We start from the raw sequence: 72,089 nt of genomic DNA on the forward strand, positions 1-72,089 counted from the left end.
TTGATGCCATTCCCCACTCAGGAATCATAGTAAAACTTACTAAGCTAGGCATCAACCCCTATAACACTAGGTGGGTTGCAAATTGGCTCACAGATAGAACCCACAGTGTGAAAGTTGCTGACTCTAAGTCAGTCTGCTAACCAGTCACGAGAGGAGTCCCACAGGGTTCCGTCCTGGGTCCTCTCCTGTTCGGTATCTACTTATCTGAAGTCCAGGCCAACATGAAGAGACTCTGGCTGACAAAGTTTGCAGACTATTGCAAGTTGGGAGCTATTATTAACTCCCCAAGTGATGATGATATCCTACAGAAAGGCCTCAATGAGACCAACGACTGGTGTCAGAACCATGGCCTTAAGCTCAATGCCAAAAAATGTGTCTTCATCCCCTTTGGGAAAAACCCAGTTCCCTTGATTTACCACATTGATGGTAGTCCACTGAACACAGAAGGCGTTATAAGAGATCTGGGAACACAGGTTGACAGCAACCTCTCTTTTGGCCACCACATTGCCACTGTGGTCAGAAAGTCCTTCTATGAGGCACATCTCATTACTAAGGGTTTTGCATCCAGAAAGAAAGAGGTTATTGTCTCCCTCTACTCTTCCCTCATTAGGCCAATCATCGAGTACAATGCCCCATTTGGCATGTACCTCACTAGACACCTGCAATAACTGGAGAGGCTGCAAAAGTACCTTACAAAGAGGATCCTAGGCTTTAAACACTTATTTTATATGGACAGACTCAAAAAACTCCAGCTATTCTCTGTCTCATATTGCCTACTTAGAGGTGATCTCTGCTTGACTTACAAAACCATGCCTGACCCAGCTCTGTTAGAAATGCTACATGCAAAGAAATCCCAATCCCTCTGCACCACATGCTCCAGAGACCTCAACCTCATTACCACAATCAACAGAACATGCTGGAGGGACAGGTTCATAACCTAGAGACTGCCCATGGTCTGGAATAGACTTCCCATATATGTCAAGCAGAGCACTTCATTGGCCCTATTCAAGAGAAATCTTGATGAGTGGATGGGAAATAGAAAATTCACCCCGGGATCACTCCAGTAGCTCTACTCGACAGAGGCACTAGGAACTAAGGTTGGGTGGCACAATGCCAGGGTAATCCTAAGGGTTAGGCTTGTAAAGGCTCCAGGGACATTAGCCTAGTACACACCTATGAACCTATGAATAAATGAGGAAAAACTTTTCTATTCATGATGAAAAGAAAGTGGGCAGGTGCTACAGTATGGACAAAGGTCCAAGGGGGACAAAATGTTTCCTATATGAATAACACTGGCCGGTGTATTTTTATATATATATATATATATATATATATATATATATATATATATATATATATATATTCCCAACAAAGGTGAGGAATCCAAGGTATAAACAGCCAACTCAATCAGCAACAAAAATAAATCCAAATAGGCATTGTAAAATCCAAGATTCTTTAATAATAAGAATGTCATTGAAGAAGCTTGGATTTTACAACGCCTATTTGGATTTATTTCTGTTGCTGATTGAGTTGGCTGTTTCTACCTTGGATTCCTCACCTCTGTTGGGATTATTTTATTTTATCAAACTATGCTCTGGGTTTTTGGCTCACTTTGGACTGGTATTTTTCTGATATATATATATATATATATATATATATATATATATATATATATATATATATATATAAAATAAGCATAATAGGATGGAGGAGATTAAGGCCCAGTGAGGGTGAATAATGGACAACTGGTGGACCACTCCATCCTATTATCCCATTTACTAGATATAGGTGTAAGCTCTAAATCTCTCTAATAGTTCAAAGATTTCCTGACCAGCTAAACTTTCCAAGTTAAGATTAGGCACGCTTTATCAGATACAGTCTTTGCTCTTTCCAAGGTTCCTCAGGGATCACTTCTTGCACCAATACTATTCTCCATTTTTTGAAAATAACTGCCTCTTGAACTACTTCATTTACAAATCCTTCTTTATGCCAATGACATGGTTATTCATAGTTAAAATCCTTCTCACAACATCATCCAAAATCAAATGCTGAGCAAAACGATTGGCTTTGTTCTGAAACAACTGCTCTTCAACCATAAAAAAATAAAGTCAATGCAGTTTGGCACAAATAAAAGACTAACTAATATGCTAGCCCCCTCCATATCAAATATCTAGACAACAACCATCATTTAGGTACCTTGGCATGTGGTTTAATTAATCCCTCAGCTTACAAGACCACATTCAGAAAGTCAGGTCTAAAGACAGCTACCTCCTGTTTTGGGCCCGAAAGATATCTCATTTCCTCTCACATCCTGCTGGTGTAGCCTTAGTAAAAGATAATGTGCTCTCACAACCTCTAGTCACCATTGCCTTACAAAAACAGCACAACTCACAATCTCTTTCTTATAAAATCTGTAGTTTCATCACCAGCTCCTGTGAAGATCACAGCAACACCTTGGAAAAGGCAAATTGAAGACCCATTCATGTCAAAGACTACCTTCTTTTTGGCTCCCTTTTCTTTAAACTCCTGTGCCAAGACACACCATCCTAACAAACTTTGAGACTATGTCCAAACTACACTACAACCTAAGAAGCCAATTCACTAATGGCCATACTGTCATAACTCCATTCTCTAAATTTCATTGCATAGACCACAGCTTCCCTATTTTTGCCTTTAAACTGTGGCAGTCATTGTCACCCGATCATACTGAAATCAGAAACTACAAACAGTTTGGACCTGAGCTCAAATAGTGCACATATCAGAACACAGGCCATATTGCCTGTCACTCATGGTGCACCAGTGGCGGCTGGTGACTTCAAATCAAAGGGAGGCTGCAGGAGACAGCTGAATGGGTGGGGCCAATGGGAAGAAGTGTGGCCAACTAGAAAGGGGCAGAGGTATGTTGCCAGTCAAAATCAAGTATAAAAAAAACAAGCAGCGCTCAACTCAAACCACTTCTCCTTGCAGTTCTAATTATAATTTATATTCAGCTTTGTAAAATTACCAAGTAACATGCTGAAAGTAGCAATCTCTGGGATACCCCCCACTTGTAAAAATGTTTTTTATTCAAAAAGGAAAGAAAAAGAAATTATGGCCATATAGTTATTCTTAAATGCATTGCAACTCCCCCACATACACAATATAAGCCATAGCAATATTAGGTTTACACGGATTTCAACAAATAAAATACAATGTGTAATAATATTGCAGCCACACCAGATTCAATTTATGTGGAGTCACTGAAATTACTTTCAGTGTTAGGAAACAAATCTATAACCATTCGCCGAAGCTACATTCAGAAAATATTACAACAAAACAATTTTGCAGGGGGCAAGCCCCCCCTGTCACTTCCATGCAGCGGGACACCACACCACCCACAACCCAGATTTATGTAAACCAATTCCAAGGTCACAAAAAACAGTGGAGAAAAAGGCAAACTCTACTGTGAGTAAAAGTAGTTTCAGTGACCAGCAGCCATTCTTTTACATTTGCCAAAACTCATTTTTCAAAGTGACATGTTCCCACCAGATAAAAAGACTGTTATTTAGCAGTAATCAAACAACAGCAGAGGAAAGAAACTTAGTCTACAGATCACCTCCATATCCATCAATTATGGCCACTTTACTGACTCCGTACACCTCAGATGTGTGTTTGTGGAAAAAACAATAAAGAAAAATAAACAAACAATAATTTTCAAAGTAAAGCAATCTCAGTAATGTAATCCATCTTACTTTACGCAAACGCACACTAGTACTTATACTGACTGTTTAAACTGAGCAAACAACAAGAAAGTCAGTTACTTTCAGTTAACAGCTCCCAATCCCTACCCATTAGTTATAGCTAATTCTAGATGTCTGTCAGGCAACTATGATAAAACAATGACACCCATCTATTGTATTTCGGTGTTGTTCCATGGAAACAGTAGTCACATAATATGCATTATAAAATTATGTCTCAAGAAATCATTAAAAGCATATTCTAGTATACTTAGTCCATTTATGAAATTACAATAGCAAATTAAAATTACAGTTATAAAAAGGATTTAAAAACAGTATCTGTAACAATTAGATTCACAGATTCCTAATCCCAAATTCATAAAATCACTAACTCACATAATTTTGATCTCTGAGATGACACGAGATGCAGTGCTTGACTGGAATCTGCTCATGAGGCAGTTGTACTTAAATCTCCTTCTCTGCATGTGAGTGGATGAGCCCCCTTCCTTTGAATAGAATAAACAAAAATAAAAACTGTGTGTACCCCGTGTCTTTAGAAAGATAGGAGAGAGCGCACAAAAGAATTAATAACAGCAGGTGTCACCTTATTGCCCTTATAAGGGCATAGGGTCAGACACAAAATACACAAAAAAGAAATTATCAGCACAAGAGTATGCAGAATCCTTCACAGTTTACCCACACTGCCTCTCTAGTAGAACATTATGTTACATTCTGGATGATCGTATGTGACACAAGTAATGGTAGTGTTATTATTTGTCTTCATTCTCTTCCTTTTTGTCACTGTCCTTCATTTAATTTGTGTATTCGTTATATTTCTGTGTTTATGTTAACACTTTCTGCATCATCTGCCACAGTTGTCCTAGGTGGTTTACATGCCTCTCAACTGGTTAGCTCAAGAAATCTGGACATAACCAAAAGTAATGGGGGAGATAAAGATGCAAAATAGGGACAATTTTTAATTATTGCTCTTAGACGCTTAAAAACTGCTGGAATAAAATGTTTTTGTATCAGTCTGGATTTTCTTAAGATATGAAGTTTGAAACTCCAGTGTCTGTCATTATTTTGTGACTAGTTCTCAGTGATTTGCCAGAAAAACATAGATTTTATGAGGACCAGATCAAAAATATTCTGCAAAAACCTAGACAGTTAAGAGTTTTGGTGACTGGTTTACCAGAAAAATTAAAAACTGTATCATATCTCTTAACATCTTAGAGCAAGAAATCTGGAGAAAGCCATATATAAAAGTGGGGCAAAAGCCCCAAAATAGGGTCAATTTTTAAATATTGCTCTTACAAACTTAGAAAGTTAATAGAATAACAGGTTTTGCATTAGCATGAATTTTCTGAAGGGTATGAAGTCGGAAACTCAAATGTCTGTCATTATTTTCTAACTTTAATCTTTAGTAATTTTCCACTAATTTGCCAGAAAATCACAATTTTATGAAAAACACACCAAAACTGTGATTATGAGGCAAAAATCTGGACATTCTGTAAAAATCTGTACAGTTGAGAAGTATGACTGTATGAAGGTCAGGCCACTACAACCGCCTATAACAATGGTCAATGAGATAACTGTTAGGGAGTTACCAGTCCAGAAATCAAAATTCTACCATCTATAACAGTTGCTCTAACCTAAACTACTGCAAAGAATGATCTGTTGTTCCCCCCACTGGGGGAAAAAAAAACAGTCAAAACACTTAAAATGAATTTGCAGAAATTCCCTCAGTAAAACGGAGAAACCTGGTGCAAAAATGAACGAGAAGTGAAAAGTAACACTGCAGTACAAATGGGTTACACTCATGTTTGCAGTTCCTCTCTACAACAGTGGTGGAGGTCCTGCATTGTAAAAGTAATAGCAACATTCGCATGATTGAGGCTGTTACACACTGTAAGCATACCAATGAAAGTAATAAACATGCTTGTATCACCAAGGCAGTTTTCAGATCTCATACACTGTGTTTTGCATACATAAATACAAATGTTGTCACAATAAAAAGTGCTTGCAAAACAGTCTGCATAACTACAACTGCCACAGAGCTGGACCACGACCCAGACTGCAAATAGCAAAGTTAACTGTTCAACAGAAAGTAACAGGAAACTGTGTCCATTATAGCTATTCAAGCACAGCTGACGGAGCTGAAGCAATATTGTGAGACAAACAATATTAAATTACAAAAAATATGCAGATCTCAAGTTTTCAATTAAAAAACTGCCCGCACTCGAATGTTAAGTATCTAATGGTAAATCTATGAACATGTGCAGTTTAAACCCATTGTTTCAGCCTGATCACGAAGACCAGAGATAAACTACTGAAACTGCTAAGTAATCAGTTTGAAGTTTTGCACAAGACAAGTGGTGGCAGCAGGAACTTACCACTGAGAACTCTGAGAGCAGTGCTGACATCCTGTTGGCAGCTTTGAGCTTGGCCCTACTCAAGTACAGCCTTCTCTAGGACAGAGCCTGCATCGAGTGCTCATTCAGAATCATCAGCTCCCTGTAACTGTGACTAATCCACCCCGTGTATGACAGGCGCTCCTCCCCTTCAAAGGTTGCTCAGTGATCGACTAGTCTTGACACGGAAGAGTCAGCTAACATGAGATGGACAAATACTCCCTAACTGTATCTCGCTCTCTTATTCCCAGCACCAGTGCAGGAAGGGAGTGAGAAGAGAACCAACCAATCAGGACCCATCAGGCCATCCACGTCATGTACATGACTGTGGATGTGGTAGTCTGATCCCCTTCCACTTTACTGAGGTTACAAACCGTATAGACTTATGGTTTTACAGCAGTCAAGATTTACAGAAACTATTTTTTTTTTAAACACGGGACTTTAACAGCGAGTAAGTTGGACTTGCAGGAGCTATGCTAAAAGTAAAATATTTTATTTTTAAATTTAAAATGTTACACTTTTAATCTTCTTTATTTTTTCACAGCTGGGGGGGCTGCAGTCCTGCAGTCCGATGGCATAAGCTGCCCCTGTGGTGCACTAATATATTAATTCTAGAAAACTCTTGTTGTTTAATCTCCTAACCTCTTCAACATATATAAATTTATACCTATTGCTTCTACCTGCCATATTCGTTTCTACTATACATCTAATATCCACTTCTCCTGTTATTAGCTCTTCTAGTGTAACTCTTAATATTCTACAATTTCTGTTCTCTTTGCTTCCAAAATTCCCTCCTCACTTGCATGGAGTATGTCTGCTCTTTTGGCTGGACTACATTTTCCCTCACCTATAACATCTGTATTATGCACTATATTCTCCTGATCCTACTTCTTTTTAAACCTTTTTGTAAATACCTGTACATTTTTACATCTATGTTATGTTATGCCACTATACTGTATAATTTAGTTATACCTTTAATTTTGTTTTACTGTTGTTACTATGGATATACCCCAGCCTGAGTCTGCAAATAGACTACTTTGATCAGTGCTCTATCCTGGTAGACAAAAATAAATAAATTATTAAATAAATAATGATCAAACAAATAACCCCCCCCCCCCCCACACACACACACATATATATATATATATATATATATATATATATATATACATGTATCTCTCTCTCTCTCTGTATATATATATATATATATATATATATATATATATATATATATATATATATCTATATCTATATATATATATACGGGAGCCGTTTATAATCTCGAAATACTGAAATGTCGAATTTTAGTATCTCAAGACTATAAACCCGAATGTTTAAAATAGCCAAAGTTCATAATCGCGAATTCGAATATCTCGAATTTGCCAGTTATAGCCTTACGCTACGTGATGTCCAGGATTGTGTGTTTATGGTGTGCGGTGCTGTGTGTGGATCTAGGTGTTTTGTCAGGTAAGTGTGTGTTTTGTAAGGGATTTGAGTGGTAGGTAGAGTGTGTTTGAGTGTGCTGATATGTTTGATGTGTGTGTGAGGGACTGGAAAATGTGTGTGTGTGAGTTTGCTTTTGTTTCCTGTTTGTGCGATCTTGGAGTTAGTATATATAAATAGTCACCAGGACGATACTCATATATAGGCTGTATTTTATATAGTTATCTTCATTAATACAACAGATTTGTGAAAAAAATTATATACACCAAGAAATTTTGATCTGTTTTGAAAAAGAAGCATCTGATGAAGTGCAAAATATAAACAACAAAACCTAGAGATTTTTGAAAGGTATAAAAAAGAAATATGGACATAGGAAAGAAAGAATGACTTGATAAGGTACAATATTTATGCAAAGTCAAAAGCCAAATTAATCAATACAGAAAAGGTAGCCTTAAATATATTCAAAGAGAAATACAGGCAAAGGCAACCAGATGTGGAAAATTTCACAATAAAAAAATAATATCACAACAAGGGAATGTAGAAAAGAAGATTAATAAAGTAGAAGTTAAAAAACTAAAAGTCAAAGTTATGGAATGCATGTGAAGTGAATGAGTTGGTGTAGAAGGTCTAACACAGGTTACATTACAGCATGATGGAGTGAGTCCCCAAAGTAAGGAGAAACAGGAAGGTCAGGAAACATTTGAAGAAGAAATATGGACATGGGAAAGAAAAAGAGATTTAATATGGTGTAATATTTATGCAAAGGAGAAAGCAAAACTAATCAATACAAAAAGAGCAGCACCAAAGATATTTGAAGATAAAGACAGGCAAGGGAATCCGGACATGGAAAACTTTACAATACAAAAAATAAGAAGGCAAAGAAGAAAAGTATAAAAGAAGATTAGTAATGGAGAAGTTAAAGAAATATAAACTGAGGTTATGGAGTACCTGTGAGGTGAAGTGTTGAAAATCTAACTCAGAAAGAACCACAGCAGGATAGAGCAATGAACATCCAAATTAAGGAGAAACCAGTGGAACAGGAAGCAACTGGTCAGTTGCCATATGAAGATATTTTGGAGCCTTCCACAGGAAACCAGTATAAATATTCACTTGAAGCCGGACACCAAGGGAATGAAAAGGAAAGTGTGGCAACTCTGACGCAATCAATGTTGAGGAGTGATAGGCCAGTGAGTTCCCATATGACAGTGCAATGGATGACACAGGATGAAATTGAAGAGAATGTGGCACAGGATGATGCTGTAGAACTTTCCATAGAATGCCCATAGGAAATGAACTAATGGAAGAATTGCTTGATTTAATAGAGCTAGATAGACATATTAAGATCAATTAAAGTAATAGACTGCAGAAGGTCAATAAAACCCAAAAAGTTAGAAGTCTGATAAAACAAATGAACACAGTAATTAGGACTGCCCATAGAGATCCATGCAATATAACAGAAGCAAACATGATATATTACTGTGCAGCTAAATTAATAACAGATAGAATTCTACCACAAGGACATAAGGTAGTAAGGGAAAGGAAGGGGAAAATTTGAATACTATCATGGAAGTATCGAATAGAGAAAACTATAAGCAATTAGACTAGAAGTGTATTGTTAGAAGAGTATAGAAGAGGGAATAGATCAACAGAAATACTCAGAAAGATAGATGTGATAAAAGTAATGCACAGTATCAGAACAGATCAGGGTCTATCACTCACTATTGCAAATAAACTAAAAATCTCAGCACAGGCAGAAAAACTTAGAAGATATGCAGACAAATATAAAGAAAAAGTATACAATTGATTGATGACCCCAAAAAGTTCTATAGAGAATTGCAAAACAAGGCAAAAGAAATTGAAAGACCACCCAAAAAAGAAGAAATACATACATTTTGGAGAAATATCTATGAAGATCCTGTGGAACATAAAAAAGATGCTAAATGGATAGAAGAAGTAAAAGAAAGAATAAGAAGTTCAAATGTACAGGATATGAAATGGGATGAAGTAATGGCCAGCGAGACTGAAATAAAGTTAAGAAAAGCTTCCAACTGGAAAACTCTAGGCCCAGATACAGTACCTAACTTCTGGCTAAAAATATTAACATTTTTGTATGAAGATTTAGCCATGAGTAAGAACTATTTATGTGTACACCCCGAACAGACACCAGCCTAGTTAACAACAGGAAAAACAATGGTCCTACTTAAGAGTGAACCTGCAAGTTATCCTAAAAATTATAGCTCAATAACCTGTCTTCCAACAACATATAAACTATACACCGGAATTGATGTTGACAGAGTTTATAGTCATTTAGAAGAAAACTTGATTATGGCAATAGAACAAAAGGTAATAAAAGAAAGTCATATGGAACAAAGGCTCATTTGTTGTTAAATAAAGTCATAATGGAGAACTATAATAAGGGGAAGAATATAAGTATGGCATGGATTGACTAGAAAAAAAGCATTTGACAGCTTCCCACATTCATGGATAACAGAATGTTTAAAAATGTATAAGGCGCATCCTACACTGATCGATTACATCACAGTGACCATGAAACAGTGGCAAACCACTTTGCAGTTAAGCCATGATAAAGGACAAGTTATTATTCCAGGGATAAAAATCCAAAAGGGGATATTCCTTGGTGATCCTCTGTCACCGCTGCTATTCTGTCTTGTCCTTAACCCATTAAGTTGTCTACTTAACACATTAGGCTATGGGTATAATTTGACTCCTAGAAAACAACAACTTGTAAAGACCTCTCATCTTCTTTTTGTGGATGATTTAAAACTGTATAGTTCATCAGATAAGGAACTGAAAGCACAACTGCAAGTGGTTAAAACTTTTTCAGATGATATAAGAATGTCATTTGGTCTTGATAAATGTGCAAAAGCAACCTTTAAAGCAGGAAAGCTGCAGCACTAAGAAAACTTCAGTTTGGGAGCAAGAATATGATATAAAAGAACTTAAGTAAGATGAAGTGTATAAATATTTGGGAATTGATGAAGGATCAACAATAAAACATGAACAATTGTGAATAAAACTCAATAAGGAATATTTTAGAAGGCCTAAATTAATACTAAAAACAGCATTGACATCTAGGAATAAAGTCCAAGCTACAAACCAATTTGCTCTTCTTGTCTTAACTTACAGCTTTGGAGTGATTGATTGGCCCCAAAAATGTGTTGGACAGTTTAGACAGGAAAACAAGAAAGGATGTTTCATGCTCATCAAATGATTTATAAAAATCAGTGCATACCAAGATTATATATCCCACGTTCTGAAGGAGGTATGGGCCTCCTTGAAATTGATTACATGTATAGATCTGTAATCGTGGGACTGCACACATATCTGTTGCCTTCACAAGACCCAAATGTAGTGAAAGTTTTGAAACATGAGGAGAAAAAGTCTAAGATGACTTCCTTGCTTAGTTTAGCAGAAGCATACCAGTGTCAAGTGGGAATGGAAATCAAACCAGAAGTAGATAAAAATCAGGCAGCAACTGAATGTGCCAAAAAAAAAACAAAAGAAAGAATATAAGGTGAAGGATCAGATGAAATGGTAAGAAATGTAGAAAATGCATAAATATAGCTGGAATTATAGGAAACTCTTGGAACAACCTCATGTTGATCAGGATCGAATGCAGGCATGGTTAAGGAAAGGTGAATTTAAAACAAAAGATAAAAGGTTAATACTGAAGGCTCAAGACAGTGGACTACTTACACATTGGTTTACAAAGTCCATTGAACATGTGAGAGAAGTGGACAAATGTAGGTTTTGTAAAACAGAACTGTAAACAGTCACACATCTTATAGCTGGTTGTGATATACTAACGGCAGAAGGATTGTATACTGAAATCATAATAATGTAGCAAGACTGTCGCATTGGGGAATGTGCAAATATTATGGTACTGAAGTGGCTGAAAAATATTGGAAACATGAGCCACAAAGCATCATTGAAAATGATGATGTTTATTTCACATGGGATCACCCACTACCAACAGTTCTAAAAATAGATGTGTGAAAACTAGATATAGAAGGCAAAAGTTACATTGATTATTGAAATTGCTGAACCCAGTGATTACAGTGTCTTATGTGCAGAGAGACACAAAGTCATAAAATCCCAGGATTTGTAGACAGAAATGACAGCAATGTGGAAGAAGGATACCCAGACAGTTCCAGTAGTAGTAGGAGCAATTGATCTACTAAAAAAGAATCTATGATCCTACTTAGGTAAGTTGCCAATACATGTAACTCCATACAAATTTCAGAAGGAGTAGTTACTGGACACATTGTGGGTGCTGGGAAGAGCACTTTTGGTTAACATCAAAGACTGAAACAATACTAATTTTATGAACATTAATCGTGCTTTGACTTAGAAATGGGATCCATTCCCGTCATGGTATTAGAAACCCAAAAGACTTGGAGAAATTAAAAAAGAGCGGTAACTCGGGCATGGGCAGAAGGAGATGGAAAAGGTATTGGCATATAAAATAAAATTTAGGAGGAAGGCTACCATAATTCCAAGTATCTGGGAACCAAATTCCAATCAGTTAGTTAGTAAGGCAAGGCAATCAACACTTTTTTAAGTCCCTCTTTCAAACCTTATACAAGTTCCCTAATTATGATGTAGCCTTTGAGGACCAGCTTTAGGCTTTCATCCAGAAAGCAGACCTTCGTAGCCTTTCAAAGACACACAGATTAAATCTAATGACATGCATTACTAAGGGGAAAATCTTTAGACTAATTCAGTCCATGAAAGCAGAAAAAATCCCAGACCCTGATGGGTTTAATGCAGAGCTCTATGCTGCTTTATAGCAGCAGTTGCTGCCAGGGCTGGAAGGTTTACTTAACTCCTTTCCATCCTCATCCTCCATAAATCATTCATCTTTAACTTTTATAATCATGCTTCTTCCCAAACCTAATAAGGATCCAAAAAAACAGCTATTACAGACCTATATCCTTTATCAATATGGACCTTAAGAGATTGGATGGAATTTTACCACAATTAATACTGAACATTCCAAGTATTTTATATTAAAAGATGAAGCACTGCTGACCACCTTCACACCCTGATCCTATATTTTCAGGGACTCAAAAACATACATGCACCCTCAGATGATACATTTGTAGACTCTGAGAAAGTGTTTAACTACATTTATTGTCCTTATTTATGGAAGGTGATGGAGTCAATGCAATTTCCCATACAATTTTTAAGTATGATTAAAGCCTTATACTCCAATCCTCTGGCATTGGTCTAAACTAGCAATGTTATTTCTGACAAAACACAAATGGCCAGCACTAAGGTGTATATGGCAAAAAAACTCAGAAAACTCACAAGAATACCATATAAATAGGTAAATTATGGTTTAATCCTCCATACCGGTTTCGGCATAACCGCCTTCATCAGTGGAAAACATCTAAACTAACAATATTATTTCTGACCCATTTTGATTACATAGAGGCAGACATCAAGGATGCCCCCTCTCACTAGCACTTTTCCTTTTAGCTATTGAGCCCATAAATAGGGAGATCGATATATAAATACTAGCATGTCTGGTTGGAATATGAATGATGTTGAAACTAAAGTATTTTGTTTGATGATGACTATTTGATTATTCCTAGTAATCTATTCCAGGACATTATTCACTATCCATGCCTTATTAGAAGATTATGGGATTGTCTCTGGGCTCCAGGCCAATTCCTATAAAACTGAACTATTTCCAGTGAATGCTGCTGATAAAGCTTTCTTAGGAACAGGACCCTCTTTACCCTATCACTGGATGGCCAAAAACCCAAGATATTTAGGTTTAATTATTTTTTCTGATATTTAAAAAATTCTAAAGGGCATCCTACAGAATTTTTGGGAAAAGCCTTCATTTGGATACACTAAGGGAGAAAATTACAGTTATTACTAATGGGACATTTAGCGGTGGTTAAAATGTTTATTCCTTCATTGATATTTTATATTTTTAAACATATCTCCACACCCATTCCAACCCCTGACTAAAAACAAAGATTAGGAGTTTATTGGATATCTCTGTTTGTAAAAATAACTGTAAAGGGTCAGCAAAGCTGCATGAATCTTCACCTCTGAATCTTTAGGGTATCCCTGACTGGAAAACCTATGAGAAGGCTTTTCAATTAACCTACCTATTCTTCATCAACCACACAAGCAAGCCTATTTGGCCTGTCATAGAAGGGACGATTTTACACTCTTCTGCTTTGTGGGGCCCTTACTGATACCCCAGATTGATTCCAGGACACCTAAAGTCATGGCATATCTTTGATCAGAACCACTTAGCATTAAAATCTCTTTCCAAAACAATAGGATGGTCAGACATTTATGTATCATCTGTCCCTTTCTGTGGTAACTCCTATTTTGCATGTGTCAATTATCCTATAATTCATGTAGACTGGAAAAATGTAGGCATTGAATGGTTGAATTATTTGATCACAGTAATAGATGGTAAGAGAGTATTCCACAGCTTTGAAAGTTTATACAAAATGTTTTGGAAATAAATGTAAATTAGATACATATACTCAAGATCACCTTTCTCTCTCCATGTAGAATAAACCCTGCTCCCCTTTCATAAAGGGAATACAAAAATTAATCTTATGCAAGATTCTGCCAATAAGCTATGTGCTTCCCATATGTATCATCTACTGATCTCACAGTTTAGAAGTGAGGCTGTCTCATCCACAATCAACTTTATCAATGCCCTGAACCCACAATGTACACCATTTTGCATAGTTTACTTTTTAAAGCATCCAATTCCCCAAAATAAATACCTTATGTTTTTGAAAAAAGAGTTTATTTTGTCCATCATGGCTACTGAATGCCCATGTTTGAGCATCATGTGGAGAGTCAAAGGAATCAGGTTTGTCCAGCCTGCGGGTCAAGTCAATTTAATTTATATCATAAATTATGGGACTGCATACTGGTTCTGCCATTCTGGCAAATTGTAGAAAGATGGACAAAAAATATTATGGTCCTAAACTTCACTCCAAACCATTTTCATGTTTGGACTAATGCTCATCAAGGCTCTAACTCTTTAACCTTACCATAAGCAAGGTGGACACTGTAGCTGTCAACAATACTTAGAGCGCATATTATGTCTGAATGGAAAAAAAATCAGTCACCTAAGTGCTGGGGAGACTTAAGTCTTGGGTATATACCCCACAAATATATAAATTTTTTTATCAAATTTTACCGATAAGGCCCTAATCCTTCCTATACAGAAAGCTGTTAGATATTTATGGGGAAATTTTATTTTTAATCTACAGACTTAAGTGATGCTGGCCAACTGGTCTCATATTTGGAAATGTGCTAATAGTTTTCCTTGCCTTACAACTGATGGTATGCATCTCTCCTTTGTCTAGTTATGAATTTTATTCTATTACCCTCATTTTGTATATAGTTTCTTTCCTTCTTTCGCAGGGAAAGTTGTCACAGCTTGTTATACTCATGTACTGTCTTGCATTTTCTTCTTGAGAGCATCTAATAATGGAACGTTTCAGATGTTATATGTTCTTTGATTCAGATTAATGTTGCATTTTGTTATGGCTTTCCATTAATAAAGAGCTTAAAAAAAAACAAATATGTATGCCTCTGTCTTAATGCACAGCTTTATGTATTCATGTATTATATGTGCTGAAACTACCAAATGCTCTGCAAGTACGGAATCCACGGCCAAACCATGAACATTTCAAAACACCAAAGGCCAGCATAAAGAGTACATAAGGCACTTGTAGACAAAATAAAGTAAATAAATTAAATACTTTATTCAGACCGGTTTCGGCTACCCAGCCTTCCTCAGTGAAACAGCATCAAAAATATATTCATGACTAGGCTATTTATATCCACCCCCAACCAATGACAGACATGGTTCAACCTAGAAAATACAAACCTGAAAAATAGTACATAGAGCCTTACAAATAAAGCAATAAACTGATGTCATATTTTAGTAATGTCTATACGTATGTAAATACAAAATACATATGAAAAAATTATTTATACATGTGATAACATACAAAAACCAACATACATACATACAAATATATATATATATGTATATATATATATATATATATATATATATATATATATATATATATTTATATGAATACACATTAATGTGATCAATAAAAAACTTTGGTTTACATAACTACAACAAAAAGAGGCATAACAATCTCAGAAGCAACCACAATATAGTCATCTTACCAGCTGATAAAGGAGAGGTTGTGGTGGTCATGAATATGGGATACTACCTAAATGAGGGTAGGGGACAATTATCAAACACCAGATGTTACATGCTAATGTCTATAGACCCTACTCCTGTATTCAAGAAGGAGATCGATACATTTATAAGCCAGGCAGTAGAGGAAGGTATTATCAATAGTTCCACTCAAAATCATCTCACCATAACAGATCTGCAAAAACAAATATTATATCTACTTCCAAAAATTCATAAATCACTTTCCCAGCCTCCAGGCAGACCTATTGTGTCGGGCATAGGTTCTTTGACTGAACCCTTGTCAGCATTTCTAATGAAGTATCTAAAACCATTACTGACTTTGGTCAGAGCAAGGATTCAGGACACAACACAATTTCTCCAAATCATATCGAACACACAATTGGAGCCCGGATGGCTAATGTGCACCCTGGATATAAAAGCATTATATACGAGTATTCCCCATTGGGCTGGTTTACAAGCTTTACATTATTGGTTGGAACATGCTGCCATATACCCTCCTGGATTTAATACTCTACTGGTATGTATGGCAGAACATGTCTTGAATAAAAATGTCTTTTACTTCCAGGGTGAATGCTACTGGCAATTGCAAGGCACTGCTATGGGAGCTTCTTTTGCTCCCATATATGCGGATCTGTTTATGGCCTTTTTCGAGGAATGCAAGATCTATGATCCCCTTCATAACCTCTATCAAGTAGAAATAGATATCTGGCGTAGATATTTGGATGATTTCTGGATGGTGTGGTGGGCAGATGGGGCTTATTTGCAGGAATTTTTGGAGTACCTCAATGACAACTTGTGGGGTATTGAGTTTACTCTAACATCACATTATGACACTATCAGTTTTTTGGATGTCACAGTCTATAGGAATGAGAATCACACTCTCAATACCAAGACTTTTAGAAAATATCCTCAATACAGTACCTTGCTCCATGCATCTAGATTGCATCCCCGCCACACATGTTCATCTGAACAGGAGTTTGAACATGCCAGACAAGACTTGTGTAAAAGGTTTTTGGATAGGGGATATAGGGATATAGGGAATTGGATATTGCCAGAGCTAGTGAATGGTGTATTTCTCAGGATAGAGGAACATTGTTGGAGTATAAACAATGTAGGACCACACAAGAAAGTCATAATCTCAGGTTTGTGACTACTTATGGACACAACCATAATGTCATCAGGGATGTATTAGATACTCATTGGAATGTATTCTTGGCCAATGATGAACTTAGAAACTATTTAGGCCCTAGATGCCAATTTTCCTATAGACGTGGGAAAACCCTGAGTACTCTCTTTTCGCACTTCAAGCATAAGGAGAGTGGGGGAGGAGTATACCAACAAATGACCACGACTGGGGACAAACTACTGGGAATGTTCCCATGTGGACATTGTGGGTCATGTCAATTTGTGACCAAACTGAAACAATTCACCAGTGCCAACACCAGCAGGGTATATGACTTACGGGTTTTTGGAAATTGTGGTAGCAGTTGGATAGTCTATTTAGCCACATGCAAATGTTCTGCCTTTTATGTGGGCCAAACCTCCCGTTCATTGAGAATTAGGATGTCTGAGCATAGAAGTGATATCCAAAATAAAAGAGAAACTAATGCTCTATACAGACTCAGCATCAAACATGCCAATGCTGAATTCAGGTTTATGATTATTGATAAAATCATTGGAGATAGAAGTAACCAACAGGGCTGGCACACAATTCTTAATAATAAAGAAAAATATTGGATCATTAATTTAGGGGCGCTTTTTTCCCAGGACTCAATGACCACTTATGAAGGACATCATGGATTATCATGTCTATCTTGGGGATGATCTTCATGTATGTGTATACAATTTGCTCTATATATATTACATGTTTTCTATATATATTATATCTTAATATATAATAGATTGTTCATATGTAATTCAAGTTATTGCATTTACACATATTTAGTTTGTTTACAAGTGCATGTCTTTTCAAGACATAGGCAGGACACTACAGATTGTTATGCCTCTTTTTGTTGTAGTTATGTAAACCAAAGTTTTTTATTGATCACATTATTGTGTATTCATATATATATATATATATATATATATATATATATATATATATATATATATATATATATATATATATATATATATATATATATATTTTTTTTATACACACACACATATATATATATATATATATATATATATATATATATATATTTGTATGTATGTATGTATGTTGGTTTTTGTATGTTATCACATGTATAAATAATTTTTTCATATGTATTTTGTATTTACATATGTATAGACATCATTACTAAAATATGACATTAGTTTATTGCTTTATTTGTAAGGCTCTATGTACTATTTTTCAGCTTTGTATTTTCTGGGTTGAACCATATCTGTCATTGGTTGGGGGTGGATATAAATAGCCTAATCATGAATATGTTTTTGATGCTGTTTCACTGAGGAAGGCTGGGTAGCCGAAACCGGTCTGAATAAAGTATTTCATTTATTTACTTTATTTTGTTTATAAGTGCCTTATGTACTCTTTATGCTGGCCTTAGGTGTTTTATATGTGCTGAACTCTATGTACATGACAGTTTTCTGCTCTCATGTATTTTATATAGTAAAGTAATGTTGAAGTTCAGTTTTTGGTTACTATTCATGTAATCTGGGGTGAGCCTACAGTTGGTCATTTATGATCAGTGCTCTAGACTCAGTAAAGAAATATAAATAAATAAATGACCATTTTGAAGCTGTATGGAACTGGCTTTGTAAAAATAAGTCCATCAATATGAAAAAAAAAACAAAAAAAAAACAATGATGCTATCTGGCATGCATTACAGGCAATATAGGCACTCCTCTTTCTAAGGTATCTACGACTAATATTTTGAACAACACCTGTCATCCCAAAAATATATAGAAGTTCAGGTCAAGAAAGTGTTAACTCAACTTCAAGTCTCATAAAAATTATTAAACTTGCTGACAACTGAGACTAGGTGAGACAGTGCCATCAATTGGGTCTCTATTACACTGTTGAATATTTACATGTTCAAATGTCATATGGTCGACACAATATGATTGAACATGTAAATGTTCGAACATTTCAATGGAGATCTCCTTACAGTGTGGAAATGAAAGTTTGCACTCTATTACGATCTCGCAGTTGGTATATTTAAAGAGTGGGGGGTGTGGGGTGCAGGGAGGCTTGCCCCCACTGCTTAACCTTTCATTTATATATATTTTTTTTTTTTTTTTGAACTTTTAAGAATTCGAAGATATGGTGTCGACTATATGGTGTTCGAACATTTAAATGTTCAATAATCTAATATAGACCCCCATAAATGTACTCATCCCCAGACTGGAATACTGCATGTACTCCTGTTCAGACTGAAATACTGTATGTACTCATCTCCAGACTGAAATACTGCATGTACTCGTCTCCAGACTGAAATACTATACCTACTCATCTCTAGACTGGAATACTGCATGTACTCGTCTCCATACTGGAATACTGTATGTACTCATCTCCAGACTGGAATACTGCATGTACTCGTCTCCATACTGGAATACTGTATGTACTCATCTCCAGACTGGAATACTGCATGTACTCGTCTCCAGACTGAAATACTATACCTAATCATCTCTAGACTGGAATACTGCATGTACTCGTCTCCATACTGGAATACTGTATGTACTCATCTCCAGACTGGAATACTGCATGTACTCGTCTCCAGACTGGAATACTGCATGTACTCGTCTCCAGACTGGAATACTGCATATACTCGTCTCCAGACTGGAATACTGTATGTACACTTCTCCAGACAGAAGTACTGCCTCCCTTTAACTACTTTTCTTTCTATACACAATACTGTGGGCAGTCAGTCAGCTGAGAATAGAATACTTATGATTCATACACCAAGATAATAAGCTCAAGCATCATTGCAGTACTCTCATCTCAAACAAGTGGCTACCTGTTACACTTATCTATGAAATATTAAATGATGGCTACATTTCCACCACTCCTCGGCAGACTGCAGATTATAAATCAGTCCTATATTCCTAGAAATAATGACGGTATTCAGTTATTCATGCTCGCATTCACTTGTTGGTATGTGTGAAAGAACCCTCTCCAAAACAGTTCCAGCTGTTTGGAGCAATCTCTGCGAGAACAATGAGAATGTACTCCAATGACTGACATTGACGAAAACACTCAGAGACCATCTGTTAAAAAAAAGTAAATACAATTACTCAAGAGGAGTGGGTCACTGAATAGTACATTAGTTCACAGGTTCCACTGCACAGGTGGTTACATTCCAAAATGTACAAGTTAAGTCCATCTGATACTGCCATAAGACAAGATGAATACAAAAGTAATTACCCACATTTTTGTACAGCCATGCAACATTCACAAGCTAATTCTTAGTCATTACACTCTAGTACTATCTTACAGTGCTGAGAGCTGCACAAAATGCCTCCATACTTTTCTGTATTTATAATGAAGTTAAAATCCTCTACACTGTAAATTTAAGCATTAATAATATATGTTGTGATATCCCTCCTCTGGGCTAGTGATCAAGGAGCCTCAATCCTCACCAGTGATACCATTGGGGAACATTCACTGTGAAAATAATAGACACACACAGTATTTTCAGATACAACTCTCTGCACCAAGTACAATTTCCCTTAAGAGCACACAGGGACTGCAGACTCCAGTCCTGAAGCTGGTCTTTCTCTCCAGGCCCCATATAAGACTCCCCACTGACTACTATAGATCTGAGTCCTTAGCCAGGTGCACCAAACCAAGTCCTCCACCACCTTCTCTGTGAAATCAGTACCCTCAGTGTACTTGTTCAAAGCAGCTGTCACACACACTCTCTTGGTTGCTTCTTGAGTTCAGTTATTCCCATCCCCATTACCTCCATATTCCTGTTGAAGAATCAACATGTCCCTCTCATGTTGATGCTGCTTCTCATTTTCTTTGGCCTCCAAACAGCTCAGTATCTCTGCTGATTCTAATTCCATATCTTTTGCCTTCTGTTCAAGTCTCTTTAACTCCAGACAGATTTTTAAGTCCTCCGAAGAAAGGGATTGGGAGGTTGGCATAATGGTTAATATGTTTACCTTACAAAAACAAGGTGCAGTGTTTGAGTCTCACATTTGGTAACTGGCTTAGCTTAAAATGGCCCATATAGGGCAGTTAGCCTAGTACTAAGCTATGAATCTAAAAAGGCGAGCTGTTTTTAAGGGCTGCACATTCTCTCGCCAGACTGGTTGTCTTCCTGATTGCTTGTCTTTGCTGCAGCTATGAATAAGGCTGAAATCATTTCTTCTTTAGTTAGGTTAAATCCACGAAAAAGGCACTGCAGCTCTTAAACAAAACTCTTTATTTACAGATGATCTGTAAATAAAGAGTTTCGTTTAAGAGCTGCAGTGCCTTTTTCGTGGATTTAACAGTTTTTCGTCTTTGTCTTTTTGGGCTAGTAAGTGGAGTTCTTTAGTTAGGTTGTCATGGACCAGTTCTTTGGATTTGCACACCTTAGCCAGCTGGTTCACTGTCACCTTGCCATAATCCTCTGCTGACATATTTGCCTGCTTGCTTGCTTTCTCTGACTAAACTAAACTAAAAAAATAAAAAATAAAAAAATAATTATAACTGTTATGAAAAATAAAACTCTGTATGTTTACCTTGTGGCTGCTGAGAGTACACACACCTTTAAGACAACTGCTTACAGGCTACAGAAGTTCAATTAATAACCACACCGCTGCTCATCAAATGTGATATCCCTTGCCCAGGCTAGAGATCAAGGAGTCTCAGTCATCACTACTGGCACCAGTGGGGAATGTTCCCTGTGAGAAAAATAGATACATGCAGTATTTTCAGATGCAACCCTCTTCACCAAGTATAATTTCCCTTAAGAGCACACTGGGAATGCACACTCCACCCCTGGGTCTAGGCTTTCTCTCCAGGCCCCAAGTAAGACTTCCCACTGACCATTATAGAGCTGAGTCTTTAGCCACATGTTCCAGGCCAAGTCCTCCACCACTCTCTCTGTGAAATCAGTACCCTCAGTGTCCCTGCTCAAAGTAGCTGTTATACACACACTCTCTTTGAGAGTTGATTTTCACACACACATACCTGAGAAAGGATGGCACAGCTCACCTGCTCTACCAACTCCATCCAGACTATAAGGTAGATTTACTGCCACCAGAACACCCAAAGCCATCTAGTTTGAGGCTCTTACCAATATACCTAATTACACTTAGTAAAATTAATACTTATACAAATGGTAGTGTTTAACCAGCAGCAAGACTTTCAGGAATGTGGAGCCACAGTGCCATTAAATAAATGCAAGTACTCTCAAAAGTTAAGTATGTTCTAAAAGATCAGCCACAATGAATTGTTTAGTATATTTAATAATAAATAATAAAAAAAATAAAATATTGAATAGCTATTTACAATAAAGACCAGAGTTTCAATAAAAGGAAATATAAAAAACAACACAGATGGGAAGACCCAAATACAGAAAAAACAACATTTAGCTAATCTTACAATATTTTTTAACTGACTGAAGAATTACTGCTCCATAGTTACTTACTTAAGCAAGGAAAGATGAAAGTGGATGACTGCCTTGTCAGATCCAAAAACAGAGTGCACACATCTCTCACTAGTATTCAAATACAGTTTCAGTGCTGGCTATAAAAATAACATCACATCTGTTCACCTGACTCTGTGGTTCCCACACTACCCTCTCACTAGAAACTAAGCCAGGATCTAGCACTGAACTGACGTGTCATAATATACACATAGATCTTTAGCCAAAGTTTATTACAGTATCTGGAATCTGTAAAACAATTCCAACACTTCCACCCTTCCTGCAGAAACTAACAAGCCATTCTCTGGCACCTTAAGGTAGCAATTAGCTCACCACTATGGACAACAGAGCATGATACCAGCTCAGGTTTTTCACAGACATTGCAATTAGCTCACCACTAAGGATAATAGAGCAGGGTACCGGCTCAGGTTTTTCACAGACATTAAGTCTCTGGCTGCATTCAGACCTGTGAGATAAAATCTTTATGGCCTAAACCAAGCCATTTAATTTCAGAATATATTTCTTATGGTTAGTTGGGCTGAGATTAACCCCTTCCCTTTCAGTATTTTCTGTTAAAATATATACATTTCATCAGTTACAACCATACAGCCTCATATACATGTATATTTCTTTTATGTCCAGCAGGATCCACTGTTGATACATTTTTAACACAAGCAGCTTTACAAATACATTTTAACACAGGCATCTGTACGAATCAGTTTGATATTCAGATGACATATAATTCTTTACAAAACTCTGGCTAGCTACAGGATCATAGGATCATAGGGGGTTACTAGTCTAATGGCCCTGGGGCCCTTACAAGCCTAGCCAAAAGTTTATCCCCAAAAAAGAAACCTTATTCTGACAATGAAGGACAAAGGTGGAATCCCTGGGACAAATTTGTGGTTTCCCATCCACTCATCAAGGTTGTGCTTGAGAAGGTTCAGCAAGGTACTCTGACATGTATGAGAAGTCTATTCCAGAGATAGGGCAGCCTCTGGGAGACAAACCTGTCTATCCAGCAGGTTTTGTTGATGTTGCATATTAGATTTAGGCCTATTGAGCGGGTAATGCATGAGGAGTTAGACTTATGGATATGTAGCATCTTTAGTAGGGCAGGGTCCAATAGTGCCTTGTAGGTGGGACACAGATCACCTCTGAGCAATCTGTATGATACCAAGTAAAGTGATAGTGATTTGAGCCTGTCCAAATAAGACAGGTGTTGGACGCCATGGATTCTCTTTGTGAGGTATTTCTGTGGTCTTTCCAGTTGGTGCAGGTGTTTGGAGAGGTACATACCAAATGGGATATTATACTCAATTATAGGCCTAATAAGGAAGGAGTACAGAGAGGTAATAACCTCCTTTTTTCTGGATGCAATCCCTTTACTTATGAGATGAACCAAGTAGAAGGCTTTTCTGACCACTGCCGCCACATGATGGTCGAATGTGAGATTGTTGTCAACCTGAGTACCCAGGTCTCTCACTACAGGTTGCATGCTTAGGGGATTACCATTGATGTGGTAATCAGTAGGGGCTGTGTTTTTGCCACACAGTATAATAATACATTTTTTGTTACATATGCACTGCCCTACTCTCCCTGGCATAGCTGGTACTACCTCACATCATTATATATGGATTCTTGTAAAAGGTGTTTAATGTTTTATTTATTCACTGATGCTCCTTGGTTGTGCTTTATATATGCAGCCTTTGCCAAATGCCTTAATGGCAGAATATTTTTTATTGTTATTGTCTTAGCCATCATATCCTGGGTTATGCCTGAAAAGGGTCCCTGTACCAGTTCATTTACCCAGTTCATAAAATATGAATAAATAAATACTACTGACAGGAAAGAAAAGCATAAGGCTAGATTATGATAAAGGAAGAAGAAGAAGAAACTCAGTGATACAAGTGAAAGAATCAGGACATTGGGAGGACAGTGTGACATGAATGAACAGAAGGTAGGTGATGTGCAGATGCACTATTGAAGACAGAGTAGGGTGGGATCATGTTATGGCCCAAAAAGAGATGAAGTCAAGGAAATGATAGGATGTGAAGAGGGAACAGAACAAGTGACTCAGATGATAAAGTAATATAGGCAGAGAATTTTAATATAGTGTTAGAATCAAGATCAGAAAAGGTTGTATGGAATGGAGGAGTACAAAATGCCAGAAAAGTGCACAAAAAGGAGAAAAGTATGAGATGTATAGACAGAAAAGTTGGGGGGAATGACACAATTTATGTTTAGTAGACAGAAAGCTAACCATGTTAGTAGATTAAGTAAGATATTGGTAGATAAGGAAGTGGATGCTATAGACATATATGAAAGAGTAGTGGCAGAAGTGAGGTGGGGGATTAGAGAGATTATAGATTGAATCCAGGGAAGTGGAGAGGATTGACTTTGGTAGAATGATTAGTGAAGTGATTCAAAAGAATAAGGCAGAAGATAGAGAGCTAGAAAAAAATGAATGCATCAGAATTAAGGCAGCTTGGATGGTGGAAATGATAGGTTATAGAAGATCGTAGACTAGGAGGCAGCATGATAGGATAAGGCGGCTTAAGACAGCATTATGGCAGGAGCAGATGGAGATGACTGAGGAGGTTGAAGAACAAATCAAGAAGGAGATGGTGGATAGAGTGGATAGAGTAAGGAAGATAAAGGAGATACAGAAGCAATTGTAGGAGTTAGAAGAGGAGCAGATACAAGCAGAGGGGGAAAGGGGGGCAAATGGAAAAATAAAGGGGTCATTGATGTGAAGCGCTTAGTATGTAATCTTAAGGGCTTGATGAAAATGGCATTTGTGGAGTACATACTGAGGAAGGCATAAGAGTTACCCAGAACAACGAGATAAGGGAGGAATTCAAGAAATTTTATGAGAAGCTGTATGCGAGATGGGAGGTAGGCATGATGAAATTTTAGGAATAAAATGGGTCAAAGATAGGATATGAGGATAGGGAAACAGTCTCATAAAGAAGTGTGTGCAGTAAAGATTTTTCTTTTTTTTTCAATAATATTTCTTTATTGTTTATTTTTAATATACATCATTTCACAAGCGTAAACACAGGTGATATATAACTGGTACAAAAACAATCAATTAAAACATATTTACACTATTTACATGAATGCTTTCATAATTTAATAGTATGGATAAAGATAAGAGTTGTTTTCTCCAGGGTTAGTACCATCAAGTTAATATACTACTATATGATGTTATGATTTTTTATTGTGTATGTTGTAAATGTCTTCCAAAGCCAATGTTTTATGCAGGTATAATATTGAAAATTTGTTCCCAACATTTCAAAATATTGGGATTTTTGTTTTGTTTGTTTATTATGTATTTGTGGGCTAATATATGTTTTGATGCTAAGTTCCTAAAGCTATTCCATGATATTTTAGATGGGGTCAGCCAGTTGGTAGCTATGTAATGTTTCATTAATAAGCAGATATTAATGAGAATGATTGTTTGGTTTTTAGATAGGTTAATTGGGGGCATATGTAATATCGTAAATTCCCACATGAGCATTGATGATTGATATCCCATCTTTTGTAGCTGTACTTTCAGGGAGTTCCAAAGTTTTAATACACATTTACAGCTTCAGAACATATGTAAAAGGTCAGCAGTTTCATCTTTACAATGTGGGCAAGATTGGGAGTTCTAGGGTTAAATTTATGCAGTCTAAGGCGTGTGTAATAGGCATTATTATATATTATGAGTTGGGTAAATTCTAGCATTTGAAGCGATATGGATTTTATTGTTAACTTGATTGCTTGTATTATTTTATTGTTTTCTATCAATGGTATTTTTTCTTTCCAATAATTAGTTAAGAGTATGTGTTCTTGAAATTTCAGGTCTTTGATCAGTTTGTATGAACATGTTATAAATTTACTGTGTTGTAGAAGGGCTTGCCAAAGTGAGCTGCATTTGATTAAGTCATCTAGATTTATGTTTATGTCTTGAAGGTAACTTAAACACAGTTCTTTAATCTGCCTTAAGATCAACAAGTATGTCTTGGGTAGGCCCAATTGGTTTCTTATTTCTTGCGTGGGACAATTCAAAAATGGTTATAGATATTGTAGCGTTATATTAATTATAAGTAGGAATTTTTTCAGGTCAAGTAGCTGGTTATTAATTCTCAAGTTAGGGTTTTTGTGGATAGGTTGCAGTATTATCATGGGTTGAAGGAGATTTACTGACTTAAAAAGATTTTGTGTTAATGTTATGGAATTTTTAAGGGATTCCAATAGGTTATATGCTTTAATGTTTTTACTACTTAAGAAAGGTATTGATTTGGGATTTATATTCAGGCTTTCAATATGTTTAAAACCTAATTTTACCCAATGTGGGGACCAGCTATTATCTAGCTTACTGTAGTTTGCAATTCTTAAAGTTCTATTGGCATTTATGATTGAGTAGTAATTTTCAAAATTTGGTAGGTCTAATCCACCTTTATTTTTCAGAGTCATCAGTTTATCATTTGAGATTCTACTTTTTTTTTGGTTCCCATATAAATTTAGCGAATTCAGTATGAATTTGCTTAAAAATTTCTTGGGTATTAATAGCTGGGAAGACATGAAGATGTATAAAAATCTGGGCAAGATATTCATTTTGATAATCGAGACTTTAGCTAATGGTGGTAGTTTCAGATTTTTCCATCTCTTTAGATCAAGTAAAATGTGGTCCCACTTTTGTTTGATGTTATTAAGGTAAAATGTTTTGTTATCTGTAGAGAATTAATTCCTAGATATTTAATCTTTTCTTCAGATTTTATTTGACCTATCAGTGGTAGGAGTGAAAAAGGTTTTGGAGTTTTTAAAGGGAAGATGTTAGTTTTTTTAAGGTTTATTTTATAGTTTGAAATTGATGTGAAATCTTCAGTAGCAGATAGTATTTTGTTGGTGTCTGTGGTTGGCGTTGTACAGTATATGTTGAGATCATCAGCAAAGGCTGACAAGGAGATTTTTGTGTTATATATTACTGGGGCATTATGATATACATTTTGTTTGATGTTTAAAAATAGGGGTTCTAGATATAGGTTAAACAGTAAAGGGGATAAGGGACACCCTTGACGAGTGCCATTTCTGATTTGAATTCTATTAGACCATCTTTTATTTATATATAATGTTGTATAAGGATTGCTGTATAATATTTGTAGGGTTAGAATAAATTCTTGGGGTATGTTAAAATAGGGTAGGATTTGAAATAAAAATCTTATGTTTACTCTATCAAAGGCCTTATGAGCATCTATAATTAGTGCATATATGTTTTGGTTATTTTGATTGGCATATGAAATTAGGGTGTGTAGTGTTAGTGTATTGTCACTGGTTTGCCTAGAAGATAAAAAACAGATTGTTCACTCAAAATAATTATGTCCATTATTTTTTTCAGTCTATTAGCCAGAATAGATGTTAGAATTTTGGTATCAATATTGAGTAATGATATGGGTCTGTAACTATCCGGATTATGAGGATCTGCCTTTTCTTTAGGTATGAAAATTGTTTTGGATGCATTAAAGTGTATATCATTGATTTTATTATTTATTATATAGTTTAATACGTGAGATAATATTTGTGCAGTGATAAGGTAGAATGTTTTATAAAACTCTGCTGTGAGGCCATCTGGGCTGGGAGACTTGTGTGATTTCAATTTTTCATTGTTGTTATTATTTCATCAATGGTTATTGGTTCTATTAATTCTTTTCTTTGTTTCGCATCAATTTTCGGAAAATTCAGTTTTTGTAGGAAGTCTGCACTATTATCATTTGCAAGTAGATTATTTTGTTCTCCATAGATTTGAGAGCAAATAATTTCGAAAATTTTGATAATATCTTCGGTTTTCGTATAAGTCTTATTCTTATAAAATAGTTCCGGAATTTGTGAAGGTGTTTTAGACTGATTAATAATCCTTGCAAGTGCTCATGACGGTGTTTGTATATGGCTAGCATATTTTGCAAGTATTTTAGTTTCATGAAATGCTAGATTATTGTTGTGAACCAAGAAAAGGTCTTTCTGGGATTTCAAAAGTTCTGTTTCCGTTTGCGTGTTGTAGTTTTTAAATAGATCCTGTTCTAATGATTTAATTTTAGCCTCTAGTTGATCTTCTCTGAGTTGGATTCTCTTATAATAAGAAGCTTTCTGGATAAAGATACCTCTTATCTGAGCTTTAGTTGCCACCCATTCAATACCAGGAAGGCATTTTTGCTTTGTTAACTTGTCTAGAGACATTTTAAGAGTGTTCTGAACTTCCTGACTTATTTCCTTTTTATTTAAGAGATTTGGGTTTAGAGACCAGTTGTATCCCCGATATTGTGTGTTGTTTTTGGCGGTCTTAATAATGTTTAGGGTAATTTTAGAACGGTCAGACAAGTAACGAGTATGAACAGATACTGTGGGGTCAATGTTAATTAGTGCTTCTGAAATTAGGAAAGAGTCAATTCTCGACCACATTTTATGACAGTTGGAGTAAAATGTAAAATTAATATAGACAACGACCGGACAAACAGTTGAAAAATAACAAAAATACAGTCCCCTGTTGAACAAGCCCTTGCTAAACACCTGTTTGTTGAATCACAGGTACAATCCAGTACGGCCAACACCAATAAAAGACGAACTTGCAAACAAATACACTTTTAGATGCAAAACCTTAACGCCAAGTTTATTGAAGGTAAAAGAAGTGTTTTCACTGAAACCACAGCTTCAGCTTCATCAGAGATGACAAAAACCCGCCAAATCAGGTTTAAATACACACGTCATAGCCTGCTCCAAATACAGTCATTAAAGAGCCATACTCATTTAAATAAATAAAGCAGTGAATAATAATACTTAAAAGTACAATTAAAACCTCTAAATAAACTAAGAGTTATTATTAATATAAAATTCAAATTCTTAAAATATTATTGACACTATACAGTTACTTATCTTATGAATCAGTGCAACCCTTCACAAACCATTAGTTTTTCACATAAGGGACAATGAAAACCACCACATAAAATATAAAATGTACATAACAGTACTAAAGGCTTAAAAATCAAATATTATTAATTTACTTTGATGCCATTCTATCCAACTAAATTTATTTAAATCTTAAAAAATAATAAGAAGAAAAAACTTACAAAATTATTACAGTATTCAGAAAAAGTTAATAACCCTTATAAATTCTTTTACAAGTCTTTTTCAGTGAAGACATATCTATGTTGAATTTTTGCTAGTACTACCACTCAAAGACATAAGAAAAAATGGTAAACGACTAATTTTAATGACCAACTACTACCATAGTGTGGTTATTACAAATATTAATGTTAGAACCTATAAAATCAACTATCTTATTTTTATTATTATTATTGTTCCAAACTAAGGGTCAATAACCGGTTCCAAGAACCATATTTTGTTAAATTTTAAGAAGAGTATATAGAAGTAAAAGCACCTTACTTGTGAATTAACGTTTGTAACTTTTTAGTCTCAGTATACAGGCTATATTACAATGCTCATTTAGGCCAGGGTATGAAAAAGCATCAAGTCTCAGCTGCCATTCTAATTCTTTGTTCTCAAGAATGAGGGATGTTGGACCACCTCTTCCAGTGTTTAATATTTGGTCAATTGCGGTGAATTCAAAACTATGCCCAGGATTTTTTATAATATGTTTCGCTAGGGCATTATCATTGTTTTGCTTCCTTATGGCATAGCCATGTTCGTAGACTCTGTCCCTCAGTCTTCTATCTGATTTTCCTATATAGAATGCTGGACAACAGCTACACATAGCCAGATAAATAATAGATCTTGACTCGCAGTTTAGTTTATGGTTAATTCTAAATTGCCTCCCTCGAATACAAAAAACACTAGTTGTTTTCACGAGGTGGCAATAATTACAATGTCCACACTGAAAGGAACCTTTCATCTTGGTAATTGTAGAGGGTTCACAGTACCTCTGTAATAAAACTTTCAAATTGTTCCCTCTTCTATAAGTCACCCTTGGTTTATTTCCTAACCTTTCAAATAGTTGGTGGTTATTGGTAATAAAGTACCAATTCTTATATAAAATGAACTGAATGGTTTTTGAGTCAGTATTGAAAGTGGTAATGAAACTGCATTCATATTTATTACATATGGAATTCCGTTGCTCAGTTGTGTTAGTAACGTTACTATGTATTATACTGTTCATCCCTGTACCCACATCCGACATTGGAATGCCAAAAAATGATGGCACTTGTTTTTCAGGTAAAAGTGGAGGGTAAAGACCCAATGCCCTTTTACAATTGACCTCCTGGAATAATTCCTCAAATAATTGTAACGGATAGTCCCTATTAATGAACATATTTGACAACCCTGTAAGGAAAGAAAAGGTAAAATTTTACACTAGGTATTTGGATGATATCTTTATTTTGTTTGAGGGGGGTAAAGATGATGCTATGAAGTTTGTTTCCATGATTAATGACACTACACCTTTTTTAAGGTTTACATCAAAATTTTCTGAGAAGGAAATTGATTTCTTGGATATCAAATTGAGCAAGGACCCAATAAAAGGCGAATACTTTTCAAGTATTTATAGAAAACCTACCTACTGCAACTCACTACTACATTTTAAAAGTTGTCACCCTTATAGGCAAAAGAAAGCTATAATTAAGGGGGAGTTGATCCGAGCGTCTAGGATATGTAGTACTGAGTTGCTATTTCAAAAAGAATGTGGGTCCTTAAAAAACATGTTCATTAATAGGGACTATCCGTTACAATTATTTGAGGAATTATTCCAGGAGGTCAATTGTAAAAGGGCATTGGGTCTTTACCCTCCACTTTTACCTGAAAAACAAGTGCCATCATTTTTTGGCATTCCAATGTCGGATGTGGGTACAGGGATGAACAGTATAATACATAGTAACGTTACTAACACAACTGAGCAACGGAATTCCATATGTAATAAATATGAATGCAGTTTCATTACCACTTTCAATACTGACTCAAAAACCATTCAGTTCATTTTATATAAGAATTGGTACTTTATTACCAATAACCACCAACTATTTGAAAGGTTAGGAAATAAACCAAGGGTGACTTATAGAAGAGGGAACAATTTGAAAGTTTTATTACAGAGGTACTGTGAACCCTCTACAATTACCAAGATGAAAGGTTCCTTTCAGTGTGGACATTGTAATTATTGCCACCTCGTGAAAACAACTAGTGTTTTTTGTATTCGAGGGAGGCAATTTAGAATTAACCATAAACTAAACTGCGAGTCAAGATCTATTATTTATCTGGCTATGTGTAGCTGTTGTCCAGCATTCTATATAGGAAAATCAGATAGAAGACTGAGGGACAGAGTCTACGAACATGGCTATGCCATAAGGAAGCAAAACAATGATAATGCCCTAGCGAAACATATTATAAAAAATCCTGGGCATAGTTTTGAATTCACCGCAATTGACCAAATATTAAACACTGGAAGAGGTGGTCCAACATCCCTTATTCTTGAGAACAAAGAATTAGAATGGCAGCTGAGACTTGATGCTTTTTCATACCCTGGCCTAAATGAGCATTGTAATATAGCCTGTATACTGAGACTAAAAAGTTACAAACGTTAATTCACAAGTAAGGTGCTTTTACTTCTCTATATACTCTTCTTAAAATTTAACAAAATATGGTTCTTGGAACCGGTTATTGACCCTTAGTTTGGAACAATAATAATAATAAAAATAAGATAGTTGATTTTATAGGTTCTAACATTAATATTTGTAATAACCACACTATGGTAGTAGTTGGTCATTAAAATTAGTCGTTTACCATTTTTTCTTATGTCTTTGAGTGGTAGTACTAGCAAAAATTCAACATAGATATGTCTTCACTGAAAAAGACTTGTAAAAGAATTTATAAGGGTTATTAACTTTTTCTGAATACTGTAATAATTTTGTAAGTTTTTTCTTATTATTATTTTTTAAGGTTTAAATAAATTTAGTTGGATAGAATGGCATCAAAGTAAATTAATAATATTTGATTTTTAAGCCTTTAGTACTGTTATGTACATTTTATATTTTATGTGGTGGTTTTCATTGTCCCTTATGTGAAAAACTAATGGTTTGTGAAGGGTTGCACTGATTCATAAGATAAGTAACTGTATAGTGTCAATAATATTTTAAGAATTTGAATTTTATATTAATAATAACTCTTAGTTTATTTAGAGGTTTTAATTGTACTTTTAAGTATTATTATTCACTGCTTTATTTATTTAAATGAGTATGGCTCTTTAATGACTGTATTTGGAGCAGGCTATGACGTGTGTATTTAAACCTGATTTGGCGGGTTTTTGTCATCTCTGATGAAGCTGAAGCTGTGGTTTCAGTGAAAACGCTTCTTTTACCTTCAATAAACTTGGCGTTAAGGTTTTGCATCTAAAAGTGTATTTGTTTGCAAGTTCGTCTTTTATTGGTGTTGGCCGTACTGGATTGTACCTGTGATTCAACAAACAGGTGTTTAGCAAGGGCTTGTTCAACAGGGGACTGTATTTTTCTTATTTTTAAAATGTAAAATTGTTTGCATTATTTGTGTTATTACCATATTTGAAGGGATCATATAAATTAAAGTCATATTTAAGTTCGCTTAATGTTAAAACTGCTTGTTTATTGCATGATCTCTGTGAACTTGATTTATCCTTTTTTGGGTTCTGATATGCATTCCAGTCTCCTCCTATGATCATATAGTGGTTATTGTATTGATTTAAGATAGGGTACAATGAAGCGAAGAAGGAGTGCTGGTTATTACAGGGTGCGTATATGTTGAGAAGTAGGATGGGTTTATCGTAAGCTGGAGTTGAAAGGGTTGCATAACACCATCTTCCTTCTTTATCTGTTTTGGTTTCTAAAATTTTATCTTTGTATTGGTTCTTAATGATAATAGCTACTCCTGCACTGTTGGTTTTGCTTTCAGAGGCTATAATTTCTCTTATCCACTTTTTCCCTTTGATATCTGCCCATTGCTCATTAGTTAAGTGTGTTTCTTGAATTAGTAAGAAGGTTGCCTTAGACTGTAAAGCTAGGTGAAGAAACAGTTTCCTTTTCTTAATGTTATGGAGCCCTTTAATATTCCATGAGTCTATTTCCCACATTTATAAATCTTGTATTTTGTGTAAGTAATCTTGAAAATTTATGTAAGTATATTGGGATGTGTTTATTTCTTATTAAAAACATGTTATGAACGCATTATTTTATTCCTGTCCCTTCTCTGTGCCTATCCACTAATCTCCTGGACCAGGAATTTAACAGGACCTGACAAAATTTAGTTTTTGTATTTGTTTGTATTATTAGTATATATAAGCCTTGTATATTAGTCTTTAAGAAGTAAAAGAATCTTAATGGCCCTATATGTCCTACAGCTACTTGTACAAAGCCTAACCCACCCATTCCCTAACAATCACTACTTTTGCAAACCAAGTCTCTTCTTATGAGCTTTATAATAAGGTATCAAAGTTAAAAAAATCCATTTTAACCAGTTCTGATCTTGCCTAAAGGCAGGTAACATCACTTTAAGAACTTTATTTCTAATAGTATTTGAAAGTTTATCCAGTCTCAGTTGTTATCTCAAATTTAATTTATTAATCATATTCATAGAGTATATTCATTCCTTACTTAATCTTAGTTTGTATGTGATTCTCCTTCCCCTTGGTAGGAGATAGTTGTCTGATTATTTCTTCCCTTGTTTTGAGGGACTATTCAAATTTGAAGTTCAAATGCTCCAAGAGTCATTACTCCTATCCGTTTTATTACCCTTGCCCTGTGTTGTTTAAATCTTGAATGACCTTGTTAAAAAAGATCTTAATGCTATGTTTCTCTACAACAGTTTCGACATACGTCAGCTATTTTACGTTACACATTCTTATTCTGATGAGTCCTGGAGAAAACAATATAACTATATAACAATATACACACATGCACCTACATGAATATAATCACCAGTAATTAGGAAATCATTGGAGATCACTGTGGAAGATAGGATGGAAACAAAGAAGAGAATAAATGCTCTACTACCCTTAATGTATTATCCAATATATAATACAGGATAGCATCTAGCTGCAATCTAAACTTTGTATTAGACTTAAAACATTAGAATATGTATTTTCTTTATCACCAAAGTTAAGCAGACTCGCTCTATTTTGGTTTCAGAACCATATGTATTATGTAGTAAATGCATTCAAGTGAACTGAGACTAGCTATAGTGTGTCATAGTAGCATTTACTCGATAGCATAACTTATGGAGAACACAGCAAAGAGCATTGTTCATTTATATGATTATTAAATATTTGTATCTGTAGACTTTATTTACATTTCTATAAAGTTACATTGATCTGGGTCTAAAATATGGTATCAAAGGTAGCATATTTTAAAGCTGGGTTTTCAGGTATTATTTATATGTTTTTATTGGTATTGGCTTATTACAGTAATACATTCCATTCCGTATTAAATTACTTAGTTCGCTACCTTTAGTATAATGTCTGACCAGAACAGTTCAAGTCCTGACATATAAGTGTCATAAGAGTGAATTTATGTAGATTAAGGATCTCAGCACTAGTGTGAGTGTTAATGCTAGCGTCTGAGTTCTCAAGTTATACAGTTTATGGTAGGTTTGTCTTCATATAAGGGACCAAACCTACTATAGGCTCTCATATTAAGTTTAGGCAGAACATTGAATGAGTCCAGGTGTTTGGTAAGGTCAGGGGTGCAACTAAATACCTTCAAGCCATTAACATCTGGTAGCTAAGTACCCACAATCCCTGGAGGTGCAATATATCATGCTTTGTACCTTACTGGAGTGTATTACTGCACATGCAAAGTGCACTGAACATTTTTTAAACAATAGAGAGAAAGCTCATTTATATTTATAGTATGAACAGATTTTGTAATATTAAATTGTGATGAGACCATTACTCTGCTCCATAAGGATGGGTTTGTCTGTACATGACATGTGGACATTGCAATATCTACAGGTAACACTGAGTTTGCACTTTTACTGCCCTGTTGTATCAGTGCTGCTCTAGATGTCCTGTTGTGCTGGAGTATACCATTTTATTTGTGACGTGCTCCTTTCTTAATGTATTGCTCATGCATCCAGCAAAAGAAACTAATGTTTGTAAAGAATACCAGCCTTAGTGGTGCACTTGTGACCTTTGATCACTAATCTTTGTACTTACAGAGATAAGGTGGTTCATTCTGTTCATCAAAACCGTAAAGCTGCAGCGGTTTAAAAAAAAGCACAACTAACTATGTTAAATTTACCATAGGTGCAATTAAACCCTGTGTTTATAAACTCAAGAGTGCAGTTATTTAGGTATATGTGATTTGTTGTATTCACACTAAGCATTTTCATGACTATTAACAGTGTGGTATACTTAAGCATCTCTATTTATGCTATGTGAAGCTGGACACATTAATTATGCTTGATGATATTTAAAGGCAATATTTGGTAGCTATGTGAAGAGAGAATATGTGATTTAACTGTGTAATTTACATTTTTAGAGATTTCTCTTCAGTAATTAACCTTTTTTTTTATTTACAGTTCCATTGCCCCTCTTTCCAAACTTCTAGATAGCTAAGCCAATTACTTAGCTTCTCGAAGGGGGACTCTATATGCAGATGGACTTCTGGAAGTGTCACCACTTAAAACGACCTCTGGAGCAATAAAGGAGCTTTCAGTTCCTCCCGTGGGAAAACGAGCATGATGCGCATGTTGTGCACTTCCTGCTGGGGCTCTTGTGGCCTGGAGAGCGAGAAATAAGGTTGCGCCATCCCAAAAATGCGGCCTAGGGCAAGGCAGGAGCAATCCATGTGGGAAGTAAGTCCTCGGCTGTTATTCTGTCATATATCCAATCTCAGAGGCTCAATAATCACATCGGAGAGTGCAGCTAGTTGTCTAAGGCAGGGATTATTTTAAAAACAGTCATGAAGGTAGATTTTTCTTCTATATTGTTGGCGACTGAATATTTGACCCCATCCACAAAAAAAGTAAAATATTTGGATACTTCATTTGAAATTTCAGATTTTTGTCAATCAAGAATTTGCAGTAAGGAGACATGAGCTGTCTGGCTTTTCTAATTTGAAGAGGCAGGTCCTGGGCTAGAGAGATTCTGTTGTTGTTCCATACTAGGCGTCCCCCATTTTTCTTTGCAGATAATAATATTTTATTAACATCTTGAAAGTTAAGTAGTTTGGCATAGACTGGTCTTGGAATATTTGAAGTTTGAGATTCTCTCAGGGCTCTGTGTGCTCTCTCAATTATTATTTGATGGGCTGTTTTTTAGTCTTTGAGTAGTGTTGCAAATATATGAATGAGAGAAGGAATCAGTTCATTGTGCTGTATATATTTCCGGCATGCCTCTGATGATTATGTTATTCCTTCTGGATCTTACCTCCAGATCAATAATTTTAGCTTGCATGGTTTGTATATCAGCTTCATGTGAGTCAGTTTTTTTGGATAGAAGGGCTATTTTTTCCTCATTCTCTGCAGTTTTGGCTTCATATTTGTCCATTCTTTCCAAGATTGGGTTGAAGGAAGTTCCAAATGATTGCAGTTGAGTAGACATTTCTTTTATAGCCTCTTGGACAGGCAGTAAGACTGCTTTTATATCACCCAGGTTTGCTAGTTGATCAGCTTTGTTTTTATTCCCTGATTTTGCAGTGTCTTGTTGTTTTGTTATTTTCTGCCTTTTAGAGTTCAGATCTTTCTCAGGAGATAATAATTCTGAGATTTTAGTCTTTGCTGTTGTAATGTCCATATTTTTATCTTCCTTTGACATTTTGTGGAAGTAAAGCGTCTTGGTTTATAGATAGAGGTGAATTTGTAAAGTGCCCTGAGCACATGGTTTCTTTTCCTTGTCTCTTACCTCAGCTCCAGTTAATCTGTTGTAATCTTGACAGATTTTTTTATTCTTCAGGTTTATTTTCCATTTTCTGGTTTTCTGGATCTAGATAAGAGTTGTTACCTCAGAATATTGTGCTTAAATAGGTCCTGGTATTTCCTATGGGTTGATTTTATTCCATAAGTATTGAAGAGCTGTAGATTAGCAGTGTTTACAGAACGGCGGCTATCTTTGAATCCCACAGTAAAGATTTTTCATTCAATTAGGCATGTGAAAATAGGTAAAGCAGAAGGCCTGAATGATTACTTGTTTATTATAAAATAGCAAGAGTGCAGGAAAGGTTCATATGGCAAGCCTGTTCAACAAAATATCAGTGAAGTGGGATGACATGGAATGAAGATGTTATTTGGAGATGGTGGTTTTATGGAAATGGGGACCCCCAGCAAATTATAGATCATTTTCATTGGTTTAAGGCTATAGTTCCTGTGCTTCATTTGCCTAATGTGTGACCTTAAACAAGTAACCTAACTAAACAATGCTTAGGATCAACCAGGAATTTGGACAAGGCAGCTTAATAGTCCCCTCAACCACAAGGCTAGTAGCTACCTATGAACCTATAAGTCTATTATGTAGCAGAAGTGTAAATAAAATGGCAAGAGTGTATACAGAGAGGTTAACTGTACTGTTGACAAAGGTAATAGCGACTCACAAGTGGATTTCTTTGAAAGACAATTCATCTACAGACTATGAGAGGTTGTTGCCAACTTTATTAGATGGTTTGAAAAGGAGAAAATAAAAGGAGCAGGGTTAGTTCTTATGGACATGCAGACAGTATTTGACTCTATGAACTGGGACAGTATGATGAAAACCTTGAAGCAGGTTCTGGAAAGGAAAGACTATACAGAGCACTAGATCTTTATATTAGAATCCAAATGTTAAAATCAGGATAAATGGGGGCATGTAAGATAAGGAGAGATTAGCGAGAGGGATAAGGCAGTTGTTTATTATCCATTTTTTACTTGGGTTATGGAAAAACTATCTCAAAAATAAATCAGCTAATAGAAAGTTTGAGAGCAACAGGCAAAATGAATAATATAAACATATTTCTTGAGAACTGAATGTTAATATTTGAGGATGAAGAAGGGATGTTGCTTAATGTACAAAAGATCTTTCAAGTTTGTAACAAATCCAGGTCTGGTGTATCACCCAGAGAAATCAATTATAATAGGAGATGGAGGATAGATCAGAATCTGGCAGCATTGCTGTAGTCAAAAGGGCAGGGAAGAAGAACATGGGGTTAATGAGTTTGATTAGGAGGAACAATTGTGAAGATTTGAGGGATACATTGTGCAGAGTTGAGGGTTTCTTTATACTGTGAAAGTTTACTGCGCTGGTTACCTTATTGTAGCACCCAGGACTATTGCTGCTAAGAGACCATCTGCTTTGGTGCATCATTACTGATTAGGTTAGCTGCATGTGGAAGGCCACTGGATGACAAAGTTTGCCAACAACTGCAAGCTGGGAGTAATTATCGAATTCCCCAGTGATGTAAGCATCCTTTAGGACGGCCTAGCTCAGACAAATGATTGGTGTCAGAACCATGTCCTAAAACTAAATGTAAAAAAATGCATTATCATACTCTTTGGGAAGTCAAATATCCCTGCAAATTACATCAATAGTACACCCTTTAGAGTAGATTCAGAGGTGAGAGATCTAGGTACACAGATGGATAGTAGCCTGAATGTTGACTGCCATGTGTCCACAGTGGTGAGGATATCCTTTTATGTGGTACAACTTATAAATAAAGGTATGGCATCCAGATCCAAGGAAATTATATTCCCATTGTACTCAGCCCTCATTAGACCAATAACTGAGTACAGTGAGCCCTTTAGAATGTCCTTACCGAAGCAATTAGAGCGGCTGGAGTGATCTCAGAGGTTCCCCACAAAAATAATACAGGGTGTAAATAACATGAACTATATAAATAGACTAAAAATCATATCCCTTTACTGTGTCTCCTACTGCCTATTAAGGATTGACCTATGCCTGACCAACAAGGCACTCACAAATCCAGCCTGATGGAGCTGCTACACATCAGTAAGTCAAACAGCACAAGGGTCACCCAATTTAGGAATCTAACCTTAGTCAACAACTCAAAGAGAACATGCTAGAGAGGCAGGTATGTGTCTTAGAGATTGCCCCTTCTTTGGAACAGGCTTCCTATTCACATTAAGCAGAGACTTTCCCTGGCACTCTTCACAGTTTGGATGAATGGATGGGGAATCACAAATTCACACCTGGGGTAGTGCCTATACCCCTTATGGACATGTGTAATCTGTAAGATACGCAATGCATGGGCACAATTCCATGCCACCCTCTTGCCCCTAGGGGCCATATATTGGGTAAAATTGGGTTATATTGGATAGGATTGTAAGGGACCTTAAGCTATTAGCCTAATAATCTCCTATGAACCAATATACCTATACAATAAAAAGGGATACTGAATAGATGGATCAGGATGGTGAATATGATGAGAGTGGGAGAGTGGAAATAGTAAGAGTGATGGTGTTACCAATAGTGATTATCAGTGCACATATAGATTAAAACATTAGCATGGCTTGAGTAGATACAAAATGCCTGGAATAGATTTATATGGGGAGGGAAGTAAAGTAGGACAAAGAAGAAAAGAATGAGGGAAAGGAAGCAGTGTTGTTGTTGTGAAACATACCTGAGATTAAGGGGTATGGAGTGATAGCATACACGGCAAAAATGAGAGGAAGAGAACAGTAAGTATACCTAGGGAGACAGAGACAGCAACAAATGTCTAACTGATTGAAGAAATATATGAAGGGGGCAAGAATAAGAGGACTACAAGGGAATAGAATTGGGGATGTGTTGAGTGACAAACAGCAACAACTGTTTAAGAAGTATGTGGAAAGAAAATAAGAGATTCAGAGAAGACACTTGGAAAAGGGTATCAGTGGAGGGGATGGAAATATAGATAGAGGAAGGACAGGGAGAATATTTAAGGATTTAGGGGAAGAGGAAGATGTGGTTGTTTTAGTACACTTAAAGGAAAACAGGGAGAAGGAAAACAGTGTATGGGAGAGTGATGAGAAGTGGACAAGCACATGTAAAATGAGGATAGTCTTCAAGAATGGTAATTACTATGGGCATCTGTGGTGATCTTTTTGCCTGTTGTTTGAAGACTGCCACAGTTATTATTTATTACTTGTTGAATGCTCAGTATAAATACAATCAAATTTAATGGCAATTGGAAGCTCTGTGTCAAAAATTGTTGCTTCCTTCTAAGTAAACTCTTCAGTAAACTGGAGACCTGTAAAGCCAAAATCTACTTGAACAAAATTATCAGGAATTCTAATCTTTTCAAAAGTCTAAACATTTAGTACAGAAAAATGGGTCCTTATTAAACATGTCTTGTTTCTTTTGATGACATTTTACATAAACCATACTATTTGAAAAAAGTGATAATCTGCAAGACGGTAACAATCAAAGATATGCACAACAGATAAAGTGCGAAGGACTCAAATGGCTCACAAATGAAATTAAGAAAAAGAAATATAGAAATATATTTTAGTGCAGAAGAAGAGCCAGAAGCTTTAATAGGTAGGTATATCAAATAATAGACACCAGATGGCATAATGGTTAATGTCTTTCTTTTCAGGTACAAGGTACAAGATTCAATCCTGACCTCTGGCCAATGCCTGTTTTGAGTTTGCATGTTCTTCCTGTGTCTCTGTTGATTTTTTCTCACTTCTGAAAAACATGCTGAGTGTTTCCATCTCAGACTCACCAAACAATGAAGCTGTGGGCAGCAGCAGAGCCTCTGAAGAGAAGAGTTGAATAGAACCATGCATCTACTGTGGTGCACATTATCATCATGATAGAATAACCCAGATCACAGACTGTGGGTTGTGGCAAGGCTAGCCACTCATCAGTGTAAAATATAGCTCTAGGTGATGCAGTTGTGTTGACTAATGTTACCAAATGGGCATGGGTATTTGGTGATAAGTGGGTTGATGACCCAACCTACTCTGACCTATGAAAGGTACCAAAGCTAACAGTGAATTGGAGTGTATGTGACCCTATTGGCCAGTATATGCCTGCCATAAAGCCCAGCAGTCCTGACTGGCTGATGAAAGTGGAGGAAGTGGATGACATGATGGTATGGAGGAGGCTGGAATCTGATGTATCCAGGAAACAGTGCAGCAACTTGGTTTGGGATCCCAGAGTCTACTACTCAGGATGATGACTGGCTAGAAATGGTGTGGGAATTATGGATGAGGCAGATACTTCAGAAGACAGTGTGGATGTCATCAGAATTAATGACAGATTCATGGCACTTAGACTCCAGTGTAAGAACAGAGCAGTATTCATAATCTCAGGGCAGCAGTCAAAAGAACAAGATATGAGGACTGCCTGGCCCACATAGGTGGGGCAACAGGAATAAAAAAGGAGAGACAGGTCTACACTTCTGTCTGGCAAATGGCTTGATAGTATCCAACACATGGCTCAGGAAGTGAGACAGTCACAAGATCACATACAAGAGTGGACAACATGCAACTTGGGTAGACTCCCTCTTAGTTAGAAAAAGTCAATGGGGTAGAATCATTGATTACAAAGTCATCCGCAGTGAAATAGTTGTCCCACAACAAAGACCATTAGTTGCCACAATCAGCTACATGCAGTGGTCAAAGATGGCTCTAAGGTCAACAGAGACTAAGCTGAAGACCTGGAAGCTAAGAGAGAAAGCACAACAGATAAATTAATTACTCAGGGCTCTAACACCTCGAGAAGAAAAGGAAATAAGGTAGAACTGAAGAAGAATGGCAGTGCCTCAAAGCTGCATGTGTGAGGATTACAGAACAGTTATACATCTGAGCCAGGTATGGAAATAAGGTATGTAAGGAAAGCTGGTGGTGAAAAGCAGAAGTGCAGGAAGTCATCAAAAGAAAGAAGCAGTGCAGGAAACAGTGGGAGATAAAACAATGGAGCAGGCTGAATACTGGTTCACTAACAAAAAGGCTAAGAAAGGAGTTGCAATAGCAAAGAACAAGGCATCAGAGGCTCTCTACCAGAGGTATCAAACTCCTGTTATACTGCATGAAAGTTCTGGAGATGATGACTGATAAACAAGTATGCAGAGTAGTAGAAAGTAAGAAGGGAGATGAGCAGTTTGGATTCAGAGCAAGAAGAAGTGCAACTGACCCAATGTTTGCAGTGAGACAGATAGTTGAGAAGAAGATACAGATGAGAAAAGAGTTCAATTGGGCATTCCCAGACCTGGAGAAAGCTGATTTGGCAGTCTTGCGGTGGTTCAAAGCCCCAGAAATATTGGCAGAATTAGTGTAAGCTATGTTCAAGGACCCAATGACTCAAGTACAAATTGTGTTCGGTCTTACAGAGGGGTTCCCAGTGGGAGTGGGTGTGCATCAGAATTCAGATCTCAACCCACTGCTGTTCATACTGGTAATGGACTACATTAGCAAAAAGGTCGGCGGGGACAGATTAACAAATTTGCTGTATGCAGTGGATTTGGCATTACAGGCAGACTCTGAGCAAGAACTTCAACAAAGGACAGAAGAATGGAATGTAAAACTGAAGGCACACAGGATGAAGTTGAGTACAGATAAAACAGTGGTAATGGCAGTAAATGGGGGAAGTCAAAAGAAGGAAAAATAGTGGAATAGGTTAACAGCTTCAAGCATCTGAGAAGGGTGGTTCAGGAGAGGGGAAGTCTGATTGTGGAGGTCAAAGCTAGAATCAGAGGGGTTGCAGCCAACTGGCACAGGGTCAGGTGTAGTAAATGACAGATGAATGCCAAAGAAGCTGAAGAGTAAGGTGGTGTGACCAGTACTGCTGTATAATACAGGAACCTGGGCAGTAAGGGCAGAGCAGATGAGGAAGCTAGAGGTGAAGGAGATGAAGCACCTGAGATGGCTGGTAGGATACACTCTGTTTTGACAGACAAAAAAATGAGGACATAAGAACAGAAGCCAAAGTAGTTACAATTGCAGAAAAGGTCAAAGACAAGAGATTACAGTGGTTCTGGCTCATCTGCAGAAAAGCAAAAGATTTGGAACAGGCAGGAAGAAAGCAAGAGGAAATGAGAGCATCCAGCAAAGAGGTGGATGGATTGAGTAAGAGAAGACTTGTGGCACTCAAGCATGAGTGTTGAAGAAGGCAGGAATGTGGTTTTGAATAGAGAGAGATGGCGACTGTTGACATGACCCCCCAATCCCTTGTAGAAAAGTGGGAAAAAGAGTGATGATGATGATGCTTAAATTATTCGTCATATGACAATCTACAGAGATACTCTCAGACCAAGAGGTTGTATGTAAACTGTAGTTATTAGCTACCTAATCAAATTTGCAATTTAAAGCAGGCAAAACAAGCAGAACACCTCTGTAATATAATCTCAAAAGGATGATCTACATATGTAGACCTTGTAAACTAGAAACAGCCAATTCACAATAGCAGCTTGTTAGCAAAAGACATCATGCTGTTCTATTTACCAAATTGGTAATATACTTACTGATGCCACAACACTGCTCATTTATTTAATGACAACAGTGTGGTACTCTGCTGAACATTTCAATAGCTCTATAAACCCATTATTTAGTTTGTAGGATCATAGGACCAGAGGTCATTTTAAGCCTAGCTGTTTCATCACAATGCAATACCATGAAAATGGTAGTCAATAACCAAGATTGCATTTAGTGATAACTGCCCATATCCAGGAGGATTGTGGGTGCCATCCCCAGTAAAAATGCAGATCATTTACTTTACTATCATGCAAATTATTGCTTTGACTTTTTAATTTAACCATACTTTAAAAGCTAAATATACAATATTTGACTAGGTTTATGTATATTGAATGCTAATCATGTGACTATTACACCTGCATGTAATTGTTAACTTTTTGTGCTTTTAACTTGTATTATTCATTATAATTTCTGTTAATTTGATAGTTTCTATATTCTGTCGTATGACTGTGTAGTTTTACTTGATTGTATGTAGTATTATATTTCTTATTATTTGTCTCTTACCGATATGGCTTGGGCCTTGCCTAAAAAGGGTCCTCAGAGAAGAATAGTGCACTTATCGATTTAGTTTGAGCATATGAATCTTAACCTTGATGAAAATGTGAATCACTGTCACTGTACGTCTGCAAATCATCTTGATTGGACTGCATTGTAACCTCTAATGCTTTGAACTTGTACCTGTATAATGTGAATTTGCTTCACAGCGACAACAGTATGTAGACCTTCTTAACATATTGAGTTGTTGAACTGACACATCTTGAAAAATTAAGGTGTAGTCTTCATTTTATATACACAAAGCAGCTCTGTGGGACATACCATTTTAGATTATAACCAGAACATGTCAATAAAGATGTTTTGAATTTCAAGTCAAGTTATGTGACTGTACTTTCAGTTATAATACTGCATATGGCTCTGGTTTATAAGTTAAATAAAACAGATCTTCTATATTTAAATAAGTTTCAGTCCAGTCATTTCAATACTGACAGCATTGTTGAGTTTCTGTGTCCAGGGAAACAACAGTGTGAACAGTCTCTCTCTCTCTCTCTATATATATATATATATATATATATATATATATATATATATATATATATATATATATATATATATATATATATATATATATATATTTATATGTAAAATGTATTCACAAATTTTCAGAGTTAATTGTATCAAACTGGGAATCATTTTTTGGCAGCAGCTACATGGTCATTAGATTTTATATCAATTACTTGCAAGCGATTGATGTTTGTATGGAATTAAAAACTACAGAGTAAGAAGAAAGCTACTGAGTCTTGCCTTAGCAATCAAGGCTTTCATACAAGTTATTGGGGAGACATATAGGATATGAAGAGTCACAGTCAGTATTATAATGCAAAATTATTTGGAGGCAATCATAATATTTTGATTACTGAGACAGAAATGTTATATTCACTATGGGAAGTCTTCTGGACCATTGGAAAGATCACAGTATTTTATCTTGGACTTGCACACCTGAGACACTGATTAGGCTGTTCAATTTTCCTTCTTCATTTGCTTTGGATTGGGCATGGTCTCTTGTCATGCTGATAATCACACCTTGAAGAAAATAGTGATTGATAACCAGAACACTTTTTGGGTCCATCAGACAAATGTCCTTCTTTGCTATTATACATTTTACATTGCCCCCACAGTATTAGACCACATTACACTAGTGGATTTTACTTTGTTTTAATTTTGCACATATTCAAATCCTCATCAATTAATATTGGTCATTTCTTCTGCTCCACACCTATTCACAGCTTTATCCAGCATTAATTCAGACTCTAAGATTTGTTTCATACTCTTATCATTTTTAATACCATAATGACTCAGCAATAAATCATGCAGTTCTCTGTACTGTCAGTCTTTCTCTCTGCACTGGAATTCAGTCATATATGCATCAACAAACTTTTGTGACTCGTGATTTGCAGTGAAAAATAAACTGTAAATATATGGCAAGCTCATATTGTATCAGTACTGTCTGAACATGTGTTTTATGACAGCTAATTCAATTTGTTGCTCTTCAGTAAGATTAAATATACTAAAGACCTTAGTAACATTGTTTCTAGCCAGGTAAATTAAAGTTGTGACTTCTATCACTTTATGTTCATTAGCCGCTCAAGCAGCAATGTGGTAGAGTTGAATTTCTGCAACTATTGTTTCCAGTTATTGGCTAAATTGCCCTGGAGTACTAATATTGCTAGAGGGCCAAGTGGCAAGACAGATGATACAATGACTGATTAGCTGTTCATGAAAAAAGATTGCAAAAATGCAAGGAGCTCAGATGTTTGATTGTAAATAAAATAAAGTAATAATGGTATGTTATCTGGATGATACTTCATTTTAACTTTGCCTGGTGAGTTGATATTTTAAACTGTGTTGAGGAATTAATTTTTGAAATTACTGCATGTTCTAGATTCCATGATCATTTGCTTCCCTTTTTATTTCAAACATTAATTGTTTCTCACTCAACAAGATACATTTATTTGTTTTCTTGACGAATCACTACTTATGTTCATTCGGTTTTCAAAATTCTACTGGTGATTTAGAAGCAAGCAAAGTAGATATGGAGGGTCTTAAAATCAGTAAAACAGTAGACCTGTTAAAACTTGGGTATCGTAAGAATTTTGAGGTACTCACTATAATATGGCCTGATATCATGCAATGTTGTTTTCATGTTTAGTTTCACTTCATACTGTACATACTTATAGATCATAGACAAACATCCAGAAACCATTAAGTGTACAATCATACACTTTGCTATCAAGCCACGAACAGAAGAGCAAAGCAACATGATGTGACATCCCAGATGCATTCTTAGCCTTATGTGGTAATTAAAGCTATATTATACATTACGTAGTCTGGCTATATTACACTATACATTACATAGTCTGGATGTTAAAAAAGTTACAGCTAGTGACCACCCACACAGGTTACCTAGCAACACCTGATTTGGCCAAGTATAAATCATAAAAAATAATATCTGAATGGTAGCAACCTCTAGTGAATTTGACACTTCAGAAGGTGGATACTGCAGCATTGCCATCCTACAGTGCTAAATAATGCTCCCTTCTCAGCTAATAAATAACATACAAAGTAATAAATACCAGCCACAAGGTCTTAAAAGTGAATAAAAAAAGAACTTTGCTTAAATATTAAAGATAGCGCTAATACACATTAAATATGCAGAGGTCAAGACAATGCATAGAGAACATAAAAATAACAGTCAGTCATACAAGGCACTAGTTAAAGAAGAAATCTAAATAAGCTAGACAAATTAAGCTACATAACTGTAGCTTAAAGAGAACAGAACTCTTACTGTGCAAGTTCCTAAATGTTTTAAGGCAGAATTCAAGCAAGAAACCTCACAGATATGTCACTACAATCTCCCACACATATACTGTCTGACTTACATTGGTTTCAGTTTTAGATATATCTATCATAACCCACTGTTTTGTTTCTACAGAAAAACAGGTGGATTATATCACATATTTTTAAAAGAAAAGTTATTCTACACTCACAAAATAATGGCTGTGCATATTAATGATTACTTTCCCAGTTCTGTCCAGTTGCCTGCTTGAAGTACATTGTAATTTCATGAATATAGCCTCTGTCTTCAAAGACTTGTTTGTCTTAATTACAGGCAAGTAAGTATTTCCTGATATCAGAAAATCAAAAAGTTGCATTTACATTCCATTTGCATGTTTTATGCATTTATCTTCCATGTCTGATCTTTTTCCAAGTACAGAAAAAAAAATCACACTATTCTTAGACCAGAGGAAGAACATATATTGCAGACTAATCAGAGCTTGGACATTGCTTTACATATGGGCCAACATTCTGAAATAAGAAAGAAAATATGTAACACATTTTTAAATACCTTTTCTACACTTTGGTAGCACAAGGTGAACAAAGATTGTAAAGCAGGTATTTAATCTAGTAGTGTCTACTTTCTGCAGCATTATCAAGCTGCAATATTGGTATATCTAAAGTAAAGCCACTGTTTTAAATACAAAATCGAGATAAGCAAGACTAAACTTAAATGTATACAACATGTGCTATGGCATTACTTTAAGACATGACAATGTCTCTGACACTTTTTAAACAGTTTATATTAAAATATATAAAATTCAAAGTGTCCTAACAAAACTGAAAAAAAATTTCAGAAGACATATTACTAAAGAATGGCCACGCCCATCACAAATAAACAATATATTGCATTCAATAATTAAAATGCATTATACCACATAAACATTGCAGAAAAGCTAATGCAACAACACTGAAAGCAATGCATCATGCAGTCAGTACTGCATTAAAAGCAACTGCACTTCAAAATTAAAAAAAGGTTTGTTTACCTTATCCACATCCTTTCTGCAGTACTGTTTTTCCTTATCACCCTAAGTGATTATTATTGTTTAATTTATTGTATCATAAAATTACCAGATAGAGAGCATCCATACTATGGAAAAGGTAAAGATTCACCTCCTCTATCTACTTTTTTATGAAGATAAAGAGTACATAGTGGTGAGAAGAATATTCACAATACTAATATTAATCTACCACTTGCATTAGGAATATATTGATTTGTCAGTCTCTGCTCTGGCAACAGCAACCATTTTCCATTAATTATTACATCCTTTTACTTTTGTTTGTTGCCATCTGTTATACAGCATTAAAGTCACATTGAAAATATAGGACTGAAAGATTGCTTTAGTGCTTTTGTACACCTTCAGAAATGTTTTTCCTAGCCATATTTTGAACCAGTGTGTTAAATATAGTCGCATGTGACAAATAACAGTCTTAACTTTACCAGAAAAAGACTGGAATGATATTGACTCAACAACATTGGTAAGGAAAGTATTTACAATGTATGTTCATGACCAACAATTGCTTCAGATTGTAAAAAAAAATACCAGGCAATAGAACATAGTAGACATTGTTTGTATTCCTATGAAATTACTGTTACTTCATATCAAATGTTACCACTGTTGATGTGCAGTGATGATGGGATTAGAAAGGATGAATTGTAGCTTGATAATTCTTACAAACTAAAATCTAAACCAATGCATAGAAGATTAATTACAGATTATGCAGAAGCAAAACAGCCACTATATAAAACTAATTGGACTGATGCATTCAGTGGAAAAACTGCAGAAGGAATGTGGCAAATTTTGAAAGAGAAAATACTTGAGTGCAAAAACTCAAAAAAATATTTAACATCAGGATCCAGGCATACAACATCAGGGGAATATATTTTCTTTAAGAACAAGACACCTCTTCAAGAGGAACCTTGACGATTGGATGGGAGAAAGGAAATTCACCCCAGGGATCCACGCAGTCCACCCTGCTGGACAGGGGGTCCAAAAGGAAAATAATGGGAAGAAAAAAAGCCAGAATTGTTGTATGGGAAGGCTTGTATAGGCCTCTAGGACTATAGCCCTACTAACACCTATGAACCTATGAACCTATGAACACCTGATAAAGGTGAGACAAAAATATATGAAATGGCAAAGAGATTGAATTATAACTTTGAAAACTGAAATAAACAAGCTGGACAAACAAATTAAGCATAGTGTGAGACAAGATCGAGAAAACATTTACATAAAGATACTGAGCATAATAGGAAACCATTTTATGGATACATAAGATGTGGAAGGAGTAAAGACATACAAACTGATAAACTGTGTGTGGATTCCAAAAGTTATTCCCAGACACAACAGATTATAGATATGTTTACAAAATTTTATGCAAAACAGTTTTGATTCACAAAAGGGGGGGGGGGTGATAAGTTGTCTTAGTGACATCCAGGTAACCACAGAAATGAATCAAATTAGATTATATTGAAAAAGAACTTTGCAAACTGAATCCAAAGAAAGCATATTAAGGAGGCAGAACTAGTAATAATGAACTGAAAACACTTCAGCAAGAACTTACATAACTATTATATTTATTATTTACTAAGTTGTAGGAATATGGACAAATTCCTCAAGATTGGAGACATGCACTTATTAAACCTGTCTTTAAGGGAAAGGGGTAGGACAAACCCAGAGTCATACATACACTTAAGTCTACTTTCAAGTTGTGGAAAAATAATGGAGAAGGTAATATTGGATAAGTTATTGTCAGAACTGAATAGGCTAGGACTTGAACCATATATCGGCATACATATATTGAAAATGGATTTATTACCATCTGTAACATGATGTTCTATGACAATATAATAACAGCTGTTAATGCAAAATTGTGCTGTGATGTAATTTATATAGATTTAACTGCAACATTTAACAGGATCATACACAAAACACCAATCAATAAATTAGAACAACTAGGTATTGATGTATTCCTGATAAGTTGGATAGCTGCATGGCTTTCATATAGGACATGGGAAGTATCATACAGCAACTGGACAGGTGAAATTCCTAGTTACAGTCAGGGTGTCCCACAGGGCTCTGTCCTAGGCCCATACTTGTTTTGATTGTATCTTTCAGACATCTTTTTTTGATCCAAACTGCTATACAGTCTGTATGCAGATGACTTGAAATTAGGTAAACCTGATTACATGTGTTTCAGATAGGGCCTGTCTGCAAAAAAAAAAAAAAAAAAAAAAAAACTTGACTAAATTGACCATTCGGGTACAGGAGAATAATATGCTGATAATTACATCAAAAACTACGCATATGAGATTTGTGAGACATAAATTGAAAGGTGAATATGTACTACATCACACATTGATTGAAATTGTAGATTCATTTAAGGACCTGGGTATATGGGTAGATCCAGCTTTGAGTTTTTTTTTAATCATATCAACCAAGTGTAATCTTTCTGAGTGACTAGAAAACACAAAAAATGTGGTGGAGATGTTCTTGAATACATATTGTGTACATTTAGTATACATGTTGTCTACACTTTGTGGTAACCTTTATGAATACCTGTTAATATTTAAAGCTGCAAGAAAATCAGTAGGAAAACTAAATTAGGAGGAAGAAGGTGTGAGTTATGCTGGTGTTGTCTGTTAATTTAGAATGGTGTGCACTTAGTGTAGGCATTACTGAATTCCGGGGAATGTGAAATTCAACAGGAAGTCAAAATTAGTGTAAATATGCAGATTGTTTGCAGAACTCAGTAACAGTATAGCTTAAATTGTCAATTTACCTTATATTTTCATTGTAAGTGTCAGAGTTGGAGTTTGATGTCGTTCTGTATGTCTGTTATGGGTTCCACAGGCACAGATGTCATGTTCACTGACTGGGGTAAGGTTCTGGGATCATCATTGCCCTTCACTGTGACCCCTGGCTGTATCACACTTTGGCTGCCATCATCATCACAGTCTTATTCTCCTTCAACATGAGGCAGCAGTAGATCCATGGTGGAAAAGCCTTATAAAATGGAATTAGTAAGACCTATTGCCATTGTCTGAATCCAAGTGAATGAATGAATACTAGTGTCTGTAGTAGTAGGACTGACTGACTGATTGATAATATACATCAGTGTTGGTGGTGCGACAGATATCACACTTGACTTTAGTGCAGAAGGCCGTGAATTCTATTCCCACAATTGCTTGTGCAACAGATATCACACTTGACTTTGTGCAGAAGGCTATGTATGAGTTGTATTCCCACAATTGCTGACACTGTTGTGCAGCATAAGGGGGTTGCTGCACTTCTGTAAGTGTTGTCCTTTGTATGGGATGCTAAACCAAGTACCCATCTACCTAAGATTGTGGTAGCACAGGTGGAGGTAAAATATCCCATGGCACCTATTGAAAAGAGTAACATTTACATATACAACTCTGTTTATACATATTAATAATTTCCTTCACAATCATGCTAAATTTTCATCCCTATTAGACCCCCACTCCTTTTTCCATAACTACTATCTAATTTTACTTACCATTGTTAAACTCCATTTACCATTAAACACAATTTCATGTATTATTTCATTCCATATATCCCACATAACATAAAATAACTTTTTATCTATTCTTTTAACATATTTGCTATTCTATCATATTTTATCAGTTTTCTTTTTATATGAATATTTCCTTTTGCTGGCAAAATAGCAGGTTTGCAACCAGTGCAAAATCCCTGTCTCACCACTGCCTGTCCCTACATACTTTACACTGGCTTGAGTTCCGCAACTTACTACAATACCACCAACTTAACCTAGCTCACCAGATTCTATACTATCCTGAGAAAACCCCTGCCCTATCTGGCCTACTAAACATCTGCAACTCAAATAGGCAATTGCGATCTAGTAACAAAGCTCTGATCACAAATACCCCATGTAAAAACAGCCACGGGGAATCCCTCTTCCTCAATGAAGTTGCAAAGTCATGAAAAACCCTACCTCCCAACCTCAGACTGCAGAACTGTTCCACGACTTTCAAAAATCTCCTTAAATCATACCTCATTTCCAAGCCTCTATGCAACTGCAATTCGTCATCCTGAAGGCAAACCCAACACAGTATCCTTCCTCCCTAAGCCTCTGTAGCACACTTATAAATTGCTCTACAGTTGCCTTGTGTATAAATTGTACATATTGTAAATATGTTCTAGTATGACAATACCGAAGACATATATTGTACTTATGCTTTTCCATGAAACTGTTACACTTATATACTGTACTCCAACTTTGTATTCTTTATAACTATTAGCCATCCTATAGCATGTTATTCAGCTGTCTCTTCCATTAATACTATGTATAACTTGTGTAGTTTCTTAATGTATGGAGCTTTTCTCCCCAGGACTCTGCTAAAAATGGACACTAGTGGTCCAGCCGGACTATCCTGGTAAACAAATGTTAAATAAATAAACAGATAAATAAATTAATAAATAAATAAATTAATTAATTAATAAATTTATTTATTTATTACTAGTTTCCTCAAAAAAACTTGACATTCTACTTTATTATTACACCATTTGCTTCTTAGTTTTATAGCTTTAATTTTTTTTCTTCTGTTATATTTTCCCATGTTTTTACATAGTAATGTTTTATCATTACATTCTTATACCACTCTTTTCTATTTTTTCTATATCATCAATTTTTATTTCAACAAAAATATTTTTCTTGATAACATTTTATTTCTTCATTTATACACTCTTTTTTCTATTTTATTCATTTTTACCATGCCCCAAACTTTATCATAATTATATTCATACAGTTTTACTACTAATTTCTCATTTCTTTTCATTATCTACTTTAATACTTTGTAAAAATTTAATGAAGCAGTGTATTCCACTGGGTTAATTAACCCTAAACCTCCTTCTTCTTTATTTACATACAAAACTCCTCTTTTTAGTGTGTTTAATCGAGAACCCCATATAAATGAAAAAATATCTGCAATAATTCCTTTTCAAATACTGTTGGCAACATAAATACACTTGCTAAATATGTTATTTTTCCCATCAATACTGAACTCATCAAATAAGCTTTTGTTCTGAATGTTAATTTATATTCTCCTGAAAGATGTTTGCTTTATTTTTTCTATTGTTTTTTCCCATTAAACTCTACTTGCATATTTATTCCCGAAATGTATACCTAACACAGAAATGTCATTCATTGTAAAATATATACCCATGATCTTTACTTTTCTCATTATTTAAAGCCATCCCTATCATCTCCAGATATTCATTTATCCAAATTATTCCTTCTTTTATCCAAATTCTGTTTTTTTGCAATTATCTTGTCATCTGCATATGTTAACAGAGGTGGAATTCTTAACCCTTCATGTGTTATGTACCCTGCCTCCTTCAGTTTGCAATTTATTTGACATATTATCACATTCATAACTAATGCAAAGAGTATAGAACTCATTGGATATCCCTGTCTTACACCACTCTTCATATGTACCTCTTGGCTTAACCAACCATTTACAAGAATTCCTATTTCATTATTACTATACGCTGACATAGATAACATCCTAGCTTTCTCACTTATATTATATTATTTCATTATTACCCATTAGATTTTCATGTACAATTGTGTCAAATGTTTTATTAAGGTTTCCTGTTATGATTTTTGCTTCTTCTTTTCTGCTCATAACATCATCCACAATTTCTCTATTATTATTAATTCTTGACAACCCTTTCCTTTTATACTACATATGCTATCTTCCATAATATTTTCTATTTTAGTTTCCAGTCTTTTTTGTATTATTTTCATAAAGATCTTATAATCATTATTATTCAATATTATTGGTCTCCACTTTTTTAATTCTCTTCTATCTTCCTTCTTCCATATGAATTTAAGTATTCCACTACCTAATTCTTTATACATAAAGCCTTCATTTAACCATTCATTCAAAATCTTTAAAAGAAAAAAAAAAAAAAATATATATATATATATATATATGTATATATATATGTATATATATAGATGTATATATATATATATATATATATATATATATATATATATATTTTGCCAGTTCCTTAAATTTTCATACATTTCATACCCTATTCCATCTGTGCCTTCAGCTAAATCTACATTAACTTGCCCTGACTCCTAATATGTTATCTAGATCTTTTAAAGAAATTTCCTTTTCCAACTCTTTATTCTCTTTTCCTGTTAACTTTTTTTTGCTTTTCACATTTTTTGAGTGCCTTCTTGTACATATTGTACTACACCATTCATAATCTTTTCCTGAGTTCTTTCTATTTCTCCTTTTACATTTTTTATCTCTCATTATAATACCATCCTCTTTCATTAATTTGCTTACATAACTCAATACTTCTTCTCTTTTCTATTGTAAAAATATTGTTGCTTCTATAACAACTCTTGTATGTTTTTCTTTATGTCTTTCATATAGTTTTTTATTTGTTAACGTACTTCTGTCATTAAGTTCTGAATCTTCCAATGCATCATTATATGTTCTTTTACATTTTTCTTTCTCTACTTTTCTCACATCATATTACCACTGAAAAAGGATTATTTTTAATATTTTTCCTTAAATATTGTGATGCTGTGACATAGTGCCAGCCATGCCAGAGAGAGCAGGGCAGTGCATGTGTAACATATTCCAGCATAGCTAGTTGGAGTTTTGTAAAGAATTTTATGTCATATAAAAATCAAACTGATTTGTACAGATGCTTGCGTTAAAATGTATTTATAAAGTTCCTTGTGTAAAAAATGTATCAATAGTGGGTCCTACTGGACAGGAAAGAAATATGCATGTATTCCAGACTGTACTGTAACTGATGAAGTGTATATATTTTAACAGAGGATACTGGAAAGGAAGGGGTTAAGCTCAGCCCACCTAACCTTAAGAAAATAGCTTGAAAGTAAATGACTTGGTTTAGGCCATAAAGATTTTATCTCACAGGTCTGAATGTAGCCAGAGACACAATGTCTGGGCTGGGATCCCGCTCTTATTGTCCTTAGTGGTGAACTAATTGCTACTCTGGGGTGCCAGAGAATGGCTGGTTAGTCTATGCAGGAAGGGTGGAAAGGTTGGAATTATTTTAAGTCTCCAGATGCTATAATAAGCCTTAGCAAAGTTGTAAGTGTGTATTGTGACACATCTATGCCAGATCCTGGCTTATGTGAGGTGGAAGTGCGTGAACCACAGTATGGGGTGACCAGATGTGATATCATTCTGTAGCCAGTACTGAAATTGTATTTAGAAACTAGTGAGAGATGTTGCACTCAGCACTCTGTTTTGGAACAGAAAAGACCACTCACCCACTTCATCTTGCCTTGCTTTAGTAAGTAACTTAACTAGGAAACAGTAATTCTACAGTCAGGAAAATACAGTGAGATTAGCTTAAAGTATTGTTTTTCAGTATCTGCCTGAGTCATTTCATTGTTTGTTATATTTCCTGTGAATTGAAATGCTGGTGTTTATTGTAAATAGATATTCAGTGTTTTTATGTTTCCTATTTTATTATTTATTATTAAATATATCCATACCTTTCAATGTGGCTGGTATTTTAGAAAATATTTAACCTCTGAGAGTAATGGCATTTACTTAATGGTACTTTAGCTCCATACTCCTGAAAGTCTTACTGTTTGGTTAACACTACCATTTGTATAAATATTAATTTTATTAAGAGTGTGTGTGTGTGTGTGTGTGTGTGTGTGTGTGTGTGTGTGTGTGTGTGTGTGTGTGTGTGTGTGTGTATGTGTGTGTGTGTGTGTGTGTGTGAGAGAGAGAGTTTGTGTGTGCGAGCTACTTGGAACAGGGACACATAGTACTGAGTTCTACAGAGAGAAAGGTGAAGTCTTATTTGGGGCCTGGAGAGGAAGTCCAGCCCCAGGACAGGAGTGTGCTCCCTGTGTGCTCTTAAGGGAAATGATGCTTGGTACAGAGAGCTGCATCTGAAAATACTGTATGTATCTATTTTTGTTCTAAGTGAATGTTCCCTACCAGTGTCAGTGGTGAAGTTTGAGGCTCCTTGATTACTGGCCCGGAGGAGGGATGTCACAAATATCATCCACCGTTCAGACCAGTTTTTATAAAATGTTCACAGTAATATGATCTTTCAATAGTCATATTACTAATCTCTTTCTTTCTATATTGTATGCTTTCTCATTTATCCTTTTTATTCCTTTGCTTATTTTTATATATTCCTTGTTTTCTTTTATCTCTAGCCAGATTGCAAGATGATCAGAAAATCCTCTTTCAGGCTTGCAACTTAAATCACAGTTAAAGTCTCCTCTTGTTATAATATTCATATGTATCACTACATAGTCTAAAATACATGATGAAATAAGCTTTCCCTTTCTTTATAGCTAGTATAAGCAAATAATGTTATAATTCTATATATGTGTTCTTTCCATTTAAATATACAATGCTTAATCTTCTCATTTTTGCAAAAGTTATATCTAATATATTTGCTGTATTTCTACAGATTACAGTTATTCCAGACCATCTCTCATTTTCCAAATTCCAGATTATCTTTCTTCCCCATAGTTTCACTGTTTGTAATGTTTCTCATTTGTTAAAAATCACTACATCACATGTATTATACCACTCCAATATTTATGTTCTTATTACTATATTCTTAATACTATTTACATTTACAGAAAGCACACTAAGATTGTAAATTTCCTTATATTTATAATTTCGTAATTTCAGAGCTAGTTACTTGGTTATCTTTCTTAATAGACCATTCGAAGCCTAACTAATGTCCTTCCCAAAGGTAAGTATCAAACACTGTACCTTGTGTCTGTGAGTTAAATACCTTAACCATTATACCAAGCCCAAGTCTTTAGCTATATTATTTTCTTTTTATCCATTTCTTTTTTATATACTTATCCCTTTAAATTGTCTTTTTCTGTCTTTTACCCTTTTACCAATATAAATCTTTGTTGACTTTTACTAACTCCCAATTTATGTCTTCTTCATCACTTATGTCAGAACCTTCTTCTATGCCCTCTTTATTATTTTTTGTCATCTAATTTTTCTTTTATTTTTACTACTTCTAAAATTTGCTCTCCTTATTCATTTTTCTTCTTTCTTTTTCCTTACTAATATTTTCATTTTTGCAATCCATCCATAAATTTCCAATTTTGTGACATTTATAACATTTAAATTCACACTTTTTTGCATCATGTCCCATTTCCCCCAAAATATAACATTTTGTTTTGTCACTGTTACTATCAAATATCCTTCTTTTCTGAAAAGAAAAAAACATGTTTTGGGTTGTCCCCATTATGTTACAACAGACTTATTCCCCTCCTCATTTCCCATTATTGGTATGTGCATATATTTTTCTCTTTCTATTTTTAACACAATATTGCAATCCTAACCATCAGTCCAAAAACCTCTTTTGTCATAAACTGCAGTGTCCAGTACGTCTTTATATAAAGCTTTTAAATGTTCTTTCAAAGTATTTCTTTTCGAAAATGTACATGAATGTTTTTTGTTTCACTGTTAAATGCTTTTATCACATAAAAGTTCCATAGGTTATATTCTTTCTTTTTTTAATATTCTCCAAGATAATTTTCCATTGCAAAAACAGTCTCAAATATAATGTCACAAAATGTCTCATTGTTAATAAGAATGAATGTGTTTACCCTATGTGCTTTTACACCCAAATGAGCTATTCAATTGTCCCACACTTCATACATGTCCATTTCTTTGTCTTCCCTACTTTGAATCATTACCACATACTTCCATTTTTCTTATTTTCTTGTGCCTTGTTTTCTCCTACTCCACTTTTGCCTTCTTTTACTTTCTCTGCATATATTTTCTTTTCCATTTCACCACTATTCTTCAGGATTGTATCTGCATCCTCTTTTTGCACTTTCTCCATTATGTCCCCTCAGGAAACACCTCCTTCATTTTTCTGGCTCACTCTACACCACCATTTCTTTAAGTAAATCATCCTGCAACCCTCCCAATGGGAGGGTTGTAATTATACATCCATCATTTGCTGACGTGTTTACATCAAACAGTTTTTTTGAAACATTTCATCAGAATCCTGCACACATTTTTCAGTCACAATGTTTGTTTTCTCCTTCATTCCTTTCACTATTCCATCATTTTCTTCTCTCTCCATCTGCCTCCCTGTTTCTCCAGACCATCTCTGTGCCTGGAATGTAAACAGGAAGTGCTCCTCCAAAATGGGTCCTACTCACAGCAATGATGAGTAGGGGAAGTTCTCTATTGTGATGACCAAATTTCCCCTAGTAGTTTAATACCACCTTGGGTCACCCCTGAAAAGAGGCTACTAGCCTAGTGGGACTAACCTGGTTAACAAAGGATAAATAAATAAATACCTTATATCATTGGTCTCCAAGTCTGAAGCCCTGATGTTCCTATAGAAAATGTAATACTGCATTTAACCTGTACTGTACCACACATTTACCCAGTTTACAGATACTTGATCTAATAAAGACATAAACACATGTGTTTTTTGATGAGTGGTCAAACTCAGCTCCTATATCTAGGACTCCACTGTGATGTCTGCAGAAGTCAGAATCCCCATGCAGACAGGCAAGGAACTCCTGCATTTCTGATAAAGGTGAGTATTACCCTCACTTCCTGTACCAAGTATTGGTTGCCCAGTGCCTCACTTGATTATATTTTCTGCCATGGCCACTGCCAAAACTGATGTCATTTACTACATTTCACCAGGCAAGATCTTGAACAGGCCAGTCAGATTTTTCATGGTCAGTCATTCACTGATCATGGGAGATGGAGGGCCTGCAACCAGAAATCATTGCCTGCATGGGAGAACCTGCATTTTCTGTTTGCTGCTTTCTGTGGAAAGAAAAGGAAACTGTATGTAACAATAGTCATAGATTTACATAGATTCGTAGATAGTCTCATGACCATTCTTGCCTTGCCAGTACCCGTTCTCAGGCCACACCTCCTTTCTACAGGAAGGCCACACTGGTTAGTCCTAGAGTTAATTTGCTGAAATTTGGTCGACAAGTTTATGTTTAATGGAAGAAATCACATCATTAGCTTGTTGTATATGCACAATGATGCAATATCTGGGGTCACAGAGTGGTGGATGCATGTGACCTTAATTTAGCTCTCTGGGCAGTAGTACACATATACTGTATACTCATGGACATGGTTTGCATCATTCTTCTATTGTGGCTTCCCAAAATATAAAAGGGGACAGTGAACCTATGGTGTTTAAAGCCTGTACATGGCATCTATAGTCACTGCACGTGCACTGATTTACCCATGGACAGCTAATATGAGTATATCTACAAACAGATGCACACATTGACATATAAACAGGACATTCAGGGCAGAGCTATGTCAGTGACATAGCAGGTACCTTCCAAACTATGAGGAAAAAGTACATTTTTGCTACAGAATATGTCATGCAGGTAAACAGACATATATATATATATATATATATATATATATATATATATATATATATATATATATATATATATATATATATATATGGGTCTCCTACAGATGAGGCAATATGCTCAAACTTTTAAAAGTTTGAACATTTTGAAAGGAGATCTCCATATAGCACAGAATGAGAAGATGTCCCTTTTCCTCACTGTAGTGCAATCTCGGAGTTGGTATATTTAAATAGCAGGGGTTGTGGGATGGGTGCAGGGGGACTTGCCCCCCTGCTAAAAACGTTCAGTGTAATTTATTTGTTTTTTCTCCTTTTTTAATCAGGTGTACGAACTTTCAAAAGTTTGATAATCTGTAGTAGACATATATATATATATATATATATATATATATATATATATATATACACACACACACACATATATATATATATATATATATATATATATATATATATATATGCACATACACACACACACACACACACACACACACACACACACACACACACACGCATATGTAAAGAAAGATATAGATATAAATAGGTACCTCTACCTTTGCTGAATAGTACTTTGGTTGACATCTGTTTAGCCGATACAATTTGGTTGACTAAACAGATGGTCAACAAGTGGGTGAGACTGACAATCCCAGGTAGGGGAATATTCTCTTTCCCCAGGGATTGTGCAATCTCAGAGTCAGAACTTACAGTTAGCATAGGGCTTGATGCCCTCACCTGCAAAAATATGTTTTCTTTGGGTTTTTTCTTTAAGTTTTTGCATGCACCAAGATTACTGCTTGGCGTATGCAAATTAGCATGTCAACACACATGTCGATCAATTTGTGTCGACATTATGCACATCAAAATAAATGCTAGTTGATCAAGTTAATTACATCCATAAATATATATATATATATATATATATATAGAGAGAGAGAGAGAGAGAGAGATAGATAGATATAGATGGATATATAGATATATACATATGTTAGGCCTTCAGCTGTATCAATGTAGAATACACGCTGATACAACTTTTGAGAGGAATATTTGAACAATCTTTACTACAGTATGTTTTATACATGCAAAGTACATATTCCTATACAGTACTTATATATCCTCTCCCGTTCTATTCTGCTCTGACATGCTGGTGCATCCAACAGGAATATGTTCATAAAACAGTCCATTTCTGCATCAGAGGTGAACCGAGAAACTTATAAGGTGATAGGGGAATATTGTTTCTCCTAATGTAGCAATTCTAAGTGCATTCAGTATTTATGTATCTCCTATAGGTCTGCATTGAGCCAAATTGTAGCTATGCAAAGGTATAACTGCCTAGCTTAAGGTTTGCATATTATATATAGAGAATTTGCTGGGATCATGGATATGTTACATACATTTCTGCAAGTCACTATTATGTGTGCCTTTGTAGTGGCATCTTATATATGGTATGCTTTGCATTACAGATGTATGAAACATCACCCTGGTAATAATGATGTTTATAGGCACTGCATTACTCGTGACACATATCCCACAGTACATCTATGCATACAAATCAGGGAATAATGCATGTTTATCTGATGTTCTGCCAGCACATTATAACATAGGGCCAGCAGCACAATGTATATAGGAAGTGAGTGGCAACAGGTGAATATATACAAGTTAGTGCTTCAGTATGATGTAAACATTTGATTCTCTGAATAATATATACCATATCTGTTTGATTCCTATATATTTTTTCTCTTCCCTCCCTACCTCCCTTTGTTGCTATCTTCTTTTTTCCTCAGTACAACATTACTGATAACACTACTAACCACCCTTAGTTAACTTACACAGCTCCCTAATCCCTCCCACACTTCACCGCCACATCAGACTACCCATTTCTAATACACTATCACATGATCCTTCTCCTCTATAGCTCATGAACTCTACTCCTCTAACACAATCCTCCTGTATAATCACAAATTACTGTCTATCCTATCCCCACCTAACTTACCCCTCCACCCACATCCCAACAGATATCCTTTCTACCACTACTTATATTCTTTTTCTATATTAGGCTATATAACACACATACTACCCCAAATTTCTCTCTCTCTTTCTGGTGACATCCACCCCAACAATGGCCCTGCTAACACACCATCCACCATTTCTCTCCTTCCTTCAAACGCTAGCTCCCCCAAGACCATTCTCTTTACCACAATTAATGCCCAAAGCCTTCTAAACAAAATCCCTAATGTCCATGCCTGGCTTACTCATAACCGCACTGACATAGTTGCCATCTGAGAAACTTGGCTTGAGCCATACATAAAAGACAATGAAATTATTCCATCTTTCTACTAAATAATTCACAATGATAGACCCAACAAAAAAGGAGGTGGCGTAGCCATAATCTACTCCTCCTCCTATACACTCACATTCCAAATTTTGCCAACTCAGAATGAACTGTAGCTCTCCTAAAAATCACCAGACACAAATCAATATGCATAGCTGCCCTCTATATCCCTCCAGGCAACAACATCCCAATACTAGAAGATATTCTCCCCTGGTTCTCCTCTAACATAAAAAATGAAACCTATATCCTAGGCGAAGTGAACATCAACTGGGCTACTATAAACTCTCATAGGTTCATAGGTTCATAGGCGTGTACTAGGCTAACAGCCCTAGAGCCTACATAAGCCTAGCCCAAGAAGATTCCCTTGGCATCATGCCGCCCAAAGTTAGTTCCCAGTGTCTCTGTCAGGCAAGGCCAATGAAGTGATCCCTGGGGTGAACTTCCTATTGCCCATCCACTCATCAAGATTTCTCTTAAAGAGGGCGAGTGAAGTTCTCTGCTTGGTGTGAATGGGATGTTTGTTCCAGAGTATGGGAAGTCTCTGAATTAGGAATCTGTCCCTCCAGCATGTTCTGTTTATTGTGGTAATGAGGTTTAGGTTCCTGGAGCGTGTGGCATGGAGGGATTGGGATTTCTTTAGGTGTAGCATATCTAGTAGCTCTGGGTCAGACATGGCTTTGTAGGTCAAGCAGAGATCGCCTCTAAGTAGGTGATAAGAGACAGAGTATAGCTGGAATATTTTGAGTCTGTCCATATAGGGCATGTGTCTAAGGCCTAAGATCCTCTTTGTGAGGTATTTTTGTGGCCTTTCCAGTTGTTGTAGGTGTCTAGTGAGGTACATATCAAATGGGGCATTGTATTCTATAAAAGGTCTAATGAGGGATGAGTACAGAGGGATTATGACCTCTTTCTTCCTGCATGAGAAACCTTTTTTAATGAGATGTGCCACATAGATGGGCTTTCTGACTATTGTGGCAATGTGGTTATCAAAGGAGAGGTTGCTGTCAACCTGTCCCAGGTCTCTTATTACACCTTCAGTGTTTACTGGACTACCACCTATATGGTAGTTCATGGGCACCAAATTTTTCCCAGAGGGAATGACAATGCACTTTTTGGCATTGAGCTTAAGGCCATGGTTCTGGCAACAGTCATTGGTGTCAGTGAGACCTTTTTGTAGAATGTCTACATTAGTTGGAGAATCAGTAATGACTCTCAGTTTGCAATCATCTGTGAACTTGGTCAGCCAGAGTCCCTTTGTGTTGGCTTGAACTTCAGAGAAGTAGATGCCAAACAGGAGAGGACCTAGGACTGATCCCTGTGGGGCACCAGTTGTAACTGGTCAGTTGACAGATTTGGAGTCCGCTACTTTCACAGTGTGGGTTTTATCAGTGAGCCATTTGGTAACCCATCTTATGGCATAGGGGTTTATGCCTAGTTTAGTGAGTCTAGCTATGATTCCTGAGTGAAGGATGGTGTTGAAGGACTTGCAAGATCTAGGTAGGCTGTGTGAACTATCTTGCCCTCATCCACAGCTCAGATGACAGACTCAAAGAAATCTATCAGGTTGAGCAGGCATGATCTACCTTTCAAAAACCCAAACTGCATGGGTTCCAGAGTTTGGAGATTTCCTATGTCCTTATTTATATGGTCCATGATGATGCGCTCCATAGCCTTACATATCAGACTCATCTGACTAATGGGGCGATAGTTCCCAGGGTCTGTAGTCGCTCCCCCTTTGTGAAGTGGGATGACTGTAGCAGTGCACTATTCAGTAGGTACAAAGCCTGAAATGAGGCTGTGATTGAACAGGGTACTCAGGTGTGGTGCCAGTTCACTTTGTAATTCATGTAGAACACAGTCAGGGATATTATCAGGTCCCATGGAAGCTGTATTCTTGGCTTTGGACAGTGCAGTTTTTACCTGTGTAGCTGTGATAATAGGAACCTGGATTTCCTCAGGTATTGTGATAGGCCCTTTAGGGGGTTAAAGGGGAGTAAAGTTCGCACTGAACCCGTCAGTCAATATGTTGGCAATATCAGTTGGTTCTGTATATGTATTGCCATTGTGCTGTAACTCAGAGCAGATGTAAGCATTGTCATGTAGATTCTTGACATAACTATAGAATGCCTTGTGGTTGTCTTTAGAATCTGCAGCAATTTTGTTTTCGTAGCTAGCTTTAGAGGATTTGATGATGGATCTCAGTTTTTTGCTGAGGCTAACAAGGAAGTTTTTTCCAGTCTTGGGAATTCATCCTTTTCTGCAACAGTTTTTTCTTTCTGTTGTAGTTTGTTTATGGTGGGGGACCACCAGATTGGCTTCCTTTTGTTGGAGGAGAGCGTCTTGGTTCTGTTTGGTATGGCCCCTTCCATGCACTTGTGTATGTGCTCATACAGTGCATTGGTGTGTGATTCAGCAGTCATGCACCTATTTTCCATTTGCATGGGTGTCATGAAGTAAGCCACCTCTGTTTTTAGAAGCCCAAAATTGGCTTTGGAGAAGTTTTTTATGGTGATTTCCTTTGGGGGGGGTTGAGGGTGGGATGTGGATATCCATGGTGATTAGCTTGTGGTCAGATCTGACCAGGGAGGAGTTGATTACTGGTGTAGAGCAACGGTCTCCCATGTTAGTAATGACCAGGTCAAGGATGTTTCTACCCCTGCTGGGGGTAAGAATGAGTTGGTCCAGGGCATTGGAATTAATGAATTCCAGAAAATGTTGAGCAAGTGTGTTGATGCATGAGTAATTTTCCCAGTTAATGGAGGGGTAGTTAAAGTCTCCCAGTACAAGGGTATTGGGTTGTACCCTAATATTTTCCAGTGTGTTTAGGAATGTGGAGTGGGAGTCTTGGGGCATGGTGGGGGATCTATAGCAGGCTACAACCTGGATTTCAGTTTTTCCCAGTGTTAGTTGTACCTGAAGTATCTCTCATGTGTTATGTTGGGCTACTAGCCTGGAGGTGTGCATATCCTTTATGAATATGGAGACACCACTGCCTTTAGTGCTTTGGTGCAGGTTTAGGTGCCGAAAGGTGTGGTATGAATTATAGCCTGGTAGTGCTGGGGTGCTCTCCGGAGTCTTGAACCAGGTCTCGGTCACTGCACAGATGTCAATGTTCTCCATTTTAAGGAGTGTTTAGGGTGAGTGCGTTTTGAGATTTAGACTTCTAGCATTGAGTAGCATAACCCTCAGATTTCATTTGCTTCTAGCTGTTATGGTGGTAATTTTTTTTCAGGAAATTGCCTAAAAAAGGCACTATAGGGGTGGCAAAAGCCCTGGCCAGTATACAGAATCCCTGTGGTGACAGGTGCAGGCCATCTCTGGTGAAGCATCGAAGTCTGTCGATCATGTCATGCCAATCAGACAGATACTGGATCCCCTTAGAATGACACCAGAAACTTAGCCAATTGTTGAAGTCAGTCATTTTCTGCTTGTACTGCGGTATCATTCTGGGTGATGGTAGGATGGTACTCAGAGCTAGTGTCTTACCTGCCTGGGCTACTGGATCCGAGAGCTCCTCTATTAGTTTTCAAACCCATACTCAAACAATCAGTCTCTTTAACTTCACCCAGCTAGTAAACTCTCCCACCAGGCCAAACAAAGATGGACCCACAGGCTCCATCATTGACTGGATCTTAGTTTTTCATCCTAACCTAATCACAAATACTGGTATCCTCCCTGACCATCTCATTGACCACTTGCCAGCCTTTGCCAACCAGCACCCCTCTCCTTTTCAAAACCACCATCACTTCATTCAAACACATAACCTCTCCAATTTCAACCCCAAAATATTTTCAGACTGTCTAAAACTAATAGATTGGACCCGTCCTAAAAACATTGCCCCTTGATAATGCCATCAGTTATTTCAATTAAACCTTTCTGAACCTACTAAACAACCTCACTCCTCTCAGAACTAAACAAATCAAATCTAAAACCTCTCCCTAGTTATCAAAGGAAACCAAACAAACCATGTTCTTAAGAGACAAAAGGTGGAAGCAATACCAAAACAATAAACTACCTAATGTCGTACTAGAATTTAAATAATTCTGCAACACCGTGAAAAAAATTAATAACCAGAGACCACAAAACATACTACTCCAAGCTTCAAACTGAACACTCGTAACAACCCCAGAAAATTCAGGAATACCATCTCCTCTCTCCTCCATCCTGGCAATAAAGAGAACCCCTGCCCAAACCCGAACCTCACCGATCTAGAAACAGTCACTCAATTTAACACCTTCTTTGTGGAATGTATAGCCAAACTGACTACCAGCTTCCCTAACTTCTCTCTCAATTCTTCCCCTCCTCTCCTTCTGATCATACTACTCATACCACTTTCTTCAATCTCAATCCTATCCCCATGAGCACAATAAAAACCTCCTCCTCCAACTAAAACCATGCTGTAACGCACCAGATAATTTACCTCCATCCTTCCTCAAATTATCTGCTGAAAGCATAGCCTTCCCTATCTCCATTATAATAAACAGATCCATCCAAGAATCCTATGTTGCCTCAATATGGAGACATGAATTCATCATTCCACTCCACAAGGGTGGTAAAAACATTGACACCACCTACTTCCACGCTATTGTCATTCTTTCTCCTCTCTCAAAAATCCTAGAAAAATGTATTCATTCACAACTGATGCCATATTTAACTCACAATAATCTCCTTACCCCCACACAGCATGGCTTCCGGCCTGGCCACAGTAACATCACTGCCTTCTTCTCCTTCCTAGAAACCATTAACCATGTCTACAACTCTGGCAAAATCATCTCTACCCTGTTCCTAGACCTATCCAAAGCCTTTGACATCCAACCCTATACTCCTATCTCAGCTTTCCTCCCTCATCCTCTTTCCTTCCGCCTTAGCCTGGTTCTCTAGTTACCTGTCCAAAAGACAACAAGCTGTACAATGGAAAACTTCAACTTCATCCTTCCTACCTACACACCACTACTGGTGTTCCCCAAGGCTCTGTCCTTGGCCCCTTACTTTTCAATATATTCATAAATAACTTCCACCACTCCATCCCAGATATCTCACTAATCCAGTATGCAGATGATTTAGCAATCATCTGTTCAGCTGACTCCCCTTCCTACCTCCTGCTAAAAACCCAGTCTGCTTTCTATAAAACTGAAACATGGATACAAAATAACCATCTTGCCCTAAATGCTAACAAAACAAAATTAATGGTCTTTTCTCCAGCAAAAAACTCCTCCATTGATAAACACACCTTTACAATACTAAGCCTGAATAACATCTCCATTGAAATAGTTCCACACACTAAATTACTCAGCATAATCACTGATAAACATCTAAAATTTGATATCCACATACAAACAAACATCAAAAACACCCACCAAAAACTAGGTCTCCTATATAGACAGAACTGCTACCTTACTCCGTCCACCAGAAGGATCTTAGCCTCCTCATACATTCTCCCCTCTCTCATGTACAGTGCTCCTCTGTTCATTAATCTCCAACTCGGCTTACAAACCAAACATGAATCCTGCTACAATAAAATCTGCAAATTCGCCACCAACTGTAAAAATTCATCTCATCATTGCATCTCCCTCCACTCAATGACTCAAACTTCCTAATTACCTGAACTTTCTTAAACTTACCACTGTCCATAAGCTCATATTCAAGCCCTCCTGCTGTCCCTCTCTCTCCCCTCCTCCGTAACTCTCTATATCCCTAACAATTCACTTAGATCTGAAAATCAGAACTTCCTAAAAATCCACAAACCCTCATGGCCCCCTGGGCACCTTCTATTGTACTGCTCCTTAGCTAAGTTATGGAACTCTTTTCCTCCCACCCTTAGAAATGCTGAAAACCACTCTAACTTCAAATCCCTCCTCTACTCCTACCTTTCTTCATAATGGGAATGGTCATGCTCTTCTCCAACATATATCCCTCTACTAACTACATCTACCCTCTAGCTTCTCTGACTATTCCACTCATGGCTAACCCTCACCAGCTTCATTTCTGCACTCACAGCCTTTCCCCTGCTATTCTTACTTCTACTTAATTCAGACTTTGTTAACAACTAATTTCCAGCTCTTTTTGTCTAATACTACACTTTACATGTGACCATAAGACTGTATTGTTATATGATTTCATACTCTGTAAATTAATCTATTTGGTAAACGAACTTTACTACTGTATAGTCAGCATAAAATAGATGATTTCTTATTTTGTATGTTGGTTATTAATCTATTCAGTAAACAGACTTTACTACTCTATAGTCAGCATGAAATAGATGATTTCTTATTTTGGATATTTGTTTTAGTAACTTTTATTGTAACTGTTTGTTATTGGAGCTTTTCTCCCAGGGCCTCCACTGAAAATGGGCTGTTTATGGCCCAGTGGACTTCCCCTGTTATCAAACTTAAATAAATAAATAAATAAATAAAATAATGTTTAATTGCATTTTCTGCAGCGTTTCCCACAAATGTGATAGTGGCATGAGACAGGTCACCTGCTCAACCATCACCACCATCACCACTCCCTGTCTTTTCCTGCCTGTATTTCACATGGCTTCAGTCCTGCCTCCCCATTAGGTGTAATGGGGTAGGTGAAGGGCCACCCTTGCCACCTCTGGTGGTGGTTACTGTATAGAATCAACATTGTCCCTTTGGTGGCACTGTCAGTGGTTAGCAGTATGTGGCCTGAATAGAGTCTGTGGAGGTGGTGGGGGAGCAAAGAGACTAGTGCCTGGAAGTAAGCATCAGTCATCTAAACAAGGTCCTCCTACATGGATTCCTGTCCTTTCCATCACCTCATAAGGTGGGGTCCAATGTGTAGGGTGATCAGGGTGCTGGTTGACATCTCCTTAGGTATCACATAGACAGTGTGATACAGAAGACCATACCCATCCTAAATCACATTCTGATATTTCCCTTCCATGTGTTTCACTGCCCTACATTGTTTGTTGAGCAATCCACCCCACAATCAGTGTCCTCTCTTTGTCTGTTCATTTATACTTCCATTTTCCTCTGCACAATCACTAAATGTGTTACCACCTCCACTGTTAGTCTCCTTCCACCTTTTCTCTGTTTCCTTCCAGTATGCTCCTCTGTTTGGTGACTCTTTTTCCATTTCTATGCATTTTTATGGTTAACAAACAGATTTAAACAGTGTAGTAGGCCCTTTGATGTGACTTGCTCATTTTCTTGTATTGTCATGAACTAGCACATATGTATACGCTGAAACATATGTATTCTCTGTGCTTATCTGTTTTCCTTGTCTCACTCCTAGTCACAACGGTGTAGCTTCTCCTTCCAGTATGGATCCTGTGATTTTCATATGCAGGTTTTTTTTAACTAGCACTAGACAAGTGTTTGAAATTTCACATAGTTAATTGATATTTAACTGTGGACCACATCAAGCTATGAGCCTTATAGGAGGTAATGTACTATGATTGTGCTAAGCATATTTCTGTATCCCAGGGAATGTGTTTTCTTCACTTAACCAATCCAAGCTGTTGACATTCTTCATCATTTAAGGCACATTTCCTTCCAAAATATCTTCATTTGATCATTACTGCAGCTATAATATCACTATCAAAGCAACCAGCCCCTTTTTACTTTATCTGTATGTAAGGGCCATTTAAAACAAGACTGTGACGCCCGTGTCCTGGCCCAGCAATCAAGGAGCCTCAATCCTCACCACTAACACCAGTGAGGGACATCTCATATAGGAGGAAAGGATAACAAATACACACAGTAAAGTGCAATTTCCCTTAAAAGCACACAGAGATCACAGTCAGTCCAGGGCTGGTTGCTCCCTTGCTCTCCAGGTCCCCAATAAGACTCCCCACTGACACAGCTACAGGATCCAGATCTCAGCCTAGTGGGCAAGCTAAAACCCCCAGCACCCTGTCTGTCCAACCAGTGCTTCATGTCCCTGCCCAAGTAGCTGACACGCACACACACACACACACACACACACACACACACACACACACACACACACACACACACACACACACACACACTTTGAGAAGAGTTTATACAACCACACAGACACTCCTGGGGAAGGCTGGCACAGGTTCTCCAGCTGTGCCCCTTTTACCCAGACTATATGGTAGTACCACTTGCCACCACCCACTAATATTTATCAGCTAACCAAAGGCCCTTAAAAGGGTGTCCAATTATTACTGTGCAATATTATTATCCACTTGGTAGTATAACGAAACAGTCAAGACTTATTAGAGTGATTTGGTACAAGATCCTTATATACATGCAATGTACTCTTAGAGCTTAACTTATCTCTACACAAAACAGCCACAGTTGAAAGGTTTTAAAATATTTAATAATAAATAATAAAAGCACAAGACAATACTTCTTACTACACAGTGCTAGTCAAGAGTCCAGAGATCACAGAGAAATACTTAAAATAATTCAGTAGTACAGTTCTGACATCACAGAAATACACTTAGTATAATATTTCTAGTTTCTAGCTATTTCTAAGAGAAAACACAGGTCTAAGATAACTTACATAAAGAAACAAGCAGAGTGCTAATGAGTTGGATGGTCAAGACAAAAATGCTTAATAATCTCTGATTCTCTCTGTTTTTAAAATCACATTCCTCCTTCCCATTACATCATTCTTCACACTTCCCTGGGTTCCCAGGCTAACAGAAACTGCATTTACATTCTTAACATCGCCTTGTGTTATCTTGCAGCTGGTCAGGAAGCAGAGCAATAAAAATACATTTGCATGTTTAAATCTAGCAATTGGTTAAAACAATAGAAAGAATGAATGTCTTCATCTAGATGGGCTGGAGCCGACTTTAGATCAAAGGGTCATAAAATGTTTTACTTGGTCAGCTTTCTGCCAGCAGAGTGCACTGTTGTTATATTAATATTTACAGATGACATAACTATCTCCAAAATTCTATCTGGCTAGGTTGGCAGCCTTCACAAAGACATATTACCTTTCAGAATTAAACTTCTCATGACAGAAAGGGACAGAGAATGTAAGTGTCAAAGTAAAATTGTATTCAGATGAACAGTAAAACATGCTGAGAAACAGGTTTGCAACTGTACTTGTAAAATAAAGTAGCCACAAGCATGCCAAGACAAATATAAATTCAAATAAAATGCATAAAATGCATATGAATTAAAAAAGGCAAAATGTCAATAATATATAGGTTAAAGTGTACCATAAGTTTTTGAAGACATTTTGTTTCTAAACATTCTTACAAATGTCATTACATTTCTTTAAGTATTGCCATTTTGGATGAGTGGAACTGAAACAGGGGTGGATTGCAATATAGTGACTTATTGACCATAGAGTCACAAATGCAAGCTAGGGTACTTTTTGCAAGCACTTTGAAGAAGACTTGCTGACACTAGCTGTTGGGTAATAGTAACAAAGAGAGAAAGTGTGAGCGAGAGAGAGAGAAAAAGAGAGAAAGAGATTCAGACTGAGCAGTCTCTGGGTTAGCCAATCAATTTTACCTTTTTCTAACAAGGATTCACTGGGATTGATCAATGCTTTTATGAAAGGGAACACCATCTTCAGCTGTTTGGTCTTATTACAGCCAAGTGACACTGCAGAAGAGCAGAGTACAGATTATGCTGAAGCAAATGAATGTAAGTAGCACCATTAACAGAATTTGCTGATTTGAAGAAAGATTCAAGTCAAAGCTCATAACTTATCATTTTTTTCACTAATGATAGGCTGTGTAAGATGCAGATTATTTACATTTTACTAACAGATCCTAGGACTTGTGAATGCTGCTTTTATATCTCTAAAACTTTCTTATTCATGAAGTGCATATCCACAGCTAATGCTGCAATGTTTGACAGCAATCTAAAGTGGGAAATTACCAAAATAGACACCTCAGTATAGAGGCATATAAGTACAACACCATTTTTTCTAAAATTAGTAAGTGGGCATACCAGCTAGACTTACACAGAATCTACACAACTTACCTCTCAAATATTTCACTGATTTTTTTTAACTGAAAACACATGGACAATTTCTGAGATATGCAAATGCATTAAACAAGTTGTGGAAAACATTCTTCAAAATGCCTACTACTGGTGAAAATGTCCAGACACCTATAGTAAGGCTGATGGTTCAGATGCAAGGCATCCATCTGAGTCCATCTGTTTCTCTCACAACCTGTGCTTGAGTGCAGACTTAGGCT

The sequence above is a fragment of the Protopterus annectens genome, chromosome 3.part1 (genome assembly GCF_019279795.1).
Source record: "Protopterus annectens isolate FY-2018-M chromosome 3.part1, PAN1.0, whole genome shotgun sequence".
NCBI lineage: Eukaryota > Metazoa > Chordata > Ceratodontiformes > Protopteridae > Protopterus > Protopterus annectens.